This window comes from Ascaphus truei, chromosome 1 (genome assembly GCF_040206685.1).
Source record: "Ascaphus truei isolate aAscTru1 chromosome 1, aAscTru1.hap1, whole genome shotgun sequence".
In the NCBI taxonomy this organism is placed as follows: Eukaryota; Metazoa; Chordata; class Amphibia; order Anura; family Ascaphidae; genus Ascaphus; species Ascaphus truei.
In genome coordinates, this window is record NC_134483.1 from 45,740,502 (window position 1) to 45,812,590 (window position 72,089).

The 72,089-nt window shown below is 45.8% G+C and overlaps 1 long non-coding RNA gene across 1 annotated transcript; it reads left to right on the forward strand.

Annotated features, from left to right (window-relative positions):
• Positions 1-11,171: 11,171 nt before the first annotated feature.
• On the forward strand, positions 11,172-41,863 carry LOC142487696 (uncharacterized). The gene is made up of 3 exons (XR_012799284.1): positions 11,172-11,413; positions 17,094-17,181; positions 41,286-41,863. It is a non-coding gene; the product is annotated as an uncharacterized LOC142487696 (long non-coding RNA).
• Positions 41,864-72,089: the final 30,226 nt, after the last annotated feature.

A 72,089-nucleotide genomic window follows, 5' to 3' on the forward strand; every position in this document is an offset into this window, starting at 1 on the left:
GATTTGATAATTCTGTGCATTCTATGCATATATTGGATATGGATATGGATGGGGATGCAATTGTGCATTCCCCTTTCAGGCCACAGTCACTGTTTTTTCCCTATCAATCTAAGGGAGGATACATCGATGCGTTCTACAATTTAGTTTTAAGAGACTTTGAATCACTGTGCAAAAAACCTTATAGATTCAATCAGAATCTATCTAAAGGTGAACTGAGTGCACTTTGTGATTTGAGGGATAACCGGGACATTGTTATTAGACAGGCTGACAAGGGTGGGGGCATTGTCATCCAGGATAGATCGGCCTATATTTCAGAGGCAAATCGACTCCTGAGTGACCGTGTCTCCTATTGTACCTTGCAGGATGATCCCACATCACGATTTCAGGCACTATTAAAACAACACCTGACTTCAGCCTTGGAAGAAGGTGTTTTAACTAAACATACGTTTATTTTTTTGTACACTGAGCACCCCCGCACTCCTATATTTTATCATTTACCTAAAGTCCACAAGTCTGTGGTGGATCCTCCTGGAAGACCTATTATCTCGGGGATCGAGTCGATGACGTCTGGCCTATCCCAGTATGTGGATTATTATCTCCAACCCTTTGTAGCTAAGCTCAGGTCACACATTCAGGATACGCTACATGTCATCGACTCCATCTCCGGGATTAAATGGAAGCCCAGTTATTTATGGGCCACATGTGATGTGTCCTCATTGTACACATCTCTAGGTCATTCCAGGGGGATCGAATCCATAGACTTCTGGCTGAGCACGGATTCCTCTATTCCTACTATTCACAAGAAATTTATATTAGATAGTATTACATTTATATTAAATCACAATTATTTTTTATTTGAGGATTCTTATTATTTACAGATCTGTGGAACGGCCATGGGGACGAGATTTGCCCCCAGCTATGCCAATCTCTTTATGGGATTTTGGGAAAAAACATCTGTCTGGCAAAATTTGGAGCTGGGGGGGGGGTCTCGTATACTATGGCCGTTTCATCGATGATATTATTATTATTTGGGAGGGTGATCTCACAGTTTTTTCCAATGTCCTGGATTCCTTCAATCGCAATGATATGGGCTTGCAATTTACATTTGATATTAGTCCAAAATCAGTGGTATTTTTGGATCTTATTTTAACTTCAGATCCAAATGGCAATATTATTACTACCACACATTTCAAGCCCGTTGCAGTTAACAATTATGTTAATGCATCCAGTAATCACCACGCACAGTGGCTCAGGAGCATCCCCCTGGGACAGTTTCATCGTCTTAAAAGAAACTGTTCCAGGGAAAGTGACTTTATTAACCAATCAAAGGAACTGAGTAACAAATTTTTGTTGAAGGGATATGATCCTGATCTTGTTTGTGACTCTTTCAGCAAGTTGAGGGCCACCGATAGATCATTGTTACTTAATAAGTGCTCTACAATTAAACAGACTAGTTATAAGACACCAAGGAAAAGATCAATAAACACCGATGGGGTTTCACGGTTTATTACCGCCTTCAACCAATCCCACAGATCTATCCAGGGTATTCTCAATACTCATTGGAGCATTTTAAAGTGCGATCCGCATTTAGGTAACATACTTCCAGAGAAAATACCTATTACATACAGGAAGGCAAAACACATTAAAAACATTTTAGCTCCTAGTAAATTGAGACCATTAGTTGTGACTGCCGATGCTACATCCCTGGGCCAGGTGGGTAACCAGAGATGTGGCAGAAGCCGTTGCATTACATGTAAACATTTAAACACCAAATCGGAGTTTGTCTCCCCTCTCAAGAGTGGACGATATAGTGTTAGGGGCAATATCAACTGCCTGACTACATTTGTTGTCTATCTCCTGCAATGTGGTTGCGGCCTTCAATATGTAGGTCGCACCACACGACCCCTTAGTACTAGGTTCCTGGAGCATAGGAGGAATGTGATCAATGGAGTTAACACCCATAGTATACCTAAACATTTTGCATCTGTACATCATAAGGATCCTGGATCCATGAGTATTATGGGTATTGATCACATTCCTCCCTGTGCTCTAGGTGGGGATCGTTTCAAATCTTTGTGTAGAAGGGAGACATTCTGGATCCACCGGTTGGGGACACTAAACCCCGGGGGTCTTAATGAATGTCTGGATACCAGTACTCTGGTATGAGCTATAGGTTCGGTCTGTTTTTGTGCTCTTTGGTCCATTCCCCCCATCTCTGGCCTTTTCCTTCTTCCCTTTTTCCTTGCCCTCCTCCCCTTTCCCCCCCTCCCTCCCTCCCCTTCCCCCCCTCCCCCTTCCTCTCCCTTTCCCCCATTCCTTCCCACACCTTCCCTACCCTTCCCTACCCTTCCCTTCCACTTCCCCTTTCCTTTATACCATAATAATATCCTGTATGGAAAACGCTTTTTTACTCTATCTGTGTGTTAGGGCAGATAGAATTTTGCGCTCATCATGCATTGATGCAGTATTAGTCATCATCATGTTTGTGTGCAGTTTTGAATGTCAGAACACACAGATATATATATATATATATATATATATATATATATATATATATATATATTTTAGACCTTTAGGATTGATACTTTCCAATTATAATATTGAATGTAAATTTATGAGATCAATTGGTTTTTATTGTATTCGTTTTTATATTATTTTCATTTTTTAACAATTACTATAGGTTTATTGAATATATCATATATTAACTATTTCTCCGAATTTTATTTAGTGGTATATGTTTAATGATGTTTTAAATAATTAATTTTCATTGTGATTTTGGATCATTTTATCTTGTGGTTATACTATTATTATTAATATATTTCTTGGGTTTTCTGCGATTCATATTTGATTATCAATAGTAAATTCAAGCGATATTTCTAATTACATACATTTGGGCTCGTTTGTAGGGGCGTAAGTATCACAAATTGATGCACCAATTGAATCGCAGACACTCTAGTATATATATCCAGCCACTACTGTTCGTGTACAAATCCCTTTGATAAAGTTGCAGTATTGTGACGAAACGCGTCAGGGATGTAAAATTACGACATTACGTCACCACGTTGTCTGCGTGCTTTACGGCCGGAGCATGCAGGATTAGAATTGAGGCCTACTCTGATGACACATTGCGTGGAGGACTTCAATTGATTGCGGAAAAGAACGGACACTGTCGGATGCACAGCACAAGGGTTCCAGTTGGATTCCAAGACATCACGGGACGGCCTGCATCGGTGGTGATATCATTGTCACAAATTGCTTTATTTTCACTTATACTTTGTAAGTGTTTTTAATCCCCCTCACCTACCCCTCCCCAATTAACTGTACAGGATCACACTATGGGGCGTGCGCTCTCTGTTTTGTTTTTGTATATATATATATATATATATATATATAGCATGCATTGACTAAGGGTTGCTCATGTAATGTGAGCATGAGATAAAAAGTGGCACTGTGTGCTCATTTGCATGTCATTTCCCAGAATCCCTTGCTGCAGTGGAAGTGCTGTTTGCTGGGTGATAATGGTGAAAGACAGGGTTGCAGACCTGTCTAAGACATGCAAATGAATATACAGGAATATTTACAGTATATATATATATATATATGTAGCCAGGTCCCCCGGATTCACCCTTATCTCCGCTGCAATGGGAGAACAAGGGAAGGTTGCAGAGTGTGCAGGGAGCGCTCCGGTGCATCGGAGGCTCCGCGGTGGCCAGAGTGTTCAGGGCGCTGCCATTTTGGTACTCTCGCTGTGCCGTTAGGCCCGTAGGCGACGGCAACAGAAGAAGGTCACGCATGCGCAGCAAGTGGTGGCAGTAGCGCGCGAAGCACGGACCAACCAGAGGAGGTTTAGAGCAGGGAGTCCCATGAGCCTCAGCCAGACCAGGTGACGCCAGGGAGCCAATAGGGCGACAGGATCTTGGCAGGAAGATATAGGAGGTTTCCCAGGGGAGCACGTTAGGAGAGAAGACCGGGAAGGGGAAGAGGTAGGAACTCTGCGTGTAGAGAGGCAAGTAGCCTCTACACTAGGCCCGAATACACCCAGGCCCAGATACACCCTGAGTCACAGTCAGTTAGAGTTAATGCAGGGACAGGCCCTAGAATAGGAACCTGTCACATTAGTGAGAGAAGTGTCAAGACCTAGAGACTGTCACGTCACCATCCCAGAGGTTTGGGACCAGACCTCTTCAAGCACATCATCAGCCAACCGGGTGGGATCGCCCCGGAAGGTACCACAGGCAGATCTGCGTCGTCGGATCCTTTGCGAAGTCTGTTTGGAGGCCCGAGGTTGCAGGTAACATCCATTAAGTGCACCAACTATAATATCATTCATATAAGTGGCTGCGCAGTCACACACATTCACTTACTTTGGGGGTTTGTGGTGTGGGGTATTGGACACGGTGTGGGAACACGGTGAAGGGTCGCGTCCTGTGAGACGCGTTAGTTATTGTGTCTCCTTGAAGAGTAACATTGAGTGGAATGACATGCATGGTTGTGGTTACCGCAGTAAAGCTACTGTTTCTTTTATATGTTGTGTGAGTAGTATTGTATTATTGTCCTGTGAGGAACAACTCCCGCTCTGCTGGGAGCCGTCACAGGTGGAGGCGCTGCACTTGGTAAGAGGTTATCTATATATATATAGGTTATCTATATATATATATATGGCAACTGTAAATGCTGTAAATGCTTTACTGTGGAGGGTTTAGTCACTTTTTTTACCTACCATAACCTTAATAGTCGTGGTATATATATATATATATATATATATATATATATATATACATATATATATATATTGCCCCAGGCTCTCCGTGGCAGAGGCTCAGGCCCTGCGAGCCAACAGGTTAGACAGCATTGGTAGTAACTGTGTTCAGAAGGAAACAGGGCTACATTTGGAGGAGCTGCTGAGAGTAAGACCTGGGGTGCCCAAGATTTAAATTCACACATATCTGTCAAGAATGACTCTCCCCTCTCGTCAGAGCGTACGTGACTGGGCACGGCAGATGCGGGTGGTGGCCGTAAGCCAAGTACCTATGGCCTTACCTTTAGAGACATTGCAAACAGCACTAAGGCAATTACCTGGATTTTCTAAAGCCCGTCTAGTGGATGTTCTAATAGACAAAGACTCCAAGTGGAATACTCTGCTCGTTGACTGTCGCAAAGACCTAGTGGTCCTGGAGCCACCAGCCCCCCAGTACTTGCAGCTCCCTAATTTCCCACCAGGCGGAAGTCCATTCATCTAACCGTTAAGGGAAATACAAAACGAAGTACCCCGGGGAGAATGTCAGACACCGGTATCAGTTACCTACCCAGAAAGTGAAGCAGGTAGTTGCCGGTCAGAACTCAGTTGCCCTGGTTCCAGTGCGTCAGAGGAAGCGGAACTATGTAGAGATATGCTACAAAAGCTTACGGAAAAGATAAGCCAGTTGGCTTCCCCGCCAAGTTAACCGCCTTTAGGCGAAGCGGTAACCCTGGCCTCTCAATCTCAAAATTATAGGAAACTGAAGGCCTTCTCTGGAACCCTCCCCACGCCTACGGGAGAAGATGGGATAGAGCCTTGGAAAGAGCACACCCGGGGTGTAATGGAAGAATGGTCATGCACCGACGCTGTCAAACGTCAGCGCATCATGGAGTGTTTGTGACCCCCAGCTTCTACTCTGGTCAGTACCTCCCGGATGATAGTGGAATTCCTAACGGAGGCCTATGGAGTGGCGGAAGACGATGGAGCCCTGTGGGCCAAGTACTATGCTATCACCCAAAAGGAAGGGGAAGAATTGTCAGCCTTTATCCATCGTGTGCAGATAACGTTGGGACCCCTGCTTCACCACAAATTCGTCGTGGCCTCCCAAATGGATGAGTATCTTCGTAAACAATATCTGCGGGGTTCCAGCCCCACTCATCCCATTGCCAACATGATTCGTGATAACCTCACTCGAGGGAGCCCCCATACGTTCACAGGGTTATTACAACAAGTTAATGAACACGAGGCTCATCTATTGCTTCATTCCCCTCAGAAACCTAAAGGATCTTCCACCCCCAAGAGCAAGGGAGCTAGCGAGAAGAAAGAGGATACTCCAGTCAAGACAGTGTCAGATCGACCGAAGTACTCCGGGAGGGTCTCCCCTACCTACAACCGTTGAACGCCGTCACGTAACCTGGCGTGCTATAAGTGTGGAAGAAAAGGGCATATATCCTACGACTCCCGTCTGGGAGAACACCGCGACCGGAGCCCGTCGCCCAAGAAGTTCCTGCCTAGCGCTATGGTCTGTGGGGTATACACCGCCGACGTAGAGGTCTCGGCGTCCCCTGCGCAACAAGAGCTCCTGTCGACCAATGATCCAGCCCAAACCACTGCCGGTGAGGATGACTCCCCCTTAATGGGAACTCTCGAGTGGGACCTGTAGCCCTCATACGCGTGTTAGTGGATGGCATCTATTCCTCGGCCTTGCTGGACACAGGATCGCAAGTGACCATCATATATCAAGGGTTCTATGATCAGCATCTTCAGAAGCGGCCGCTGAAGTCGGCAGAACATATGAAAGTAAGGGGCTTGAGCAGTGAAGACTACCCTATCGATGGTATCGTAACGGTGTCCTTGGAGATCCAACAGCTCAACACTGGGAATGGAAGTGGACGCCCTCGTGTGTCCGGAACCCCAGGACCTACCCAAATACCCAATTATCCTAGGGACTAACGCAGACATTGTGCGTGCCATCATTCAAGCCTACCTACCAGAGACCAATGAATTACCCATGTCCAGTCTTCAGCTACAACTTATCCAGATGGACAAAGACTCCACGGTATTTACCCCCGATAGTTATGGAATGTTATTCTGCAGACGAGCTGGCCTAACCGAAATTCCGCCCGGAGGAATGCAGCGGATGTCCGCCTGGTGTTCCTATACCGAGCGAGAGGACACAGAGCATTTTTTCTCCTTGGAAAGCACCCCCGAGGAGGAAGTCCGAAGAGGGTATAGAATAATACTAGAATTTCGTGATTGGACATCAGCCATCCCTCGTCGAACTTATGTGTCAGTGCAGAATCTGTCCCCCTTTACCATGGCTATAGATACTGGACAAAAATTGGGTCGAATATATCCGGTCATCTTGGTAGAAGAACCATTCCACGTCAACTCCGCTCGAGCCTGAGACTCCCACGAAGGTCTAGATTTCGACTTTGGATCTTCTGGACTGCCTGATGAGTGGAGAGAGAGACTGAGGGGCAAGTTGGAGGACCGACATGAAGTATTCTCTACCGGCGAGATGGATGTGGGGTGTAGTCGCAGTGCCCCGCATGGCGCCAAATTGTCAGTGGAATGTCCTGAACTCCTCAAGGGATCCGCACACTTGCTCGACAGACCATGCAAAGAGAAAAACAGAAAAACACAAACAAACAAAAATCATAGCGCAACACTGTAGGGTGAGCAGTACTGCACTAATACACACAAACAATTAAGAGTCCTAGCGACAATTAAAAAAAACTATTTATTAAAAAGAACTATGTCAGGACAAGCATTGGCAAATCCAAAGAACCACAGGTCATCTGGGACACAAAAATTGGAGCCCTACTTACAGACAGCAAGGCTTAAACTCGCACTGGTAGGAACAAGTCCTAAATACAGATGGTCTCCCTGCCGGGTGATGCCTCTGCTCCGTTGCGGCTAAAGCTCCAGACCGTCCCTGCGATGGTAGCCGGAACAGCTCCGGCCGTGGAGGCTGGTGTGCGGGGTCCACAGCTCTGCACCGCGTGTAGACACACGCCTCACTTCCTCCTCCGGGGCAAACGGGAAGTCTCTGCGCGCCCGCGCGCGATAGTACCCGTGGCCTTAAAGGGACAGCTGGCAGGCTGAAGGGAAAGCAGGGCTCCAATGCCAAATGACCGTAAACGTCCAAAGCCAGTCCAACAGTGGCTATGCCACTAGCCCTATGCGTTTTGTAGATGTCACTCTACTTCCTCAGGGGCTCTAATATAGTGCATCTCTGATCAATAAATGAGTCCTGTGTCACGGCCGCAGTAGCCAACTGTGTAGCATCACATATTAGAACCAACGCTAACACCACCCTAACCCCTGTCACTAGTTTTAAATACCTGAGCTTATGGTTTGACTCCCACTTAACATTCGGAATGCACATTGATACCCTGACAACCAAGACCTATGCCAAACTAGGGGTACTTTACAGGAACAAATCCTCCCTAAGTCTCCTGGTCAGAAAGCGTATCGCACAGCAGATGCTAATGCCAATTATTGACTATGGAGACATAGTATATGGCACGGCACCTCAAAACCACCTTTGCAAACTTGACACCCTCTACAATTCAATTTGTCGTTTTGTTCTCCAATGCAACTACAACACACATCACTGTGAAATGCTCAAAGAACTAGATTGGTCGTCACTAGAGTCTAGGCGCAAAGTTCCCCTTTCCTGTCTTGCCTTTAAATTCTTTATGGGCAAGCTACCCAGCTATCTGAACAAGCTCCTCACCCCTACCACATGCAGCACTTATCACCTGAGATCAGACTCCAAAAGACTGTTCATGGTCCCAAGGTTCAACAAAGTATCCGGCCGTTCCTCCTTCTCTTACCGTGCACCCCAAAACTGGAACAACCTACCAGAGACTCTCACATACACCACCAGTTTAAATTCTTTCAAATGTAAAGCTGTCTCACATTTTAATCTGGTCTGTAACTGTTTCATACGCCCATAACATATATTTTCTTTAACTGTGCATGCAATGTCTTGTATATAATGTATACCCTGTTCATTTATGTAACTGTATTTGTAAACATGTATTATTTGTCTTAACTCTGTGCCCAGGACATACTTGAAAACGAGAGGTAACTCTCAATGTATTACTTCCTGGTAAAATATTTTATAAATAAATAAATCTCAGCAGCTCCTCCAAATGTAACGGGTATTCCCCCCCACCCAATAGCAGATATAGTATGAGTGTGGAGAACCTACAATTACCAGGTGTGGTGCGTTACCTGTTAGGCTCACAGGAGGGCTGAGCTTCCGCCACGGGGAACCTGGGGCAATTATATTAGGAGTAACCCTGTACTCGGTGCAGCGCCTCCACCTGCGATGGTTCCCAGCAGAGCGGGAATTGTTCCTCGCAGGACACATACAAATACTCAGCACACCGTATGTGTAATAACCAATAATGCTTTTACTCGGGCATAGGAAACATACTTGGGCATATAACATCAACAGAACAATAATCAACAGGTGTCCCTCTCTAGAGGAGACACTGAATACTGCGTCTCGCAGGACGCTCCCCCCTACACCGGGTGATCCCACCCCGTGTCCAGTAATCCCCACACAATGTCCCGCACTCTTACAGAGAGAGGATATGTGTGATTGCGCAGTCACTAATGAAACTAATAGGATCGTTGGTGCACTTGTAGATAAGAATTACCTGCGTGCTCGGGCCTGCAACTGGCTTCACAAAGGATCCGATGAGAGAAGAACACCGGAACCACCATCCAGGACGATCCCATGCGGAAAGCCTCTGCAGCGGCAGCGGAGGTCTGAGCCCAAACCTCTGGAAGGAACCGCAGCGTCCGCTATGTCCCTAACTGACTCGGTGAACTAAGGTGATGATCGCTGCTACTATAGGCCGTCCCTACAGTACAGCAACCTTAAGTGTCTTCAGGGGAAACTCCTAGGGGCCTACGGGGTGCCTGTCCTATGCAGGTGGGACACTGACCCCCTGCACCCACACTACCTCTCCCGTACCACCCGGGTCCCCTCTGACTAACTTCTACCTACTACTCAACACCTGCAGCAACGTACTGCAACCTTCTTGGTGCCTGCAGCGAACGCGCTGCACACACACAATGCCCTCTTGTCAGCACTCACAGCACTGACAGCCGTGACACTGACAAGACGCACACACACAATGCCCTCTTGTCAGCACTCACAGCACTGACAGCCGTGACACTGACAAGACGCACACACACGAACCTAAGGGCAGGGTCCCTAACCTGGGGCCATCCCTTATTAATTACCCACTAACCTGGTGGGGAGTTGTGCCTGTTTGGGACCTGGGGAACCTTACCTGGTGCAGGAGCTTCACTCGCTCCCTACACCCTTCCTTCCCCTTCTTGCTCCCAGCTCCAACTGACTAGCGTGGGCTCAGTGCGCGAAATGTATCTATTCTCCCCCTGCATGGAGATCCTAAGCCCTATTGGCTCCCTGGGGTCACGTGGGGTGTGCAGAGGCTCATGGGACTCGTAGTCCCTGCTTAGAGCCTTCCCTGGTAGGCTAGGGTTTCGCAGGCTCATCCCTGCGCATGCGCGAGCTGTTTGGGGTCCTCCCGGCGCCTGGCTCTCACTGCGCATGCGCGAGACAATGCGCAATGGCGGCGCCCTGCACCGCGAACCGCCGGGACCTCGGCAACGCGACCGCGGCCCTAGCAACGGCCCGCGTGCGTCCCCGGCAACCGGCCGCGTCAGGGAACAGCGTGCTGCTCGCGCACATGCCCCCACACCTCCCCGCGAACGGCCGCAGCGAGTAAGAGGAGGGGGGGTCCGCAATAGAAAGGGAGACCTGGCTACATATATATATATATATATATATATATATATCTTTTTAAATAAAACATGACAATTAAGATAAAATATACATTATATATATATAAAAAAATGATAGTTGGGCTAACTGACAGAGTAAGTGTCAACTATTTTAGGTTAACACCAAGGTAAATGAGTTTCCTTCCCACCCATTTATGTTAATCATAAATGTGTGGGAGGGAAACTCATCTCTTGGTGTTAACCTAAAATGGTTGACACTGTCAGTTAGCCCAACTGTCATTTTAGCTCCGCCCACTTATCCCAAATTGCAAATGACAAAGCTCTCCTGCACATTCCATATGTAAAGCTTCCCACCCTGATTTATTAACTCACAGCTAATGTATAAACTGCTGCTGGAGCACATAATGACTATATACTCCCTGTGCTGGTAGACTGTGTATGATAAATGCTTCATATTTATGTCCCTTGACTTTTAATTATTCTGGATAAACATTTATAAGATTATGCCTCACATGCACAGTTACTCACATGCAGGGAAACTGTGATGTCCTTAATCAGTGAAAGCAAGTACTGTACCTTTAAGAGAAATGACTGAGGCACGTGCATCGCAGCCATTTTGGAAAGAGCAGTTCTAACCTGTTGTTGTGGCAGAAAGACACAGCTCTATGCAGCTCCCGAGACAACTCACTAAATACTCTGTTATATCAAAGAAATAAGTTTGTTTTATACTTAGCTGTGTCCAGCAAGTGTGCTTGGAAGAAAGTAATGAAGTATTTCAGTATAACTGAGAACTTAACAGAAACATATGAGAGCACTTGTATTTCCCACATAGTTTAATAATTGCTGCTGCATTTATAGGCAGAGCTTTGGACTCCTATGAAGGTAATATTGAGTGCTGAGATGGCACACACTGCTGTATTATATTTGCCATTATATACCACATGTGAGGTATGGTATTTCCTTTGCATTAATACCATATGTATATATAAACTGTTTGTGTGTGCAACCCACACTGACCTCCTGTGTGCAGTTCTGCTGTAGCACATACATTGACACACTTGTTCCAGCAGATTGTGTACTATAAATGATTGATATATACATGTACCTTGACTTGCCACTATTCTTGATAAAACATACAGTAGGATTATACTTTACATTTTAACCATATGTATATAGTCACCCACATGCAGGGATGTTATTGAATTACTGTTTTTGTATACTTGTTAGATTTCAAAATTTCAGATTATTGATTCATAATGTTCACACAACTAAAATTAAATAATCTCCCCATAAATTACACCTTCCCAATTTAATTTCTATACAATTATTCACCAAATAAAAATGTTTATGCATATTATGTCTTTTCCTGATGCAACTACCTGCACTAAGACAGTCACCTACGTGACAAATGTTGTTCATGGTTCTCTCTTTTTATTATTTAAACGTCTAGTTTTTTTTTCCAGAGAGGATTGTGAGATGGGATAGATGAGACTTACATGACCCTGGTCAGACTCTCTCATGCCCCCTATGTAAGTCAGCGTGCTGCGGCTGCACTTACCTGCCTGCCCTCATACATTTGCCTGTTCTAGTTGGTAAACAGATGATGGCCACTAAAATTATATCTATTAATGCAAAGGGGCAAAATTCACATAGCAAAAGGAGACCAGGTGTATCTGAATTTAAAAGATTAAAGGCAGATGTGGCCTTTGCTCAGGAGACCCATTTTCCTAAACAGAAAGTTATTAAATTCATAGGAATTACACTCAATGATATTTCTCATCTTCAAGAATTAAGAAACATGGAGTTACTATTCTTTTCCCTAAAAATATTCCATTCCAATATGAAGCCAGAGAAAGATTTCTGATTTTAGGAAAAGATTTTAATTCTCTCATGAACCTGCTCTTAGACACCATGTGCAAACCAAACGCAAACTAAAAACCTCACAACTACAGTGAAAACTCTCATGACTCAGAATACTCTCTTAGGCCACGCTCAGACAGGCCGCGTTGCGCTTATTTGCGTGCGGACGTCCGTCGCAATTTATGATTGTTCGGTTGGAGTTTTCAAACTGAAAACTCCACCGGCGGCAAAGTGCAGCGTTGTCGCTGCGACATTTTGCCGCCACAAATAAAATTGAAATTTTGTGCTATTGTCGCGTTACGTGAGCTGGTTCAGCCAATAAAGGCGAACCAGCACCGTGACGTGTGCGTTACGTCCCCCGCCACGCCCCCAAATGCAACGACCCAACTCCTGCAGTTTGAGCAGAGATCACTGGGCGCGAACGCAAGCACGCTGAAGGAGCGGTCTGTCTGAGTGAGCCCTTAGACAGTTGGAGGATTGGTCATCCCTCTGCCAGAGATGATAGCTTTAATTTGCACCCACTCGACTGCTAAAACTCTGACTCAGGCCATCATTCTCTCCCGTCTCTATTAGTGTAACCTGCTGTCCGGCCTTCCTGCCTCTCACCTGTCTCCCCTACAATCTATCCTAAACGCTGCTGCCAGAATCACTCTACTCTTTCCTAGATCTGTCTCAGCATCTCCCCTCATGAAATCCCTCTCCTGGCTTCCAATCAAATCCCGCATCTCACACTCCATTCTTCTCCTCACTTTTAAAGCTTTACACTCTTCTGCCCCTCCTTACATCTCATCCCTAATTTCTCGTTATGCACCATCCAGACTCTTGCGTTCTTCTCAAGGAAGTCTTCTTTCTACCCCCTTTGTATCTAAAGCCCTCTCCGCCTTAAACCTTTTTCACTGGCTGCCCCACACCTCTGGAATGCCCTTCCCCTCGGTACCCGACTAGCACCCTCTCTATCCACCTTTAAGACCCACCTTAAGACACACTTGCTTAAAGAAGCATATGAATAGCACTGTGGATATTCTGAACACATGATACATAAAGTTTGGCCCCTGCAGACGCACTTACCAGAACTCCCTCCTACTGTCTCTGTACGTTCTCCCTACCTAACAATTAGACTGTAAGCTCCTCGGGGCAGGGACTCCTCTTCCTTAATGTTACTTTTATGTCTGAAGCACTTATTCCCATGACCTGTTATTTATATTATCTGTTAATTATTTGATTACCACGTGAAGCGCTATGTACATTAATGGCGCTTTATAAATAAATCCACAATACAATACCCACACAAAACACACTCAAGGATTGATTACATTCTTTTTTATTTTTTTTCCCCCAATCTTTTTTATTGTATTTTTTGAGACATACATATCTTTACATTTTAAAGGGAATATCACATTAAAGGCGGTACATATTATACGAAATATTTTTTTTGATCAGAGACTGGTAGTTTTCTCTCAGCAGGAAGTAACAAAAACACATGTTCTGACCATGCACATATAGAAGTATTTTTTCTCTTCAGAATGGGGAATATCAACCCAGACTATGGAAAAGCAATGATTTTCTACTTGACTGTTTTATAATGCAAACAATTGAAGGAAATTTATCTAGTTATTTTAATGTAAATGACACTAAAGATATTTCAATTGCTACCCTATGGGAAGGCCATAAGGCAGTTATTAGCATTGCCTCCACCCAGAGGATAAAAAGACAAGCGGAAACAATGTCTTTATCTAAAAAATTACAAAACATACAAGCAGCATATGAAAGGAGACCTACTGCTGCTGCCCCTCCTATCCTACTTACCCGTAAAAATGCGGGGATGTTTTAAATTTGTGTCAGGGTTTTCCACGCGTCGGCCGCATCAGACAAACACTAATGGCGTTTAACTTTGAAAGTGCCCGCGGTGCCGGAAAACAGCGAAAAAACGCTGCATCTGCCCGCGTTTTTAAAAATCCCGCGGTGGCGGCCGCAGGAGGTTAAAGGCGGCCGCCACTGTACTGATCTACGAAACAAACTGCCAGAATGTCAGAGTGAAATGTAACCTACTCATCTCCCAACAGGTGGAAAAGCACTTTTATGGATCAAATAAAAATATTAGGAAAAAGGAAACCAGGCTGCAAATATTTTAGCAAACAAATTGAGAAACGTACAAATACAAAATAATTTTCAGGAATTGTACACAGACACAGGTGAACTAACTCATGATCCCTCTATAATTAAAAAGGAATTCCTCTGCTTTTACTCCTCACTATGCAACATAGAAAACAAAAGTGAGTGGGACCCTGGGTGAGAGGGAAATCTCTACTGGTATTAACAAAAATTCCCTCTACTTACCATATCCCCATCTCAGGCAGAAGGACTGGACCCACCTATTACAGAGGCTGAGATAACCACAGTAATCAAACAATTAAATACACCCACCTCGCCCAGACGGAATGACCCATCTCTATTATAAAAAGTTTGGCTTCATCTTAGTGCAATATTTAACTGGACTATTTAACTATTAGAACAGTACACATTCTCCCTATAACAATGCATGAAGCAATCATCACTGCAATGCTTAAATAAGGTAAAGATGGCCGTAACTCTACTCACTGCTGGATGCGCACGTGCAAGATTACATCTGCGGTCTGTAGGGGAGCGATGTGATGCGCGAGGGGGCGAGGCATATCTGCCCTTCCATTGGCTGCCCGCTGAGCACGTGACCGCGTCGCTGCACAACAAAATTCTTGTCTTCCCTTGGCCTGCCCCATTGAGGGCCACTGGGGAACTGGCCTTATAGACCAATTTCTCTACTCAATTCAGGCCTTAATATTTTCTCTAAGATTTTAGTAAACAGACTAAATTAAATTCTCCCCTCGCTAATTAATTTGGATCAGGCTGGGATCATTCCAGGATCACAAACAAGTAACAACACAAGAAGCGTAATTTATCTAATTCACAAATGTAAACATGATGACAGTCCCATCCATGCGTCTATCCCTTGATGCCATGAAAGCATTTGACCAAATACACTGGAAATGTATGCATTCTGTCCTAGCAAATTTGGGCTTAGGCATGATTTTTTAAAATTGGTTACTGTCACTATACACATCCCTCAGATAGTTAGAATAAATGGAGCACTCTGAAACCTTTTTTTATATCAAACGGTAAACAACAAGGTTGACCTTTTTCCCCCTTAATTTTTGCCCTCATAATGGAACCACTGGAACACAGAATACGGAATAACCCAGATATATCAAGTATAGTTCGTGGAGATACACATCATAAAATAGGATTATACGCAGATGATGTACTTTTGACAATTACCAATCCGTTATCTCTGTTCCAAACATTATGAAGGAAATTGAATTATTCGGGGAACTCTCTAAATTCAGGATACATTTTTCCAAATCGCAGGCATGGAATCTCACAAAACACTCATGATTGAAACTGAACTTTCCCTTTAAATAGATCCATTCTCACATGATGTATTTGGGAATTAATATCACCCCTCTAAAAAGAGGACTTATTTGAGGCAAATTACCCTTCCCTCCTCACTTCCATACAGAAAGACTTTGAATAATGGGGGTCATACACCATCTCATGGTTTGGAAGAATTAACTCCATTAAGATGAATATTCTCCCAAGAATTTTATATTTATTTCAATACCTCTCAACTAATATACCAATGACTTTTTTACAAAAAATTATAAATCAATTTGTGTGATAGAGTAAGACTCCCCGGAGTAAGATATCAATATTATACCGTAGAACAGAAGAGGGCAGTCTGGGCCTGTTGTAAATTCAGGATTACTATCAAGCAACGTGCTTGAATGTGATGTGTGAGTGGCAGGTGGCCATGCAGCTGTGGCACTGGTTTCAGGACACAAGGGGGAGTAACCCAGGACAAATTTAGACAGTTTTACTGAAGTGAGGTCCCACCTCATTAATACCTTATATGTGTTCTCTTTCAATGTCGTCCATATGGAACTTTTGGCCGCTGCATTGAATATCTCAATCCATTCCTCGTCCTGTAAAGCCACGTCCAAGTCCGACTCCCAATGGGCCATGAAATGTAATTTCCGTGGATAGTCTTTACCCAAACTGATCACTTCTCCATACATTCTAGATGTTAGTCCCTGGGTGTCGTTACCCAACACAGAGCATTGCGAAATTCGTCAGCGGTGGACGTGCCGGGTGTTTGTTATAAAATGCCCGGATTTGGAGGTACCTAAAAAATTCTGTGTTAGGGATATCTTTTTCTGATTTAATCTGTTCGAATGGTGATTCTACCCTCAATCCTTCAGTCTCCCAAACCCCTGTTGTCTCCAAATGTAAAAATGCTTACTATCTAGCCCTGGAGCCAAATTTAGGGTTGCCATATTGAGGGGCCATCAGGGAATGCCTAGTAGTCAACAAGCATTTAAATTTGGAGTCCTCCCAGATTGCGAATTAATTGAGCATCGAGGAGAGCGGTTTGTTTAGTGCTTTAAGGATAGATTTGGGGTACCAAATTAGGTTACAGAGTTCCAATGGGGCGCATGGTTTGCTCTCTAAAGCCACCCATCTCCGCATGCCAGGGTCTATGTGCCACTGTATAATTTTACATAATTGAGCCGCTTTGTAATATGAGAGCAAGCAAGGTACCGCCAACCACCCAGCCGCCTTAGGTCTTTGAAGAATTCTCGCTTTAATACGTGGTTTCTTATTCTTCCAGATACATTTTGAAATCTGAGATTGTATGGACAAAATGTCTGCGGTAACTACTGGGATCAGAAGAGTCTGAAAGAAATATAGAATATGAGGTAGAAAATTCATTTTAACGCTGTAAATTCTTCCAATCCATGAGATTCCGTACGAGGACCACTCCCTCATGTCTCTTCTCAAGGACTGCAAGAGTTTAGGATAATTTGCCATATATAGCGATGTGAAATGTTTTGTGATATTTACCCCTAAATATTTGATAGCTTTGGGCTGCCAATTGAAATTGAAATTAATCTCTATTAATGTTTCCATTTGCTTTGGGATATTTATATTAAGGGCTTCAGATTTGGATTGGTTAATTTTAAATCCCGACACCCTGTTAAATTTCCCTAGCAGGTTGAAGAGGTTGGGTAGTGAGGCAAGAGGTCGCGATAATGTCAGAATAACATAATCCGCATATAACACCACTTTGTGGGATTGCGACTGAATTTGGATTCCCGATATGTCCTGGTTAAACAGGAATTTGAAATATTTTACAAGTTCTTCTAACTCCTCCCTTGTCGTCTATGCCGCTGCAATCACTTCCTCCTGTTTACTACAAAAAGAAAAAGCAAACATGAAGTAATGTGCAGATTTTAGGCTCAATAACATGCAGCCTGGCATAGGACCAAAGTGCACTTATACCAGTGACATGTTCTTTTAAGGTCAGTGTAGGTGATTATCACCTTCTATGGGACGATCATTTCTAAATACATACAATTTATCTTCAAAGTCATTATCTAGGGGAGAAAATAATAAACAATAATAAAACGTTAAAATCTGCATTAATCAAGAATGACACCTTTTAATAAGGAATCCTCAATACAATATATTGCAAATATCACGTGTCTCTTTATCCTGAAACAACCATTTTTATACTTTTCTTTATTCATTTGTAACGGTGTTTCCCCCACCCGATGGGAGATTCTGCCATTACAGCATGTGTGGTGTGGTGCATGCTAGTAAGCAGGAGGGCTGAGTCGTCTGCCGATGTTTGTGGGGACACAGGACAGGTTTCTGGGGTACTTACCCCACATGGTTCTCTAGCAGCGCCTCCATCTGCCGTAGGCTCTAGGTGAATGGAGGCAATCTCCTACGGTAGAAATACTCCCTCTTCTCTCTTCACTATCCTTGATTTTCTCCGACAGAGATGTCCGGAAGCGGCTGCTTCCTCAATAGGTTGTTAAAATTTCAAAAAATAAATAAATAAATATAACAAATGTTTTGTAGAACTCAAAAGATGTAAGTTAATATATAAGAAAAGAAGACAACAAGAGTATTATTTATGTTGTGATATAATGTTTAATTTTTTTCTTTTTATACACTGAAGTTGTAACAGATGTATGTTAAAACATGTTATATGATGTCATTCTCTCGAAAAACAATAAAAAAATTGAAACAAAAAAAAGAAATACTCCCTCTTCTGACAGTAAGATCACACAGAAGGTATATGAACAGGAACGGTTTTATTGGGGTCCACACTCACAAGCACGGCAGTTGTTTGCCCAACACAGTCTCTGAGTCGGCTACCCAGCTGTAGGATGGTCCCTGGACATCCACTAGGGGTCAAGGGCCCCAGCAGCTGTCATAGCTCTTCCCTGCCCCTCTAGCAGAGGAAAGGTCCACACTCACTCTCCCCCGAGGGGAAGAGAAACAGAGAAGGCCGAATGCTCAGGCACTCTGCTGTGTGTGACCTGGCACTACTAAATTTGGGCGGCAATACCCCTTAAGTACAGCCAGGAGCAGGGTACCAGGTCTGATCCAGGATTGGATATACTCAGGCCTAGTTCCACCTCCTTCGCCTGCAACCCAAGGGTACTGCAGGGAGTGGGGAAAACCCATGATTACCACTGGCAGACCTGCTCTTACCAACGCTTACGGCCAGTGAGGGCAGAGTGGTAGGCAGAAAAACAGTCCTGGCTACACATTTTTCCTTCTATTTTTTGGGAAGTTGCAATCCAGATGCAGACACGTCTGCCTGTATTATAGGATTGTGAGTTATATATTAGATTCCATTATTTCTCATGGGGTTTGCTGTTTATTAATCACATACTTTACATATACACACACTGCTCTTAACACACAAGCAGGACGAAGATATACATACTGCTCTAATATGCAGTATATTGCTCTGCATAGTTACACAGATACACACACTTCTATATTCTGATCTGCTTATACGAATATAGAAACAGACATACACTGGCGACACGTTTTAATCTTAGTTGGCTAGTTCCGCAAGCCGGGAGATTTCCCGGCTTGCTAGCCAAATCCCCTCGGCGTGCTGCGCGGTCACGCTTCATCGGGTGCCTGCGCCCCATGCACGCGTGCCCAGGGCTCCCCGAGGGAGCCCTGGTGTCCCGCGATGTGGGGGACGGCGGTGGGGGGTTCCGGGGGACCCGGCGGACCCGGAGAGGGGAGGGTGAAGCCCCGATCAGAGGACTGCTTCTCCGAGGCTTCGGCGCGCGCATGGGACATCCCGGCGCGCGCCCGGTTACTGTCGCGGTCGAGACCAGGTAAAGGTAAGAATAAACTCGGCCGCGACAGTTCCCTACTGAGCATACACAAATACTGTATATGCAAAAATGCATATGTATGTAGAATTTTGTGTATGTTGAATTTACAGCACACTAAAAATGTTAAAGAATAAAACGTGACACTTGCAAGCCTTCCAAGCTCGTCAGACATGGTTCTCTCCACTGTAAAGAGTGACACGAAGGAGTTAAAACAAAAGTCGAGGAGAATGGCAAATTAAGCAGAACACAGCTTACCCCACAAATTCAGCAAACCTAATGTCCCTTAAAACTATTTGCTGTAGGGCCTGCAACTTATTGCTCCTCTGGGAGTGAATTGAGGTAATAGGGTGACTTTTGGGTTGAAATCAGGTTCCAGAAAAAAGGATCCATGTTTTCAAATCCCACTAATTCTTTGAAACCCCAAATCAGCACATACAGTAACATCCTAATGAAATGACAAATATGTATAATAACTGCCCAAGTTAAAAGGGAAGGGAGCAGGGGCGTGGCTACCCAACTGCAGGATTATTACAGCTATATTAAGATATAATATTTACGCAAAAAATTGCATTAATAGTGGGCAAAGTTATTTAAACTACTTAGATGCAATTAAAAAAAAGTGTTCGATATGACAAATTTTTGAGACATTGCACCGATCTACCCTCAGCATTTCTCCAGCACACAGCGCTGCCTTAGAGGCAGAGACAGGGGAATATGAAGGAGCTATGACTCCAGATAACACTATTACTAGAAAAGATTTTCTCACCAATTCCAACCAACGCAGATTTAAATGTTACATAGTTACATAGATGATGAGGTTGAAAAAAGACGTACGTCCATCAAGTTCAACCTATGCTAAATTTAGACAACAGATACTTTATCCTTTATCTATACTTACTTATTGATCCAGAGGAAGGCAAACAAAACCCCCCAGAGTCATATCATCCAATAATGTCTCATAAGGGGAAAAATAAATTCCTTCCTGACTCCAAGAATTGGCAATCGGATTAATCCCTGGATGAACATATTTCCCATGTATACCAGTACTTATTTGGTATATCCCTGTATTCCTTTCCTATCTAAAAAGATGTCCAACCTTTTTTTTTAAACAAATCTATTGTATCTGCCATCACAGTCTCCATGGGTAATGAATTCCACATTTTAACTGCCCTTACTGTAAAGAACCCTTTCCTTTGTTGCTGGTGAAATCTCCTTTACTTCAACCTTAAGGGATGGCCCTGAGTCCTTTGTACTGCCCGTGGGATGAATAGGTCTTTTGAAAGCTCCTTGTATTGTCCCCGAATATATTTGTATATAGTCATCATATCCCCTCTTAGACGCCTCTTTTCTAATGTAAATAAATCTAATTTAGCTAGCCTTTCCTCATAAGTTAGATTGTCCATCCCCTTTATTAATTTGGTGGCTCTTCTCTGCACTCTCTCTAGTTCCATAATGCCTTTTCTTAGGATTGGTGCCAAAAATTGTACTCCATATTTAAGGTGAGGTCTTACTAATGCTTTGTAAAGGGGCATAATTATGTTTAATGAAAAACAAAAACAAAAATATAATGCTCACTAAATCAAATGGTGTAATAGTAATGTGGTTGTGCCTAAACCTTCAAGATTGACGGTGGGTGCAACTGATGAGCTGAATATACTAGAATTAACTACAGCTGAGAAGTGAAGACATATTTATTGCCACCACTTAGCAACTAGAAGCTCATTTTGGAAGTGCACTCCTAGGCATTAAAACTTAACATTTAATAGGTAAATAGAATAAAATAGGTTCTTAACATAAAGTGATAATATTAACTACATATAATGTACTGTGGCGGGAGGGAGTGAGGAGATGATAGATAGCCAAGGTATATAGTAAGGTATGCTGATGCCTAATAGTACTTAGCAAAAGCAGTGATACCACTTTGGCTTTAATTGGACCTGAAAGAGCGGTTCTTAAATAGGGGATACTCAATGTCTACATTGAAAAACGCATATCATCGCGCTAGAGACAGTGATAGAGCACAATTACTGGGCCCAAATATGAAACCACCTAATACACAGGTTCGCTGCATTGGAACCTATAATTATAGGTGGCATGAGATCAAGAAGATTTTTATGAAACATTGGTACATCTTAAGATCTGATGATGACCTTGTTAAAATACTAAAAGGTACTCCCAGTATCACTAGCAGGAGATCTGCTAATTTGCAGGATGGTCTTGTGCATAGTCATTTTAAACGCCCTACATTATCGACCTGGCTAACACCTCCACCAAAGGGCATGCACAAGTGCCAGAACTGCAAAGCATGCCAATACATCAACGCATTATATATGTTATATATATATGTTATATATATGTTAATATATTCTATATTTGGTCCTCAGATTTTGTGACTAATGAAGAGTTGCCTATCAGCATGTTTTTGCTCACTTACTCGAGTCCATATGTTTATACATGATTACAATATATTTTGATAATATACTAATTCAATGTCCCCCTCCCTTCCCTCCCTTTCCCCTTTTTCCTTCCCCTTTTACCTTCTCCCTTCCCCTTCCCCCCCCCCCTTTCCCCCTTTGCCTTCCCCCCCCTTCCCCTCTTTTCCCCCCTTCTCCTTCCTTTCACCCTTCCACTTCCCTTCATCAAACGAGATCTGCAATGTTCACACTGGTGCATTCTATTATCAACAATGATGAATTTGATTATTAATATTACGCTGAATCATGTAATGTTTTGTTAGTCTGGTTATATTGCATAAATCGCACTGATGTCATTATATCTCTAAATTCTCTAATTGCAATTGATTACTATTTGATTGAACAATGATACTAACAAACTGTACTAATTATAATACAAATGTACTAAGTGTATGTCTTAATATCATTGGAATATTAACTATTAGATATTGGAAATGCCCATTACCTTTTGCCATTACTTGTCTTTAATTATTATTACTCTTATTATTTTTTTTCTACAACAATATATATATATATTCTATGAAATGTATGTTTTCATATCTTTTGTACTTTATTAACACTATGAATTGTATTGTCATACTTTATTTAACATGTAGATTGCTTAAATGTTCTTTACTATTTTTGTTTTTAACGTCTCAGTCCCAACTGCGCATGACACTGATGCCTATGGGTGCCGCGCGATTGTCATCCAGCCGGGACTCAGTATCCCATCATGCAGCTTGCGGCATGCCATAAGCTCATTGGCTGGATGACGTCACATCCGGTTTACTCCGTGTGAGCGCCGTCAGGCATTGAGCTTGGTTTCCCATCATGCCGCTCGCGACATACTTACAGCCCATTGGCTGGATGGCGTCACATCCGGTTTACTTCCGGTATATCAGTGCCATGCACACGGGTAATGTTACTCTTTGAAAAAGCCCAATCTCTGGGTGAAACGCGTTAGAGGCGCAGGGGTATGCGTCCCCCCTCTTTTTAACCATGCTTTATTAAAGGAATTGTTATACAGCACAGTCCAGCTTCAGCAACTTTTTTCTCCTGCTTCGTGGTGCCCGCTGAATTGCCTCTCCTCACCGGAACAGGTACACTTTCTCTACTTGTTATATCAGCTTGGAGCACACAGAACCGGCGTTCATATATATGTGAGTACAATTGCTGCCCCATGAGAGCTGCCCCAGGCACATAGGTTTATTCAGTTCAGAGAGACTGGAGAGGTCAAGGGGGGGTTTAAAGACTCCCCCCTCACAACTCTGCATATCTCTGCCATACCTGGTGCCATCTAGGGGTTTCATGCATACAGCCTCAAGCATGCATTATCACACCAAGTGATCCGGTTCAAATGCAGCTACTGCTGCGGCCGAGTTTATTCGAGCATTTGCCCGTTCTCGGCCGCAGCAGTAGCCTGGCGCGTGCCGGAGGGTGACGGGCGCGCGCCGAAGCAGCGGAAGAGCGCCCTCCGATCGGGGCGCTCTCCCTCCCGCTGCCGGGTCCGCCGGGTGCCCCGGAACCCCCTGCCGCTGTCTACCACATCGCTGGACGCGCGTGCAGGGGGCGCAGGCTCCCGATGACGCGGCGCGGCACGCCGAGGGGCGGCCACTAGCAAGCCGGGAAATCTCCCGGCTTGCGGATCTGGCCGATGAGCATTAAAGTGTGCCGGTAGTGTAGATATACTCATTTTTTATCATTGTGGGTTAATACAAAGCTCTGCAGCACCGGGTGATTGGGGTCCTCTACCCCATATTTTTGTTTTCCTGTAATGTGGGATCAACTACAAAGTGTCTTAATGCTGAAATTAGCATCAAACAGGATCTCACTCAAATCAGTGACAGTCGTTGATTTAGAAGAAGCTAAAGATTCTTGTATTGCTTCAGTTTTCTTACAAAAATCAACAGAACAAGACAGAACCACCACTACACAATCATATAGAAGATCTGGATAATAGACGCAGAACTTTTAAGGGGATATCAGAGAATATCTCATAGGTAAATCTGCAACCCTTTCACCAGAGACTGTTTGCCAATATTTTGGGAGATGGCAATCAGGGGGACCAGATACTCGTCAGAGGCAATCGTACCCTAAACACTAAGCCAGGGGCAGATATTCTACAAGAGACGTTATAATATGTCTACACTATTATACTAATAAGTGTCATCTCCTACAAGCTGCCAAACCAGACATTTTCATTTCTTTTGAAAAACCCATTATCCAATTATTCCAAAATCTTTCCCCAGAAATCTGAAGAAAGCAGACAGAATTGAAAGAAATGTCCCCACCTCTTGCTGCCAGTGGAGTGAAATATAATTGGGGATTTCCATTCAAATTGATTGCCACAAAGGATGGAGTGACGGTCATCTTGCACACAACTCAAGAAAAAGAGCCTTTCATTATGCATACTTTTGTATTTTGCCACCATCGAGGTGCCCCTACGAGAGATTTATTCTGTTTGTTTTCCGTTACATGCATAGGATTAACGTGTAGCACCCTTTTCCCGGGTATTCCCACCATTGCGGTGTACTTGGTGGTCACCTGTTAGTAATTAGGACGAATAGACACGCACATGGCAATGGAGTGAACAATATATATAACTTTGCAAAACACAAGTAACAAGCCTACTATATACACACTAGAACATTAATTACATAAACTTACATGTGCTCATGCACATAGCAATGTGATCCCACTGTCTCCAGCCCAGGAGTTGTCAGTGACACTCTCCCACCCAAGGGTACCCTGTATGTCCTCCCACTATTGGTGCACCAGTGGGGCCCTTGAAGAGTTGGGAGTAGCGCTATCCCTTGAACCAATATGATGCTGCCCTTGTACCTTTTTGGAGCTTGTGAGCTGTGGCCTGACTTCCTGAAGAGACAGACTAATTGTCCCCCGCAGCGGTCTCGGCCAACTATCCACTCACTCTTCACAAATAGCACTGCAGCACGGTGTCCCTGGATACTGACTGCAAGCTTTCAGATCTCAGTCTACTGTATGTAATAACAGGATCTAGCACTATAGGGCCACCCTACAGTCACAAACTAAAAGTGGCTCAGGGACCTATCTGGGGCCTAATGGGACTGGCCTATGCTTGTGAGAGCCTAACATGGCCTCTAGTGCATCCTATGCCTTCCCCTCCCTTCCAGGAACTAACACTTCCTGTGCAACACAGGCAGATAAGGTCACAAATGTCATGCCCCTCCCAAGATGGCCACCACACTGAACCAGTAACAAGGTCTAAGAACTGAGTGAGCACAACCCATAGGTCAGAGTAAATCCCTGCTACACATGATAGCTGAATTTCGCAATATACCTTAAAAACAAGATGTCCCACCCAAAACCAAAATAACCAGTCCGACAAAGTATTTGGATTTAAAATATGACAGCCTCTGGCTTAAATGTATCAATCCTTAAGCCAAAGGTTAGCGCAACCCGAGCCGTAAAACTAAAGGCATTGCGCTACCTTCCCAAGGCCATATATGGCCAACAAAAGCCCAACCAAAAATCAATACCAATATCAGTTTTTATACATTACAAGAAAAAACACACAAATTCAGCCTTTCCTACCAGAGTACTAATGACAACAAAATATATAGTACAAAATAAATATGGTGCATAGTGTCACTCTGATTGTGTTGCAAAGTGAATACAAATGTAGCCCCTTTCCCCCTTTGTCTAGGGAAACTACCTGTGCTGCCATTGACCGAGTGTGGCTTACAGAAGGCCTGATCCTCCGCCACTTGGAGCCTGGGGTGATCACGTTCGTGGATACACAGCGCCTCAGCCTGATAGCGATCCTAATGTAATAGGATTACCCCTCCCAGGAACCCATAGTCAGTAAACACATACAGAGAATATAATAACGTATTTACTGACATATAAACAATATAACGGTACCATGCAATATATATATATCACACCATACAATAAGACAACACAGGATGAGTGTCCCTCAAAGTACATAGGGTGCTTGGCACCAATATCCCTGGTGTCCTTCCCCAAATGAATCAGTCCCACCCAAGTGTAGGGAGTAGCGCTACCCCTGTGGACCGTTGGTGCACTTTACCTCCCACGGGCACTCCAGTACTCGGATACCGCTGAATGCCACTAGAGACCCGCCTGATCCCACGACGAAGGTCTCCACGAAGCCGCAGCTCCTGATGCGTCCGGTCCACCTCTGTGGGGGCTCCAGCTGGAGTGTGTCCCTGTAATAGTCTATTGATGTACTGTTGGTCTTATCCGAAACTGCAAGCTGCGCACACCGCACTGCTCCTTTCACCAGCGCAGCAACATTCACTAATACTGAGGGAAGCGTCCCTATCTGGGGCCTTCCCTAGAGCAGCCAGAAACTTAGAAGGGCTAGGAGCCTATCTGGGGCCTGGGGGAATATCTGTTCTAGTCCGGGAGCCACTGGCACTGACACTACCTTACCCTTTTGTCTACTGGCTCCAACTGCCAGACACTCCAACTGGCAGTCACTCTAGCTGCTAGAACTCTAACTGCCTCCACGCGTGCTCCTTCGCAGCAAACTGTGTATATCAGCACTGTATTAAACTAACATTCCAATACAACAGAAGAGCACTTTTGGTAAGACCCAGAAGCAGTGAGTACTTCTGCTGTCTGTTATCAGGGCCAAAGTTAGACTCCCCTCTGCTCCAGTGACAGGTAAAGTCTAGAGGGACAGTGCTGGGAGAGAGAGACACACACACACGGACGGGGGGGAGAGAGAGACACACACTGACTGGTAGAGAGAGACACACACTGACTGGGGGAGAGAGACACACTGACTGGGGAGAGAGAGAGACTGACAGGGTAGAGACACACAGACCTGGGGGGAGAGAGGGAGAGCGAGACACCAACCTGGGGGGTGGGAGGGGGTGAGGGGGAGGAGAGGGAGAGACTCAGACCTGGGGAGAGATATATTGGGAAAAGGGTGGAGGCATATAAGTAGTACTGCACACATTTTTTTACTGCAAAGGAAGAGCTACAGGAACGTTTTGTGGGCACAGCCCCTTCCTTAGACAAAGCTACCTGTGTGGGAGAGAGACACAGACTGGGGAGAGATGGGGAGTGTATTTGTGGGGAGAAGGAGGAGAGATAGTGGAGGTGGTGAGGAGAGAGGGAAAAGATGAGAGAGAAATCAATAAAACAGTATAAATGACGACGCTATTGGACAAATACAGTACCTAGCTAGAATTACAGTTGGGCTAAATGACGAAGTAAGTGTCAACCATTTTAGGTTAACACAAAGAAGTGTGTTTCCCTCCCACCCATTTATGTTATAAAAAATAATTCTATCATGTGTAGCACCCTTTCCGCACACTAAGGAAGATTGAGTCGCTACCTGGTGCAGCCAGGATGGTCCACACTGGCACCCAGATAATGTCCCAAAAAGCAGCCACAGAGTATAGTCCAACTGGGTTTATTAATTGCATAAGAGGTTCACAACAGGTACAATCCCTGGAGCAGCATCCCACAAGCTTGAATCCCTGTAGGCCCCATCCCATCTCCTTTACCCCTGAGGGTATACAGGGTAAAACATGCTCCCACTCTACAGGGGGAGGGGAGAGAGCCCTGACTTCTGGGAGAGTGTCAGATATGTACCCCAAGGGAGTGGCTTGTAACCCTGCCACATAATAGTCCAGGTAAGATACTAACAGGCATCACATTTTGTGCATGTGACCTAGCCAGTATCCTCCCAAGGATGACACTCTCAGGTTGTTGCTAGGCCCGCCCCTGGATACAGTAACAGTGCATCCAGACTGCAATAACAAGCTAGCCTTCATGAAAGGCTTATCCCTCACAGGGCCTGAACCTAATAGGACTTATACTGTTAGGGCCCAAAAGAAAGATAGTAGCCGGAGGACTAGGCTACACATATATGTATATATTATGTTAATTGTCATGTTTTATTAACAAAGCATGGATAAAGCCTAATAGCAAGACAGCAGCATCTGCACCAAAGAGAACTGTCTTGCTATTATTCTTGTGGATTTTGGGAAATCCGTGAGTTTTCTAGGCATCAGGAACCTTTTCTAATTATTCTCGGATTAGTCCCACTGGAGAGACGTTTCCTATAGATACTTTTTGCACTGATAATTGTTTAAAAGTTTAATATTTTTTCTGTCATTTGTGTAGCCAGGTCCCTTCACCTCTTGATCCCGAGTAGGTAGGGGATGGCTGCGGAAGCTGCCCAAGTGCTGGTAGCGCTGCTGGGGGGCTGCAGCGGAAGCCGCTCCGGTGCGCTGCAAGGGGGTGGGGGTTTCAGGGCCTTCGGGTGCTGCCAGAGCCCCGGGACGATCCGGGAACACAGGTGGTGGCCATCTTGCCTTTCGCTCATGCGTAGTGGGGTCCCTGCACATGTGCAATACAGCTGAGTTACGCTAGGCTTGGGTCGGTAGCAGATAACCAGAGAGTAAGGGGCATGACGGGCACATTAAAGTCTCTGGACTGGGAACCTACGGAGGTCTCCCCAGGTGGAGCAATCAGAGTGTCAAAAGTCCTTGCAGTGCTCAGTTGGCCATGGCCCCAAGCCATGAGGTACCGAGCCGCAGCAACGGCTACAGCTTCTTGTTAGATCCTTTCTTCGTTTCTCCCTCTGCTGCCGGAGGAAAGAGTCAATAGAAGAGCGATCACTCACCGGGGTGAAAGCGGCATCCTGGGACTCCATTTGGCTGGACAGCTCTTACCCGCTCGATTCCCTCGGATCACTGAGAAGGGATCAGCACGGTGGTGAGATTAGAGGTAGTACCGGCCGGCACTATCTTGTGGAATTCCTCCACGATCCCCATCTCATTATAACGCTTCTCGGCTGCTACTACATAAGCAGCAGCGCGGGTGCGAGCCTCGTGCATCTCCTGTCTCCTCCGCAGATACTGGTCGGAGTCCTGGACATCCATCACAGAGCAGGTGTCGATCACAGGAACCAGCAGGCCGCCGTCCGACTCAGGAGCGTGGGAGGCCCCAATTGGTACCACGGGAATAGCCGCAGTCCCATCGTCCAACGAACCGGAAGCAGCTGTCCCCTCAGCGGAATCCTCCCCTCTGGAGCAGGTCGGTGTAGAAGGTGCCTGGAGTACATCACAGTAGGCAGGTGGGGCCTCCTCGCGGTCCTCCGGCACGGAACCCGACAGCTCTGACATCGCTTTGGGTGGGACCACAGACCGCTCCGAAGTTGAGACTTTGGGTGGGACCACAGACCGCTCCGATGTCGAGACGATAGTAGCCAAGTCCTGAAAGGCCTCTATCCATGCCGTAGGACCAAGAAGGGAGCCTTTCTTCCGCCCCATGTTACGTATAGAGCCTGTCTCCGAATCGGGACTCACCACATTAGGCTCCACCGCAAAAGCGGCAGAAATCATTTGTAGCTCCGGGTAGAACAGCTCATACACCATAGCCATGTAATGAGTTGTGGCATCGCCCGAAGAGCAGTTTCTGCACTAAAGTGTATAGAGTTCTCAGCTCCGCGGTGCTCATATGGGTAGTAGCACAATCAGGCCCCACTGGCTTGGGCCAGAGATTCGGAACCTGGCATGTCGCACATTGATTCAGCATCCGCAGCCCTTGGCAGTCACACAGAGGCCAGACACCCAGCAGAAAAGTCTCGTCGTCCGAGATCAGGACCCCGCCGGTTAACTCATAGGTAATTCCAAATTCTTCAGCCATTTTGTTCAGCAGCAAAGGAGCAGTTCTGAGTAAACGTGTGTCTGAGCTTTGGGCTAGTCACACCCAGCTCCTCCCCCTGGCGGACCGAAGCGTCCAATCCATGAGAGAAGGAGGCGCGGTCTCACCATTTCACACTGATTCTGGGGGCTGGGATACAGTAAAGCTTGCAGATCTTCTGCAAACTTTTGCAAGCAACCATGTCCCTGGTTCGGCGGAAACTGCCATTTTGTGACAGTACATAGCCATGCAGTCCCCGTTTTTGGCGGGAACCACCATTTTGCAACAGTCCAGCCCCTTTTGGGGGCCGCGTTGTATATGGATTCAGCTCCTCCAACAGAGGTTCTGGCACCTATGGAGCGGGCGCCCCTCCTAAGATAACTGCCCACGCATACAGAGGGGTAAGTTGGGTGGGCAATAGTTTCCACGGTGGCGCCTTGCAGAGCTATGTATGTATATATACTGTATATATATTTTAAAAAAATGAATAGAGACATACAGTAGGCTGAATTTAGTACGTTTGTGCTGTTTTTGAACTTCATAGATTTGCAAAGAATTGTACGTTGGTCTGAAAGTTCATGGCCCGCGACACATTCACTTTCCTACCCAACCCTTCATGCATGGCATTGGCAGTGGCAGCGAAGTAGAAGGAAAGACTGCTTATGTGGTCGAAACGTTGGTATTGCCATTAAATTAACTTTTTTGCAACACCGTGTGCCTGGATGCTTTCCTTCTACGTTGTGATCTCCCTGGGGTAGCACAAGATCTTCCCCATCTCCACGAGCACTGGCAATTGATCTATTATTGCTACTATTACATTGTGCCTGTAACACTCTCTGTGTTCATTGGTAGTGGCAGCTTCACTCTATAGAACTCACTGTTCTATTGCCGCCTCTGGAGCTGCCCGATGCAAAACGGCTCTCAAATTATGGAGAGCCCGTCTAAAGAGAGAGACCCTTCTAGCCCCCTGGACTTCATGCTTCTCCAGCATCAACGCCTCCTCCTACATCAACGCCTCTACCTTCCTCCTCCACCTTCTCCACCTCCTCCACCTTCACGTTCTCGTCCTCCACCTACTCCTCCACCTCATCCGTTGACGATTCCTCCATCACCTCTTCCTCCTCTGAACTACAAAAGGAGCCCAAGACCAATGACAGTGAGTATTATAAATACTTTTAGTCTTCCAGTGCCCATGTTAGCTATCCTAGCAATTACTTCTTTACTACCTCTACTTATATCTATCAGTGCTATCTCTCTAATGCCTCACGAGTTACGTTTCCCCCTTACCACTTGCCAGTAACATATACCTCCTGCCCGATGTCAGTCCTACTTTCCCCCAGCCTTCTGTCAGAGCTAGGGGAGACCCTCTTAAATATTGGGATTGCTGTCTTGCACAAATCAATTGCTCACACAGAACCAGGTTGAAAGTCAGAAATCACTGAATTATGAGAGTATTAAAAGAAGACATAGAACACTCTCCCAACACCTCAGATTTACAATCCTGTTGGGTTAAGTACTCACCCCCAGCTGGAAATGGTGTATAGGGTCGGGAGCCATTCTATTGGCTAATATATTTTTCTACAAGGAAAGAGAGACCCCCCGTGAGTTACTATAAACACACTGGCTGCTTTTGAAGCCCTTGCAAAGTACAGAATTGTCACGCTGCGCTCACCACAAACAGGACGGAAGACCGCGGGGCTGAGGTGGGGTATGTATAGGCACCGACCCACAACCACGCAGTCCTGTCCGGAGTGCGTAGTCCTAGTCGTATCGCGTCGTAGGGTTGGAGAGGTCAGGGTAGTCAGGGTACTTGCCGTGTTCCAGGGTTGGAGAGTCCGGGTAGGTAGAGTTTCGTAGCCAAGGTCCTGGGTAATAGAAGGTAGAGTAGTCGAGTAACGAAGCCGGGGTCAAAGCGCTGGAGAGTGTAGAAATCCAAGAACAGGCAGGGTCAAACAGGACAGACAGGTTCAAGACAAGACTAAACAGCAGCGGTGAGCACAATGCATAAACAGGAGTTTATGCTCAGCAATGAAGGACAGGCAGAAGCAGGTATATATGTGGGAAGGGTCCAATTACCTTGCAGGGGTGTGTACTGGTCCACCAATGGTGTCAGAGAGACACTGATCAAAAACAGCTTGCAATTAGGCTTTCCTGATGCTAGGTCTGGTTGCCGGGCAACCCGCGCGCGTGCGCGATGCGCGTCGCGACGTGATGACGTCATGCGGTTTACTCAGCAAGTCTCCGCCTGTGGGAGGCTCCAGCAGCTCCCTCACGTTCTGCTTCCTGGTTGCCGAGCAACCCGTGCGCGTGCGCGATGCGTCTCGCGGAGCTCCTCCATCACGCCGCTGCGCCTGCACTGCCCTGGCAGTGCGTGGGCGCATGACTGCCCCGTGGTGCTTCCCTGAGTCGGTCTCCGCGCGGATCAGAGGCAAGTGTGACAGTATCCCCCCCTTGAGGGGAGACCTCCGGGCGAACCAGAGATGGTTTCTCAGGATGCCTACGGTGGAAGGCAGAGATGAGGCGGTTGGCATGTACCTGATGATGAGGAATCCACTCTCTCTCCTCTGGGCCATAGCCTCTCCAGTGTACAAGATATTGTAATCCTCCTCTGGATATTCTGGAGTTGAGAATGGTCTGAACCTCGTATTCTTGTTGGCCCTCTACCAGTATGGTTTGCGGAGGTTTAGATTGTCCTTTGGAGGATGAGTCTTGATGATAAGGTTTGAGAAGGGATGAGTGAAATACAGAAGGAATCCTCATATTTTTTGGCAGTTCAAGCCGATAGGCTACTGGGTTGATCCTTTTGGTGATGCGGAAAGGACCGATAAAACGTGGTGCCAGTTTGGGTGAAGCTACCTTTAGCCGAATGTTTTTGGTAGATAACCAAACCCTTTGTCCTACAGAGTACCCTGGGACCTCTCTTCGGTGACGATCCGCTTGTCTCTTGTGTAATATACCAGCGTGCTGTAGATTCCGATGGATCTTCTGCCATAGGTCTTGTAAGTGGCGAATCCTGTCCTCTGCGGCCGGGACTCCAGACTTGGAGATGAGGGAAGGAAGTGCCGACGGATGGAAGCCATAGTTGACCATAAATGGTGACTGTCGGGAAGATTCGTTCTGTAGATTATTGTGGGAGAATTCTGCCCATGGGAGAAGTTCCGCCCAGTCGTCCTGAGTGTCAGCGATAAAGCACCTCAAAAACTGTTCCAGAGACTGATTGGTGCGTTCCGTCTGTCCATTGGTCTGGGGGTGATATCCTGATGAAAAGTGTAGGGTAACGTCCAGATTTTTACAAAACGCCCTCCAGAACCGGGAGATGAACTGGGATCCTCTATCGGACACTATGACCTGAGGGGACCCATGTAACCTGAAGATCTCCCTGATGAAAACTTCGGATAACATTGGTGCAGTGGGTAAACCCTTCATAGGGATGAAGTGTGCCTGTTTGGAAAATCTGTCCACCACCACAAGTATTGTGTCCATGCCTCTAGATTTGGGCAACTCAACGATGAAGTCCATCGATATATGTGTCCATGGACGTACTGGGATGGGTAGTGGTTGAAGGAGACCTGCTGGTCTGTTGTGTGGCGTCTTGCTTCGAGCACAAGTAGCGCACGTAGCTACGAAGGCTTGTATGTCTCTCCACATGTAGGGCCACCAGAATGTGCGTTCGATGAACTCAGTAGTTCTTTTGGTGCCAGGATGGCCTGCAGTCTTGGATGAATGTCCCCACTCCATGACTCTCCTCTGGAATTTACGGGGCGTGAACAACCGGTCCTCCGGAACGTTGAGTCCTGCCGGGATGTTGTTCTGAGCCTTAGTAATGTCCGTTAAGGCACTAAAAGTATTAGCAGCCAAAATACAAGTGGAAGGGAGAATGGTCTCCTGTTGATCCACCTTGTTATCCTCTACCAGGAACTGTCGTGACAAGGCGTCGGCTTTAATGTTTTTTGAACCAGGGATGTAGGAAATGAGGAAGTTAAAGCGAGTAAAGAATAAGGACCATCTTGCCTGGCGAGATCCTAGTCGCCGTGCTCCCTCAATGTACAGAAGATTCTTATGGTCCGTAAGTATCGTGACTGGCGACTCTGTGCCTTCCAGTAAGTGCCTCCACTCTTCCAAAGCCAGCTTGATAGCGAGGAGCTCCCGGTTACCTACATCGTAATTCCTTTGGGCGGAGGAAAATTTCTTTGAAAAATATGCACAAGGATGAAGTGGAGCTTGAGGATTCTTTCTCTGTGAAAGTATAGCACCTGCTCCTACATCGGAGGCGTCGACCTCCAAAAAAAAAGGTAATGAAGGATCTGGATGGGTTAAGATGGGTGCTGAGGCGAATGCCGTCTTTATTCTCTCGAAAGCCTGGAGGGCCTTCTCAGTCCACTTTGTAGGATCAGCTCCCTTCTGTGTGAGTGCCGTGATGGGTGCTACTACCGATGAGAATCCCTGAATGAACCTCCGGTAGTAGTTAGCGAAACCGAGGAACCTTTGGATGGCCTTGAGGGAGAGGGGACAGGGCCATTCGAGTACCGCCTTGACCTTGGTAGGATCCATAGCAAGACCGGTATCCGATATGATGTAGCCGAGAAAAGAGGTGGATGTTTGATGGAAATGGCATTTCTCGAGCTTGGCATACAAATGGTTCTCTCTTAAACGCTGCAGGACTTGTTTGACATGCATCATATGTTCCGGCATGGATCTGGAAAAAATTAATATATCGTCCAGGTATACTATAACATGGTGGTCCAGAAGGTCTCTGAAAATGTCGTTGACAAAGTCTTGGAAGACCGCAGGAGCATTACACAATCCAAATGGCATGACCAGGTACTCGTAATGCCCGTCGCGAGTATTGAATGCTGTCTTCCATTCGTCTCCTTCTCTGATTCTAACCAGATTATAGGCTCCTCTGAGGTCCAGTTTGGTGAAGATCCTGGCTCCCTGGAGTTTGTCGAACAATTCGGCTATCAACGGAAGGGGGTAGCGTTTTTTTATGGTGAGTTTGTTGAGGCCCCGGTAATCAATGCAGGGTCTGAGGGTTCCGTCCTTTTTTTTGACGAAAAAAAATCCTGCCCCCGCAGGTGATGAAGATTTCTTAATGAACCCCCTCTGGAGATTCTCCTGAATATATGTTCTCATGGCCTGGGTCTCAGGAATAGATAGTGGGTATGACCCTCCTCTGGGAGGTATGGCCCCGGGTAGAAGATCGATAGGACAGTCGTACGTCCGATGTGGCGGAAGTACCTCTGCTTGACGTTTGTCAAAGACATCGCGGAAATCTTCGTATATCCCCGGCAGCCGTACCCTGTCAGGATCCGTGACCTCCATTCCTGCCACTGCCTTTGGAGCAGACATGCAATGTTCCAAGCAAAAAGAACTCCAACGAAGTGGTGTGGCCTCTGTCCAGTCAATGACAGGATTGTGGATCCGGAGCCACGGAAGTCCCAGAATGATGTTCGAGGAGGGGGTGTGAATGACATCAAAGGTTATAGTCTCGGAGTGAAAGTCGCTAGTCATGATGTTAAGGGGTATGGTTTGTAAGGAAATGATCGCGGGCTGCAAGGGTCGTCCGTCAATGGCTTCAAGACCTACCGGTCGATCTTTGGGTACCAACGGTATTTTATTCTTGAAGGCGAACTTTTGGTCCACGAAGTTTCCTCCTGACCCCGAGTCCAGAAAAGCCTGTGTCTGTACTGTGAAGGTCTCACCGGATATGGAGATAGGTAGATAAAACCTCGTAGAGGGTTGAGGAGGGGGAAGAGTTGCAGTACCCAGCGTGATCCTCCTTATACTCACTGGGCTTTGGCGTTTCCCGGCTTCAGTGGACAGTTGAATACCAGGTGGCCGTTATTGCCACAGTAGAGGCATAGTCCCGCTCGTCTTCTTCGTTGCCTCTCGATAGGCGAAAGGCTAGTCCCTCCCAGCTGCATGGGTTCATCTAGGGCAGGAGTTGTGGAGAGTAGAGGCCCTATGGTAGACAAAGAAGACGATTGTATACCTCGGGGGTGTTTGTTTCTCTCCATCCTTCTCTCTTGGAGGCGCTGGTCCATCCGGATGCACAGGTCTATCAGGTTCTCAAGTCCAGCGGGACGATCCAGAGCTGCTAATTCATCCTTCAACCGTTCGGACAGACCCTGCCAGAAGACTGCAGATAGAGCCACATCGTTCTAGCCGGTCTCGGCCGCCACCGTCCGGAAGTCCAGGGCATAACGAGCCACAGTACGGTCTCCCTGAGAAATATTAAGCAGAGTGGATGCAGCCGTAACCTTACGTCCTGGAGTGTCAAACACCCTTCTAAATTCGGTGACGAAGAGAGTAAGGTCAGAGGTCAAATCTGGGCGTTGCTCCCAGATAGGAGAAGCCCATGCCAGGGCGGCGTCCGTCAGCAGGGAGATTATGTATGCGACTTTAATACGGGAAACCGGAAAATGAGAGGGCATTAGTTCAAACTGTATGAAACACTGGTTCAGAAACCCCCGACAACCGCTGGGATCCCCTGCATAACGGTTGGGCGCAGGTAGTCGTGGTTCGGAGGTAGGTGTGATAAGTGCAGGAGTGGCTGCGAGTGGAACGGGGTTGCTGGCAGATACAGATAAACGGTTAACTTTTTCAGTCAGGGTATCCATGTCTTGTTTAAGTTGGGAAACTAGTTGTTCCTTTAGTGTAAATGAGCCGGTAAGTTGCCGGAAGCATTCCTCATGTGTGTCTAAGCGTCGGGCAACCTCAGCGGCGTCCATGTTTGTTGGGCTGAGCATATTGTCACGCTGCGCTCACCACAAACAGGACGGAAGACCGCGGGGCTGAGGTGGGGTATGTATAGGCACCGACCCACAACCACGCAGTCCTGTCCGGAGTGCGTAGTCCTAGTCGTATCGCGTCGTAGGGTTGGAGAGGTCAGGGTAGTCAGGGTACTTGCCGTGTTCCAGGGTTGGAGAGTCCGGGTAGGTAGAGTTTCGTAGTCAAGGTCCTGGGTAATAGAAGGTAGAGTAGTCGAGTAACGAAGCCGGGGTCAAAGCGCTGGAGAGTGTAGAAATCCAAGAACAGGCAGGGTCAAACAGGACAGACAGGTTCAAGACAAGACTAAACAGCAGCGGTGAGCACAATGCATAAACAGGAGTTTATGCTCAGCAATGAAGGACAGGCAGAAGCAGGTATATATGTGGGAAGGGTCCAATTACCTTGCAGGGGTGTGTACTGGTCCACCAATGGTGTCAGAGAGACACTGATCAAAAACAGCTTGCAATTAGGCTTTCCTGATGCTAGGTCTGGTTGCCGGGCAACCCGCGCGCGTGCGCGATGCGCGTCGCGACGTGATGACGTCATGCGGTTTACTCAGCAAGTCTCCGCCTGTGGGAGGCTCCAGCAGCTCCCTCACTTTCTCCTGCTTCCTGGTTGCCGAGCAACCCGTGCGCGTGCGCGATGCGTCTCGCGGAGCTCCTCCATCACGCCGCTGCGCCTGCACTGCCCTGGCAGTGCGTGGGCGCATGACTCTGCCCCGTGGTGCTTCCCTGAGTCGGTCTCCGCGCGGATCAGAGGCAAGTGTGACAAGAATATGTGAATGGATGCTGCCATTGGCATACATTAATTGTATCTCGCTGTGTTTTTGGCTCTCTGAATCACAGTAGAATGTTAGGTCCCTGGTTCAACAAGTTTATGTAGAAAGGTTTCTGTTTGACAAATGAAAGGCAGTGAAAGTATGAAATATATTGCATCTGTGGTTCCTATGTATGTCTGTCTCTTTACATAGAGAGAGAGAGAGAGAATGTCAGCACCTACTGAAAAAAAGGCCTAAGCAGAGGCAGGTATTGTGCACAGTAAAGGGTAAATAGTTAGTCTGTAAGGATCCCTTGAGATCCAATATACCGGCAAAGCACAAGAGATAATCACATAAAGTGGTTTATTGGGTCCAAAATGCACACATATGTCCCGGGGACCGAAACATTGGGCATGTGTGCATTTTGGACCCAATAGACCACTTTTTGTGATTATCTCTTGTGCCGGTATATTGAATCTCTAGGGATCCTTACAGACTGTATGTATGTATGTACGTATATATATACACACACACACATACATACTGTGACGGAGCGGCCTGTAGGTGAGGGCAGTAAGACGCTTAAACAGAGGGATAAGCTTAACCGGATTGGTTTATTAACCAGAAGACAACTAATCAATAGGGACCCTGTCCCTTTAAGACCAAAACATAAAATCATAAAATAAACCCCTATTCCCTGTAGGGAAACTAACTCACTACTTCACCCCTATCTATTGGCAGCTGGCCAACTAAACCGGTTACCATCTTTAAAACATATGACACAATATTATATAGCACTATAACACAAGGGAAGAATATTGGAAGTCTTATCTGACATGGTGGTCCGGCGTCTCCGATTTCCCCAGCTACAGGTGTGGAATTCCTGCTGCTCCCAAGAAGTCTTTTGCCCTTCTTTGTGCGCAGGCTTCTGCTGTGTGGGGCTTTGAGTTCCCCACTGTTGCCAGGCAAAATACTCTGGTCAACAAAGCCTGGATCCCTGCGGGCGGGCACTTTGTCTGTGATCCTCCTCACAGACTCCAAACAGGGACAGTGCAAAGCAGCCACTTCCTGCTTTTTATCCCCGTTCAATCAGGAGTTACCATAATCACCTGCAGGAAACCCGACACCAGTGCAGTTCCCAGCCTTGTAAAGGGACAATGCCAGTGTAACTTGCAGTACGTTGGTAAAACTAAAAGGGCATTCAAACTTAGAATGATGGAGCACTTTAGGAGTGTTAAAAATATCCCAAAATTATTAGCTAAGGGACAACCTCTAACCCCACTTTTAAAACATTTTAACGAAGTTCATAACTGTGCTCAAGGCTCTATTAGATTTATGGGGATCGACTGTATCCCACGTAACTCTAGACAGGGTAATAGACATCTCTCCCTATTAAAGAAGGAGCTGTACTGGATTTACACATTTGATTCGAAATATCCAAAAGGTTTTAATGAGCTAATAGAGCTTACACCACTTTTAAGGTAACACCTATTAAATATGAAATTTTTAAGTAAATTCTCTTTTAGATTCTTCTTTGATTATGTATATATTATATTTTGTACATAATTGTATAGTTTGTATTGTTGCTGTATTTGTGCATCTTTGTCCGTTCATGATACTGTTTTTGCGAGTGGGCAGCCAGTCTTATGGTAGGGTGGAGCTTACTACCTGATTGGTTGTTTCTTCTTATGCACATGAGTGGCCTCAAACACGACTCCTGACGAAGCACGCTGTTGCGAAACGCGTTGAGGTCACGAGAGGCCACTTAATGCGCTTACTGATTGGATGAGGCAGAGAACCAGGAAGTTCGGGCTGTGTTTCGATCTCTGCGGCTGGTGCGGTCCGGACATTCAAGTGCCAGCGAGCGGCTCCTGCTCGCGCTTCTTTGGTCAGTGTCTGTCTCCCTCAATTCAGCTTTATCGCCCCACTTTGGCATCTTATTATAATTAGGTGTATCATTGCGTGTTGGGTGACATTTTAGACCAGTTGGTCTCTGTATATGTTTAGTGTATGTATGTCATATGTGTATATATAGTGTGTGTGTACACTGCATCACTATAGCGGGGTTGGATTTTATGGTCTAGTTCTTTTATTAATAAATATTTTAACACCTTATTTTGATTTGACAATTTATTAGTAATATTTTATAACAATTATTTTATTTATGGGTATGTAGTAATCCCTGGTGCGCTTTGTGTGTGTTTTTTCTTTTGCTTTCTGGGGTCTCCCTTATGGGAGACTTCATTTAGGAGCGTTTGGGGAGGTGCTCTTACACACTCGGCTGCAAGGGGATTTTACTCTAAGGCCGTCAGGGGGCGGGCCAGTGACGTCACGGAGCTGGTTCGCCCTCATTGGGCGAACCGCACACGTGACCGGCCCTGTCCGGCGAGCGCTGAAATGTAAAAATCTGCTAAGACCTACCTACCCGTGCGCTTGCGGAAGAGTAGGCGAGCCCCTACTAAAGCCGCTCTAATTGCGGCTGTAGGGGCTCAGTGCCGAGCGGAAGAGCGCCTCAGTGCGCCTCTGCCAGCAAGCAGCAACCCGCAACCCTGGACGAGGCCTAAGAATATCTGAGACAGCCTGAGGCTGAGTCCCCAGTGCGTTCTGTTGCAAGCGCACCCGGGGCAGGGGGGAGGCGTGTACGTGCAGAATATGCGATCTGTGGACTCACCCAGCAGAGCAAGACTCGCGGTAGACGTTCGTCGAGGGGGCGTGGCTAAAAACATCACATCCTTCACACAGCAAAAAAAAAAAAAGGAACATCCTCTTCTCCCACAGCACAGTGAAATGGTGCTCTCAAAGCAGGCAAAATTACTGTTGCTGTTGGAGAATGTTTATTTAAAATCATTGCTCTTGGATGAGAGAGAGACAAATGTGCATGAAATTAATAGACAGTGACAAACACATGGCGAGTTTGCAGCGTTGTACCATGTACTTCGCAAACACGAAATTATTTTTTTTTGAGTATATCAGGATGACAATAAAGACATTTGATTATATTCTTGAAAAGATAAATAACACAATAAACCCAATTGAGACTAATTTTTGCCGCACTATACGTGGAGAAGAATGGCTCATGCTCACTTTTAGGTTAGTCCTTTTTTTTTTGCCATTAATATAATAATATATAAATATATAAATATAATATTATAATATATTATATTAATATACTGTACAATTGTATATCCCTGTATTATTATTTATTTATGTATTTACATGCATGATTACAGTATTGTTGTACAAACCAAATAAGATCGCGCTCGTGTGTATGTATATATGTGTGTATATGTATATATATATATATGTGTGTATATGTATATTTAATTTTCTTTGTATGCAGTGTAATATCTAATGACCAGGGAGGTGCGAGCTTCCCCCCCTCTCCTAGCATTATTTATATGTAATGTACCAATAACGAGAGGACACTGTCTGGAGGTATAATGGCCACGGCTTTGTTTATTAATAATAAACATAATCATAACTGAAATAGCGTGCTGCCCGTCCGTGCCAGAAAGTGCTCGTGCTGGGCAGTGCAAGAGTGGGCACCCGGGAATTACGTCCCGGTGACCTGCCCCCTCGCTTCAACCTGCTTTACCAGCCCGAGCCCCCTCTGGCAGGACAAGCACCTACCCTCCAACTGCCGCCGTGACAAAGCAAATTGGCCCCGCAATAACCACTCCGTCTGGATCTTTTCATCCTCCCTTATGTATGCCGATTTATTTTTCGCTTCCTGCAACATAAAGAAATGTTAACCTGCCAAGCAAACTTCAGATCCTGCGTTAAACTAGGGATTAATCCTTGGCCAGCCAGGAGCAAGAGGCCGGACCTCCCTCCTGGCTGCCGGCTTTAACACTGAGACCCCTCTCCCGGCCGCTCTTGCGGCCAATCCGGTTCGGGGAGGCCGAGCCCCCCGGTCATCTGTTGAGCCGCCTATTCAGGCTAGGCCAGCTTTCATAATGTTCTCTTATTCAATTTTCTATTCTCTTTTCTATTTGCTACAGATTCCTCTACCGGAACACCATTTCATGGATTGGCATTTACATTTCGGATGGGCAAAACAACAGTAGCAAGAATTGTATACGCAACATGTGAAGCTATCTATAATGCTTTCATTGGTGTTCATATGCCTTTTCCTACTATAGGATATTATAGATGTGATGCATCCAAATTGGTTAGAATTCCTCCACAACATGTGCAAATAATACTGGATGACAATAGAGAGTCCATGAACAATATGGCAAATTATCAGGTATGGGCTAAGTGTCTAGTGGGGTCTGATAAGCCTCCACAGTTGAATCACCATGTATGCCCACCCTCGTAACCAATATGTAATAAACAGAGGCACTGGTAATCATATATATGCAGGGGCACTGCAGCCCTTTACTTGGTGCTTGCAGGACTCCTAGACATCCAGGGCGTGCTCTTCATCCAGGTAAGTAGACAGCAAGAAGGGTAGTGTTGATGTATAGCACAGCCACGAGTTCCAACTCTCCATGAGACCGGAAAAAATGACAAAGGTGAACGCTCCAATCTAGCAACAGGTCAGGTTTATTGCATGGTGGTGCAGCAAAATAGGACTACACGAACGCACCTACGCGTTTCGTGCACAAGGCACTTTATCAAGGTGACAAATACATGTAATGCTGCTTGATTTATACTCACCTAGACTCTGTTCCGCGCTGCCGGGTGTGACGTCATCGTCCCGCGTTACACGGGGTCGCGGTGACGTGGCATACACAGCCATTGGCTCGGCAAGTCAGGTGGTATGCTAATACTAGCTGACTGTCTCTTTTTTCTAAAACAAACTTTGACACAAAAATGAACGCACAATAAAAAGCATGTTAAAAAACGCACTGAGATACTGAACTAGCAGCAACCCTGCACAGGAGGTGTCAACAATTGACCTAATATACTAAGGCATAAGTATATATGCTATAGATATGTATTTGATACAACTTATAGCCCCTACCAAAATATAAAATATATCCTGGCATATACCTGTGCAGGTTGTGATAATGAATTTTTTATTCGTGAAAAGAACATATTCACAATGCAATACAAGAAATACAAGAATTATAATGATAAATCTATAAGAGTATAATTCTATATATTAATACAAATTGATAAAGGATAAATCTTATCTAATCAGTGCAATCAATGTTGTTAAGGTATTCTGTATACGAGTAACTGTTATGAAATTACCCTTCGACTGGTGGTGATAATTAGTGGTTAAATGTAATCATGAATATAAATAAACATTATATCACACGTGTAAATAAACATTATATCACCAATAATGCAATGACTTAGATACTAAATAAATTCTAAATAGATTGGTTGTCAGAGGAGCATGAATAGGGATTGGGAAAGCAAAATGAAAATAAGAATAAAATGTGATAGAACTACTGGGATAGACAGATATTAACTAATTAAATAATGTATCCATATATAACTATATTACTAGTATATACAGAATATATATATACATAAAAAATTATTATTAAATAAACTTTAATTGGGGATTTGAAACTATTTTAAGAAATGACTTATATCCCAATCAATATTCATGCCTAAAGGTTCTCTGGTTCTTAGAGTAAAAATCCAGTAGGATTCACGTCTATCTAACATCTTAACCCTATCTCCACCTCTGGGGGAAACGGGGATGTGTTCTATACCTTGGACCGAAAGTAAATTAACTTTACCATGTGGACAATTCGAGACATGTTTAGGTACAGGGTGGTTTTGATCTTTAATGCGAATCAGTCGGAGGTGTACTAGAACTCTAATTTTTAGTTTTCTAGTTGTCCTCCAATCTATTTAGAATTTATTTAGTATCTAAGTCATTGCATTATTGGTGATATAATGTTTATTTATATTCATGATTACATTTAACCACTAATTATCACCACCAGTCGAAGGGTAATTTCATAACAGTTACTCGTATACAGAATACCTTAACAACATTGATTGCACTGATTAGATAAGATTTATCCTTTATCAATTTGTATTAATATATAGAATTATACTCTTATAGATTTATCATTATAATTCTTGTATTTCTTGTATTGCATTGTGAATATGTTCTTTTCACGAATAAAAAATTCATTATCACAACCTGCACAGGTATATGCCAGGATATATTTTATATTTTGGTAGGGGCTATAAGTTGTATCAAATACATATCTATAGCATATATACTTATGCCTTAGTATATTAGGTCAATTGTTGACACCTCCTGTGCAGGGTTGCTGCTAGTTCAGTATCTTAGTGCGTTTTTTAACATGCTTTTTATTGTGCGTTCATTTTTGTGTCAATAAAGTTTGTTTTAGAAAAAAGAGACAGTCAGCTAGTATTAGCATACCACCTGACTTGCCGAGCCAATGGCTGTGTATGCCACGTCACCGCGACCCCTTGTGACGCGGGACGATGACGTCACACCCGGCAGCGCGGGACGATGACGTCAAACCCGGCAGCTCGGGACAGAGTCTAGGTGAGTATAAATCAAGCAGCATTACATGTATTTGTCACCTTGATAAAGTGCCTTGTGCACGAAACGCGTAGGTGCGTTCGTGTAGTCCAATTTTGCTGCACCACCATGCAATAAACCTGACCTGTTGCTAGATTGGAGCGTTCACCTTTGTCATTTTTTCCGGCTGTGCTATACATCAACACTACCCTTCTTGCTTTTCCTACTATAGAAAGATTGAGTGTGATTGCAAGCGAATTTTACAGTAAATGGAATTATCCAAATTGCATAGGCTGTATCGATGGTAAACATATCCGTATTAAGCATCCCAGTAAATCTGGAACCATGTTTTTCAATTATAAACATCATTCTATTGTTTTGCAAGGTGTTGCCGACGCAAATTGTAAATTCATTGCTGTTACATTGGGGAATACGGAAAGCAAAGTGATGGTGGTTTGTTTAAAGCCTCATCACTTTATCGTCTGATTGAGGACAAAAAATGATTGTTGCCATTGGATAAAACTCTACCACAGAGTAGAAACACACAATAGTTACCTCATGTGATGTTAGTGGATGAGGCCTACCCGTTACTCACATACATTATGAAGCCTTACTGTAGGAATGGATTAACAAAAGAACAAAAAATATTTAATTACAGGCTTTCTCGTGCTAGACGCTGTGTGGAGTGTGCCTTTGGCATTATGACATCAAAATGGAGATTGTTATTAAAATCTATTGAAACATCTGTTCCAAATGCAAAGAGAATTGTTAAATGTGTGACTGTATTACATAATATTGTAATTGATTTGGAAGGGTGTGTTGATGTTACATCATTGGATGGTACGTATATACCTGATAGCCAGCTTATGAGAAGTCGGGCATTTAATGCATCTACAAACATGTCAAAAAACATTCTCAATGCTTTCAAAGTTTATTTTAATGGGGAAGGAGCAATCCCTTGGCAACATAGTGTGCAGTAATATATCACTGATACAATGGCTATCCATTTAATCCATTCTTTATACCTTATGTTCTGTACTCTCCCCCAACAGAGTATTTGAAATAAAAAAAGAAATTGACATGTATACATTGATTCCCTGTGTTTTATTACTGATGTACAGTAACTATTGTGATATGTGATGTGATATCTATCTATATATATAAAACAGTCAAAATCTTTGAGCGAGTGAGTGAGCTGCTGCCCCTCCGCCCATAAACCGGGGACCGCAGCTGTGAACGGGGGGGGGGGGGAGGGGACCAGATTGCTATGCATGGGGGAGAGTGAGAGAGGGGGGAGAGGAGAAGGGGGAGCGGAGAGAGAGGGGGGAGCGGAGAAAGAGGGGGGCGGAAAAATTAAATCCCGGGCAACGTCAAGTATATCAGTTAGTCATATATATGGAATGCTTTTTCAATTTCAAATTTCTTTGTGAAAATGTATAGCATACACAAACTTACTTAAAATGAATAACATAGACTTGGTTCCCAAAAAAAAGGACTTTATTAACATGAAAAATGGAATAATGTTTTAATTTCTTTTTAATGAACTTGAACATAAAAAAGTTATACAGTATACAGTTTTGTGGATGATGTATTTTTTATCTGGAAAGGTGATAAAGACACATTATTATGTCTAGAATATATTAATCACACCACTTTTAATTTACACTTCACTTCCAAATTCAGCACTAGTGAAATTGAGTTTCTTGACTTATTTATATTGAAAATGGTAACATCTGTACTAAAACCTATCACAAACCAGTGAGCTGCCTTAATTATATTGAGGCAGATAGTAATCATTTAAATGTTTGGCTTGAAAATATTCCTCAAGGAGAGTTGCGTAGAATCAAACGCAATTGTACCAATAATAGCGTATATGAAGCACAAGCCAAAATTATGCTTGAGAAATTTGAAACCAAAAAGTATAAAAACAACTATTTTGGATAAAGCATACACTAAAATGAGTACAGTTGACAAAAAGGAATTATTAAAATATAATAAAGTCCAAAATGCGGACGAAGTTAAGAAGTTTATAGACACACCATTTATCACACAATACAATCCACTAGCTCCACTAATCAAAAGAGTAATTAAAAAAACAATGGCCATTAGTTCTAAAGGATCCCATTTTACAATCACATTTACCATTGGTCCCTAAAATATTACTTACAAAAGCAGATACACTAAAAAAATCTATATCTCCAAGCTGCTTAAAAGCTTAAAATGAAAATAAAATTACAGTTACTGGAAACTTTTTGGAACCCAAGGGTTTCTTTAAATGTTTAAAATGTAAAATGTGCAAACTTGATTTACATAATGACAAAAAAACTAGCGACTTTTCTTCAACTCATACAGGTGCTTAAAAGCTTAAAATGAAAATAAAATTACAGTTACTGGAAACTTTTTGGAACCCAAGGGTTTCTTTAAATGTTTAAAATGTAAAATGTGCAAACTTGATTTACATAATGACAAAAAAACTAGCGACTTTTCTTCAACTCATACAGGAAAAATATATGAAATTAAACATTTCATAAATTGTTATTCATCAAATATTGTATACTTAATTCAATGCCCATGTAAAAAACAATATATAGGGCGAACAACCAGGAAACTAAAGTTACGCTTTGCAGAACACATTACCAACATACAAAAAGGTTTTTTGCAACATACTTTATCTAGGCACTTCTGTGAGGAGCACAATGGCAATCCAGCAGGTATTAAATGTATTGGCATAGATAAACTAGCCAAAAACTGGAGGGGAGGAGACAGCGTTAATGCCATCTCCAAACTTGAAACCAAGTGGATCCATACAATGAAAACTTTGGTTCCACTTGGTTTAAATACAGACATAGACTTAGGAGCTTTTCTATGCTAAATGTCTGTAATTAATAAAATCATTCAATTAAATAAATCTGTAACCAGCTAACTTTAACCTGCAAACATGCCATCTGTGCTAATGATCTTTTTCAATGTATTAAATATATATATATATATGTAGCCCTTTTTGTGAACGCCTGAACTAAGGGACTACGGTGCATAAACCTGTGGCTTCAGGAGCTCTGAGCCTCCGCATATTGGGAGCCTGGGGGTATACCTTTATCACTTGTGGTGCAGCGCCTCCACTTACCCAGGATCCCCATTATAGAGATTATACCCTGAGCAAGAACTTAACAACAGCCGTATGCAACAGCAACCTTTTTATATCACACATGAATAACAAATGATATGCAGACTTATCATATAACATTTACATACACACACACAACGTGGCTCGGCCACACCTTATTAGGGATAATGTCCTGTACATAGGTGGCTCTGCCACTCTCCTTAGGAGTATGTCTCATAACCAGTAAAGTATGGTACCATATGCATTCTCTCAGGAAACCCAATTAGTTAGTGGGAGGCGGGATCAGCGCCTGGTGACCGGTGTAGGTGCACTTGTAGATAAGGATACCTTCCGGTCACTACGATGACCTTGACACTCCACAGGGGGTCCTGGTGTTAATCCAGCCTTGCGCCGTCTCTCCCTTCTGCAGCACCGTCAGATGGAGAATCCAAGATGGCGGCCGCAGCTCCGCAGATAACCCTCACTAAAGGGAAACGTCCCTGACGACTATGGGCGTCCTTACAAATACAGCACCCTACGATGGCAGGGAAAAGACTCCTGGGGCTGTGGGCATACCCTACCTAAGCAGACGGGTCACTGACCCTCTGCTCTCGCACACGAGGTTCCGCCAACCTCCTCCTTCACCTCCCTCGCTGCTCTGACCCACCGCCCACACGCATCCGGTTCCTGCATACACAGTCTTGCATCCCATTGGTCCTCAGCCTCAGCTGACCTTCTCACAGTCAGAGTTCATAGTTCAAAACCCCCTCCAAGTCTCTACTTATGATTACCCTTCGCGCGCTTCCCTCGCGCATGCGCAGCCCAACTGGTACGCAGTGACATCGCTGGCAAACAGGGACAATATGGCGCTGCCTATGTAATTGACAGCGCGGAACCTTTAATATATATGCACATCCTTACATTCTCCCCCCTCCAGAATCCAGCGTCCCCGCTGGACTACCTAACCACATATATATTTAACTATGTACACAACCCTCTCTTCCTAGATTAGGTTACACATCTCATTAAACAGTACCATCATAGCTTGCATCCTATGCCGAGCCCACTGCTGAGCCTCATAATGGGGTGCCCCAAACTGATCATATGCCATTCGCATGGGAGGCTGACTGTTTCTTTGACTTCGCCGGGGTTGATTCTCCTCTGCTTCTTCTGCAGAGTGTCCAGTCTCAACTGGTACTTCCATCTCTACCCTTGAGGGGTATTCAGCATTAGTACAGTCTCTTTGGGGTGTGAAACATGGGCTTTGTGGGTCTAGAGGCTGACTCGCGGGAGTCAAATGATCAATGTTCGGGCCAAGAGGCTCTTTACCCGTGGCTCCTTCGGGAGATGCCTCCACGGCCGGAAGGCCCCTTTGAGAGGTTCCTTCCATTGGATCCTCAGAGGTGGCAATTTTTACAGTCTCTGGGCCATCCTCTGTGTGTTCAACTTCTCCATGTATGGGCGTGGCTGGGATTTCCAATTCGTCCGTCCCTACTTGAGGTATGGGAAGCAGATGATTCCTATGCCACACTTTTACGCGGCCTTCAGAATCCTTGATCCGGTACACAGGAAGACCAGGCATCTGTGACTCCACCTCATACACATCCTCCCGCCACCGGTCGGCCAATTTATGCTTCCCAGGAACACCTAAGTTGCGTAAGAGGACCGCATCTCCGGGGTGAATTTCCTTGTGACGTACTTTGTGATCGTAGCGCCTTTTATTTCCCGCATTCAATTGCGCAGTCGTCCGTTCAGCCAATCTATAGGCCAGCTGTAAACTGTCCCTTAGCCGCTGGACATATCGAAAGTGCGTCCTATTGGATACCCCATCGGTAGATATCCGCAGGCGCACATCCACCGGTAAACGGGCTTCTCTTCCGAACATTAAGAAATACGGAGTATACCCGGTGGACTCATGTCGGGTACAATTATACGCATGTACCAATGCTTCGACGTGTTTACTCCACTCCGTCTTTTTCGGGCTCGTCAAGGTTCCTAACATATCTAACAGAGTGCGATTGAACCGTTCAGGCAGAGCATCCCCTTCGGGGTGGTACGGGGTAGTACGCGACTTGGCAATGTTCAGTAGAGTGAGCAACTCCCGTATCAGTGTACTCTCAAAGTCCCTGCCCTGATCGGAGTGAAGACGATTTGGTAATCCATAGTGAATGAAATATTTCTCCCATAGTACTCGGGCCACCGTTACGGCCTTCTGGTCTTTCGTAGGGAACGCTTGGGCGTACCTAGTGTAGTGGTCAGTGATCACAAGAACATTACTAACTCCCCGACTGTCGGGCTCGATACAGAGAAAATCCATACACACCAAATCCATTGGACCCGAGCTTTTCAAGTGTGCCATAGGAGCCGCCCTGGTGGGCAGTGTCTTTCGTTGTAAACAGCGATTACACCTCCGACAATGTTGCTCCACGGACTCCCTCATTCTCGGCCAATAGAACCTATCCTGTAGTAGCCCAAACGTCTTGTCAATGCCCAGGTGACCATGGTCATCGTGAAGGGCCCTGAGGACTAGGGTTCTCAAACGTTCCGGCAAAAACAACTGACGCCGATCGGGATGGTTATGATAGGATATCACCCGATATAACAAACAATTGTCCATTTCAAACTTCCCAAACTCATTTAACAGGAGCTTCACCAAGTCCTTGGGGGCCCGCTTCAGTATAGACGGATTATCTTGCTGTACAGCTTGACGGGCTAGCTCCACTATGGGGTCTTGTGTCTGATAATGCACTAGATCTTTCCACGCTATGATATTATCTTCATTGATATTCATCCCGTCTCGACCTTGATAGGCCCGAGGAACAGCCTGCGAATGACATCCCAACGAGTCAACCACCCGTAATTCCGAGAATGCTACGTTGTCATCGACTATCGCCGCTACTGAACAGAGAGCACGAATCCCGGGGCCCGGTATCTCCTCCCAGACTTCCTCATCAGGGGTGGATTGCAGGCCAGGTCGACGAGACAGAGCGTCGGCACCTATGTTGGTGGGTCCGGGTTTGTATTTAAGGTTGAACCGGTAATTGGCTAGAGCAGCTAACCAACGGTGTCCGGTGGCGTCCAATTTGGCAGACGTATTGATATAGGTCATGGGATTGTTGTCCGTGCGTACTTCGAACGGTACTCCATATAGATAATCGTGCAGCTTGTCCACCACCGCCCATTTTAGCGCCAAAAATTCCAACTTATGGACCGGGTAATTCTGCTCGCTAGGGGTTAAACTTCGGCTCGCGTAGGCCACTGGACGTAGCCCGGTCTCATACTTCTGATGCAAAACCGCTCCTAGCCCGCTGAGGCTAGCATCGACATGTAGGACATAGTCTCGCTCAGGATCCGCGTAGGCCAAGACGGGGGCCTGAGTGAGGCTGGTCTTTAAGTGTTTGAAGGCCTGTTCACATTCTGGAGCCCATGTCTTCCCAAAGGGTGTCTGCGCCGAGCTCCCCTTTCTCCCGGTTTCTCCCGGATACACCTTGAGAAGGTCATTCAGTCTCTTGGCCTTGCTGGAATACCCCTCCACGAACCGCCGATAATAGCCACAAAACCCCAAGAAAGACCGCAGCTCTTGAACATTTTGAGGTCTGGGCCAGTTCACCACCGCCTCGATCTTCCCTGGGTCGGTGGACACCCCATCAGCTGACACAATGTGGCCCACATACGTTACAGAGGCCCGACAGAATTTGCACTTGTCTAGCGACAGTTTTAGGCCCTCCCCCTCAAGCCTATCCAACACCTTCATCAGTCTCTCGGAATGCTCCTCTAGAGTCCGCCCGAACACGATAATGTCGTCCAGGTACACTAAGCACTCTCGCGGGTTAAGGTCTCCGAGGGTTTTTTCCATTAGTCTCTGGAACGTGGCCGGGGCACCGCAGATCCCTTGAGGCATGCGGGTAAACTGGTAAAACCCTAATGGACAGATGAAGGCCGTTTTTTCTTGGTCTTCCTGGCCCATGGGCACTTGATAATACCCGGACCTGAGGTCAAGCACACTGAACCATTTACTCCCGGTCAACGCATTCAGGAGGTCCTCGATTCGGGGCAGTGTGTACTGGTCGGGGATAGTACGGTTATTCAGCGTTCTGTAATCCACACATAGACGGACCGTCCCGTTCTTCTTGCGGACTACCACAATGGGTGAGGCGTAAGGGCTCCGAGATTCCTGCACGATGCCAGCCGTTTCCATCTCGTCGATTAATCCCCTCACTTCGTCAACATCCCTGGGGGCAAGCCGGCGGGAGCGCTCCCGGAAGGGGGTGGCGTCGCTCATTCGGATGGTATGGTGGGCACTGCGACTGCACCCCACATCCATATCACCAGTGGAGAACACACCCCTTCGGTCGTGTAGCTCATCCTGCAGCCTCTTCCTCCACTCATCCGGGAGGGGCGAGTCGCCAAAGTCAAATTCCAATGCCGGCGCTATGGTAGTAGGCGAGCTCCTAGCTAGTCCCGTCGAGGCCTTCTCCTCGGAAGTTACCGGGTATATCCTTCCTAGCGTCTGCCGCCGGTCAATAGTCATGGGATACGGGGATATATTCTGCACATACACCCAGGTGCGCTTCGGGATCTTCCCGGGCCATTCCTTGACCGAGGTTAGTACTTTGTAGCCCAAACGTTGTTCGTCCTGGGCCACACTCTCCAAGGTGAAGAGCTGATCCTCCGACCGTCGGCGGGGGTAATGGCAAGCGGCGACCATCATTCGTCCTTCCCCCGGGGGAATCTGGGTCAGTCCCCATTCTTGGCTGTAGAGGACGCCATGCTCTTCCTCAGTCGCAATTCTACCGCAGACCTCTTGGAGGGCGGGGCAGGCCGCTAGGGCCAGCAGTGGGGCTTCTCCTGCTTCCTGCAAAAACTGGCGGAATACCGCGCGCACAATGTCAGCGTTGGTCCCCAAGATGATTGGGGCGCTGGGGTGGTCCTGCGGCTCGGGGCACACTAAGGCCTCCACTTCCATGGGGTGATGTTTACCAGTATTCAGCTGGAGAATATCTAACTGCACCTTTACTACTCCGTCTATGGGGTAATCTTCATGACTCAGTCCCCGTAGTCGCAAGGCATCCGCAGATAGCAACGGTAGTTGGTGTAGGTGTTGGTCATAGAAGGGCCGATACACGATGGTCACTTGGGATCCCGTATCCAATAATGCGGCGGCGTAGATGCCCTCAATAACCACTCGAATAATGGAGGCGGGGCCAATTCGGGGGCTCGGAGAGGATGGCAACACCTTTTCATCCTCCAGGGGCCGGCACGGCATTGATTGCGCCGATCGGGACGACGTCCTCCGCGAGGTGGGGCAGTGGGCCCGTAAATGTCCCATCTTTCCGCATGCGTAACACTGCATTTGGCTGAGGTAAGCCTCGTCTCTCCTGGTTGGGGGACTTCGCCCAGTCGAGGGACGAGGTCTGGGTGTCACTGGGGTGGGGACATCCTCGGGATCGGGATCCCCAGGTTCGGGCACGTCGGGCTTTGGGTCCACTTTCTTGGCTTCTTTACCCCCGGGCGGTGGCTTCTTCCCGGTGGCTAAGTCACGCCCTAACAACACCATCTCGTGCGCTTGGACCCGATCCATTAAGTCGTGAAACGACAGGGCTTGCCCGGGCGTTATGCAGCTACTGACCCGCACCGACACGGGGTGTAGGGGTAGGAGGCCCCTCAGCAACTGAGTGGTACGTATTCCGTTGGCTTCTTTCCGCGGCAACACGCCTTTCCTGACCATATTCCAGAGATCCAGGTGTAGTCGCCTGAGAAAATCGGATACCATCTCCCCTTCCTTCTGGGCTAACGCATGAAATTTCGACATCAAAGTATACATGTCCACCGGAGCTCCATACGCCTTGGTTAGGCAGTAGATGAGGTCGGCCGCATCAGCTTCCGGGTTGTCGTCTCGGTAGTAGTGCACCATGTGGGACGCGGGGGGCCGTAAGCACTCGACGATGCGCTGTCTACGGACCGCGTCCGTGCAGGTCCATTCAGGTAGTACCTGTTCGGTATGATCCAGCCAGTCCTCTATCCCTACTTCCCCTTGGGGCGTGGGTTTCTCCCCAGAGAAGGCCTTTAACTTCCTGTACTGGAGCGACTGGGTGGTATTGTGGATAACGGCAGCTAAGGCGGGCAAAGAGGTGTCTCCCGGTAAGCTATCCCCGACAGCGGGGTAAGCGTCCAATCTTGATAGGCTAAGTCGGTTGAGGCTAGCCCGCAGGCCGGACGGGGTAGAGGAGGAGCCTAGGCTCAGGGCTGCGGGCCAGTGAGGGTGCAGGCCACGGTCAGGGGAGTGGTCGGGGCCTCCCGTCGCGGCGCCAGCGGTGGGGGTATACTCTCTCCGGGGGGTGGAAGTGGCCAGGGGCGCAGGGGTGTCCGCCTGGACTAGGGGACAGCGCACCCCCGGGGCCTCGGGCAGCAGCAGTATACGGGGCAAAGCCTCGGGGCATATATCTTGTTCAGTGGCATACAAGATCCGGCGCCAGGTCTGGTCGCGGTCATAAAAATGGTCTTGTACTTGGGCATTGTCCAGGAGAGGAAGCTTTCGGACCTGCTCGGTCACTGTGCCTAACGAGATCATGGCGGGGACATGGCCCAGCGCGAAAACACGGTTCAAGGGAATCCCGCGCCGTTGGGCCCACTTGCGCACCTCGAGCGCCGAGGGCACCGACATGATGTGGGTTGGTTGCACAATAGAGACAAAAAAAAATGTGGGGGCACCCCAGGTCTAAGCTCTCAGCAGCGCCTCCAAATGTAGCCCTTTTTGTGAACGCCTGAACTAAGGGACTACGGTGCATAAACCTGTGGCTTCAGGAGCTCTGAGCCTCCGCATATTGGGAGCCTGGGGGTATACCTTTATCACTTGTGGTGCAGCGCCTCCACTTACCCAGGATCCCCATTATAGAGATTATACCCTGAGCAAGAACTTAACAACAGCCGCATGCAACAGCAACCTTTTTATATCACACATGAATAACAAATGATATGCAGACTTATCATATAACATTTACATACACACACACAACGTGGCTCGGCCACACCTTATTAGGGATAATGTCCTGTACATAGGTGGCTCTGCCACTCTCCTTAGGAGTATGTCTCATAACCAGTAAAGTATGGTACCATATGCATTCTCTCAGGAAACCCAATTAGTTAGTGGGAGGCGGGATCAGCGCCTGGTGACCGGTGTAGGTGCACTTGTAGATAAGGATACCTTCCGGTCACTACGATGACCTTGACACTCCACAGGGGGTCCTGGTGTTAATCCAGCCTTGCGCCGTCTCTCCCTTCTGCAGCACCGTCAGATGGAGAATCCAAGATGGCGGCCGCAGCTCCGCAGATAACCCTCACTAAAGGGAAACGTCCCTGACGACTATGGGCGTCCTTACAAATACAGCACCCTACGATGGCAGGGAAAAGACTCCTGGGGCTGTGGGCATACCCTACCTAAGCAGACGGGTCACTGACCCTCTGCTCTCGCACACGAGGTTCCGCCAACCTCCTCCTTCACCTCCCTCGCTGCTCTGACCCACCGCCCACACGCATCCGGTTCCTGCATACACAGTCTTGCATCCCATTGGTCCTCAGCCTCAGCTGACCTTCTCACAGTCAGAGTTCATAGTTCAAAACCCCCTCCAAGTCTCTACTTATGATTACCCTTCGCGCGCTTCCCTCGCGCATGCGCAGCCCAACTGGTACGCAGTGACTTCGCTGGCAAACAGGGACAATATGGCGCTGCCTATGTAATTGACAGCGCGGAACCTTTAATATATATGCACATCCTTACATATACTTTAAATATGTATATTAACAAAATTTATCATACTAAGAAATACATTTCCTCAAATCATATAGATTAATATAATTAAAGGTACTTTATACCATTCATACTTATAAGGAGACAACATGTCTTATGTTTATTACACCAAGCTGTCATTAAGTAATTGCCATTCCCTAGACAATTAGTATCTCTTGAAATTATTTTGGAACTTCACTTCCCATATATTATAGGTTCATTTAAAATATATATATATATATATATATATGTTTTATATTTTTATAGTTTATTTTATTTTCATGTTTTTCAATATCATTTTTTTTATGATCATGTGTATTAAAATTGTATGTAATTTTATTTAATTATTTGTACAACGGTGGGTTTCACTATTTGTATATAGATATTAGAACTAATTGTGTCCACCTGATATATATCTAAAAATTGGTTGTCTAATTAACCTATAAGAGATCAGCATATGCTATTTAAGCTACAGCCAGTTAGACACATTCATTCCCCAGATGAAGTCCTAGTTCCAGGACGAAACGCGTAGGGAGGAGGCTCTAAGATAAACTTTCAGCTCCCCTATTGATTATCTACATGTTAGCAGAATCCCTTGATCACTCCTGGACTGTATACCTGAATTTTTGCCGAAATCTCGGCTGAGTGACGTCAGCGGGCTAGTCTCGCGAGATCAGAGGCACACCAGGAAGTCAAGGAGAAGAGCTGCAGCCAGAGGAGAACCAGCACGGTGGATTCCGGCGTTCCACGTGGAGGACAGAGACATCATAACTCCAGGCAGCAGGACGGAGAGGATTATAATATCCTATATGCTTATTTACATCTGCTACTTTGTAAGTAGCGATCTACTTTTGCGCATATTCTTTTACTAAACGTACTTCACTATATTTTGTTTTTTCTTCATTTCATTTCAGAACAACCAGCAATCTAATTTATACCCTCAGTCCTTTATGCTCAATTTTTATTGTATAGTTAACAGTTTTTTGCGCCGTTTCCCCTTTCCCCATATATATATATATATATATATATATATTTTTTTTAAAACCAGAGACATAACATAAAACACAGACAAAGCTCAGTGCACATCCAGAAAAACTTATATACGGTACAGTGCCTAAATATACATGTATAAATAACTAATAAATAAAATGGTCTTTTAGTTTAACATTTTGGCCAAATTGTTGTAAGCCCTTGAGCCAAACTTCACGGCAGACCACGTTTCAAGGGTCCCTACACTAATATAAATTCTTAATAACCTGTGCATTGCCAGGAAGAATGATTTATAATAAATCTGTCAATATAAGTTGCAAAAGTTCTAAGTCTGATTGAAGCTTTTATTAACCTGTACATTACCAGGAAAAGCACTCTGTATTAGATTTGTCACAATCACACTGCATGCAGGCAAGTTCCCCTGATAGTTGGAGATGCCATGGAGTGAGCTTTTAACCATTTAAATGTGGGAGGGAGAGAGCTTCAATTGGATAGGAGGTTGCCACCCTCCAAAACAGCCAAGACTAGCTGCACAAGAATTATAAAACATACAGAACACCTACAAGCTCAAATTGTCCCCCCAAAATACCCACAACATATATATAAGCATATAAGTTTCACAGAGGAGTGCTACTGAGCATGGCAATATAATTTAAAACCAGAGACATAACATAAAACACAGCTCAGTGCACATCCAGAAAAACTTATATACGGTACAGTGCCTAAATATACATGTATAAATAACTAATAAATAAAATGGTCTTTTAGTTTAACATTTTGGCCAAATTGTTGTAAGCCCTTGAGCCAAACTTCACGGCAGACCACGTTTCAAGGGTCCCTACACTAATATAAATTCTTAATAACCTGTGCATTGCCAGGAAGAATGATTTATAATAAAGTTTTTCTGGATGTGCACTGAGCTTTGTCTGTGTTTTATGTTATGTCTCTGGTTTTAAATTATATTGCCATGCTCAGTAGCACTCCTCTGTGAAACTTATATGCTTATATATATGTTGTGGGTATTTTGGGGGTTCAATTTGAGCTTGTAGGTGTTCTGTATGTTATATATATATATATATATATATATAATATATATATGTAACGCATATTCCCCCTACCCCAATCGCAGATAGTGCATGTGAGGGGGAACCTATATGTTACCAGATGTGGTGCAGTACCTGTTAGGCTCACAGGAGGCCTGAGCCTCCGCCAGTGAGAGCCTGGGGGTGAATCCTCTGGAACGATCTTACAATACAGAGCGCCTCCACCTGTGCAGGATTCTAGGAGTGTAGAATGTACCCCACACAGGACCCACATACACAGTAAGCACATACACCAAAATATATATGAGAACAGTTTACTGTATATGAAACATAACCATAACAATGCATCAACAATACTTCAGTGTCACACTGTAACACTGCTCCTCAGGAGGAATAACCCCACATCATATACCAATGTCCCAAGTGTCTCAAATGTCATTCACTCTCACCTAGGAGTGAATACCTCGTGCCCACCACCGTGTCCCCCCACACCGTGTCCACAGTATAACCCTTGTCCCGTGGTCAGCGCTGCCACTATGTGTGAGTACTCTGTAGTTGGTGCACTTAATTAACAATACCTGCCCAGTGCGGCTGCACCTGGGCATTCAAGGGTCTTCAAAAAGGATCCGACGACCTGGGCAACGTCCGGTTCCACCAGCGCGGTGCTCGGGCAGAGCTGTCCACGAGGATATGCTTCAGCTCTCTGCGGAGTAGGCCTGATCCCAAGCCTCGGAATGGGAAGCGCAGCGTCCGCTGTGTCCCTAACTGTATTGCTGACACAAAAAGGGCCAGGGTCCCTAACCTAGGGCATGTCCCTGAAATGACACAATCTACTGAGTGGCTCAGGGCTAACTAGGACCTAGGGGGCTGCTGGCCTAGTGCAGTGGGTCACTGACCCCTGCACCCTCATCTCCATCCCCTAATCTCTCCTGGCGCCGACTGACGTGTTTCCCAGCGCGTGAAATGTATCAATCCCTGAGAGCAGGGAGATACTGCAGCCCTATTGGCTCCTTGGCATCATGTGGGGCGCTCCTGAGGCTCATGGGACTTGTAATCCCTTCCAAGAGCCTTTCCTGATTGGTGGGTTCGCGCGCTATCACTGCGCATGCGCGAGCTAGCCGACGGCCTCGGGGCTATTCCCTCACTGCGCATGCGCAATGCACAAGAAGATGGCGGTGCCCTGCACTGTCAGGCCGCCGCGGAGCCACCGGAGCGCTCCCTGCTCGGCCCCCACCCTTTGGACATGCCGGTGGATCCACCGCTTGGCTCCGGCGGCACTCGCCATCACCCCGGGCAACGGAGGTGACGGGTCCGGGGCTACACACTCCCCCTGGTAAAAACCCCAACCTCCTCGCTTGGGCCACATACTTAAGCAACTATATACAGAAGTTATATAATGAAAAATGCAGTAACATACATACAACTTATCACGTCATATCAGCCCTATATGAGATTACACATTTCACCGAACATTACAATGACGGACTGAACTCTACTGCGAGCCCACTGCTGAGCCTCATAATTGGGTGCCCCAATTTGGTCGTAGGTTACCCGGTTTGGAGGGTACCTTAGTCTTTGGCTCCTATGGAGCTGTTCTTCAGCCACTCCCTCTGGGGAGTAATAGGTACAGTCCTGAGGCTCAGCCTCTTCCCTTGAGGGGAGAAATGTCTCTGAGCAGTCTCTGTCTGGCACAAAGCACGGGCTCTGTGGGTCCAAAGGCTGGCCCGTTGGGGCCACCTTAGTAGGCGTTGGCCTACGGGGCCCTTTACCCGTAGTTCCTCCGGGAGATGCCCCTTCAGTGGAATAGTCCCTTTGAGAGGGTCCTTCCATTGGATCTTCAGGAGTTTCAGAGTTGGTATAAGTATTTACAGTCTCTTGACCAATCTCTGATGAATCGGACTCATCGTTCAGCGGTGTGACCAGTATTTCTGCTTCCTCGTCTCCCACTTGTGGAATGGGGAGAAGATGATTACGATGCCAGACTTTTACCCGGCCTTCAGTGTCTTTGATGCGGTAGACCGGGAGGCCAGGCATCTGTGACTCTACCTCATATAATAATAATAGCATGTTTTTGTATAGCGCTGCTAGTTATACGTAGCGCTTTACAGACATTTTGCAGGCACAGGTCCCTGCCCCGTGGAGCTTTACAATCTACTGTATGTTTTTTTTTGTGTGCCTGAGGCTGCGTCTATACTTATGTATACATAACTTGTGATCTACCGCTCACCCTGATATACTGTGTATATTTCAGTTAAGGTATATATATATTTATATTGTCTGCCGGTGCAAGGAGGATAGGGTTAACAGACAAAGACATACAAAGGAGGCATAGAATCCTCCTCAAAGATCCTCATTGGCTGCACACAAGGCTAGGGTTGAGTTACTCGGTTTAAATACCAAATATTTAGATGTGGTTCAGTCAGCCATTCGGTACAGGTAAGCAATTGCTCCCAACATTGTGAGAGGACAATTGCCACTAAAACGCCAATTGGCAAAAATAACAAATATTTTATTTTTATATAACTAGACAAACAACATGAAGCGCTCGCTCTAAACTAACTTAAAACCAATTAAAATGTGAATGTAACGGGTACAGTCGCAGGTGTGGCGATCAGGAATAGTTACCATCTAAGTAATTGGTGAGTATATACAGCACACAGATGGTTAATATAAGTCAAATGAATGAATGCTGTAGAGTAAATCTCTTCTCACAATGGTAGCTATAGTGTGCAAATGAGGGTGTGAGGTATATACCACAATATTGGTCGTGTGGACTTCTAATTGTAACCAAACACTCAGGTGTCCCTCCAATTATTTAGGAGAGTATACACAAAATATCTCTGACACCATGCTGCTCACAAACTTGCAAACGGAGATATGAGCTGCACACACCTGGTCGCTCACACAGCGGGGTATCAACACATGTTGTGGCTAGTGTATACGTGTATGGTCAATGCTTAGCAATATTAAGGTAGCCCTCTGCTCTAATGTGACACAGGGCACCCACACGTTAATACTGGTACAGATCAATAGATATAACATGTGAAAATATATTCCCCGCAACTGCCTAATGCAAGGACTGATCTCACCCGATTACTGCCTCCTCCACGACGTCAACGCGATGACGTCATGCCGACGTACGTTTCGCGCATAAGGGGACCAGCGCTTTCTCAAGGTGGGAGGTGCCAGTACAGAGCAGCGCTGTCCTTTTTTTTTTTTCCAACCAAAAAAGTTTTTATTGAGTGCATGGTACAATTATCACATTTTCTGCCAACCCATTGTCTTATACAACAGTACCCAAACCAACTCATTTTATAAGTAGACTCACTTAAGACATACAGGGGTTACGTACAGACCAACAAGACTTACAATCATACGACACCAGGGGGAGGAGGAAGGGAGGGGGGGGGGGTGAGGTTGCCCCAGAGAGGCTTCAGCTCCATTGGGCTCATCTTGGAAACTACGGTTCCATCAAGGCTCTGGATCTCTTGAGCTTTGAAGACTTCCGGTCCGACAGATCTCAGGTTAACTGCAATCGTAATGTTGGCGTCTAATCTCACGTATGTATCCTAGTCCATGCTCGTTCATTTTGCTTCCGAATTTAGTTATCCCCTCTTGTTGATCGTATTCTATGTCTCCCCGTCCCCTACACTCATCAAAGGAGAACGCGCCTAGAGCTATTAGAGCAGTATGTTGGAGGCATTGATCCCTGGGATATCGTTCAGGTCTAGCCATGGAGACCAGACTTTTAGAAAGTTTGTGCCGGTGTCGTTAACCAGACTCGTTAACTGTTCCATCCGGCAAACGTGCCAAATTCTATTCCTGATTTTTGGGATATTTGGTAGTTCCGACTGCTTCCACAATGCTGCGATTTCGCACCTCAGGGCAGTTGCAAAATGTGCAATCAATTTGTGCTCCGACCTGTTTAACCCCGGGGTGCGTCTGGCCAGCAGAAACAACCAGGGGTCTAAAGGGATCGCGCAGTCGAGAATTCTCTGGAGCCAATTTCTGATATCTTCCCAGATTGGGAGTATCTTGGTGCAACCCCACAGCATGTGCAGCAAGTCTGCCTGCTCCCCACATTGTTTAGGGCACAATGGGGGGTAGCCCCTGACAAACTTTGACAATCGTAGTGGGGTCAAATACCACCTCATCAGGACCTTATACGCGTTCTCCTTTAATGTCGTGCAAATTGAGCTCTTAGCTGCCGCCAAGACGATATAGTCCCATTCCTTGTCCTCTAATGTGTCCCCTAGGTCTCTTTCCCATCTATTCCTATATTTTAATGTCACGTCGGCGTCAGGAGTCGGACAGACCACCGCCTTGTACATTGTAGAGATAAGTCCCCTGGTTCCTGTTCCAGTAGAACAGAGCTGTTCAAAATTAGCCCGAATGGGGAATTTATCATAAAAAGCTCTTAACTGGAGGTATCTAAAGAATTCTGAGTTTGGAACTGATTTTTCAGACTTAATTTGCTCAAATGGTTTGATAGAAATTCTACCCTCCTTGTGTAAAAGGCGAGTGTAGCCCTTCTGTGTCCAAATAATGAAATCCTTCTTCTGCAGGCCCGGAGCGAAATCAAGGATTCCCAAAATTGGGGTCATCAAGGAGTGTTGTCTCATTAAGACATGTTTGTATTTGCTTTTGTCCCATACTGCCAAAGAGCCGACAATCGCGGGGAGCGGGTGTTTGAAGTCCTTACGGACCTTATTTGGAAGCCAGATCAGATCCTGCAGCGCCACCGGGGCACAGCAGGCCGCCTCCAGCTCCACCCAACGCCTTCGACTAGGGTGGGTGTGCCACTGGATGATTTGGGTTAATTGGGCCGCTCTATAATACGACAACAGGCAAGGTACCGCTAATCCTCCTTTTGTTGCAGGCCGAATTAGTGTGCTAGTTTTGACACGGGGGGTTTTATTACCCCAGATAAATTTCACCATTGCGGACTGTAACCTAAGGATCTCTTCCCTGATTATAGGGACCGGAAGAGTCTGAAATAGGTACAGAATTCTGGGAAGGAGATTCATTTTTAGAGATTGAATCCTGCCAATCCAGGATATATTGTACCCTGCCCATTTCCGGAGATCTTCCTTCAGTGTCCGAATTAGTCTGGGGTAATTAGCTTTATAAAGGGTGCCTGACTGTTTCGTGATATTGATTCCTAGATATTTTATGGAGGAGGTTTGCCATTTGAAATCAAAGTTCACCGTGATCAGTTTCTCGGTAACTTTAGGTAAATTGATATTTAGGGCTTCTGATTTTGCCTGGTTAATTTTAAACCCCGATAACGTATTAAATTCCCCTAATATTTGGAAAACGTTCGGCAGAGAGGTGAGGGGCTGTGATAGTGTGAGTATCACGTCATCAGCGTACAGGGCCACCTTATGTGGCTGGTCACTAATTTGGATTCCTGCTATATTCGGGCTAAGGCGGATGTGCGCCGCTAGGGGCTCAATACATAGCACAAAGAGAAGGGGTGACAGAGGACAACCCTGCCTGGTGCCGCTCTTTATCTGAAATTCTCCCGAGGGGAAGCCCTGGTGTCTGACCTTCGCCGTCGGTCCCCGATACAGAGCGAGAATTGCCTCTATCATTCTCCCCCCCAATCCGAACGCCCCAAGCGTCTCTCTCAAGTAGGGCCAATCAATTCTGTCGAACGCTTTTTCTGCATCTAAACTAAGCACCATAGACGGGATATGTTTTTTTTGCGCCAGATCAATCAAGTCGATAATCCGTCTGGTGTTATCAGCTGCTTGTCGACCGCATATGAACCCTACTTGATCGGGATGGACCAACTTGGACAACACCTGGTTAAGGCAGTTAGCTAAAAGTTTGGAAAATATTTTCGTGTCTGAGTTTATTAACGAGATGGGTCTATAGCTTTTACAGTCCGCTGGGTCTTTTCCTTGTTTGTGGATTACTGAGATAGACGCCTGGAGCATCGAGCTCGGGATGGGGGCACCATCCAGAAAGGAATTACATAATTTTAGTAGATGAGGAGCTAATATTTTGCGGAATTTCTTATAATAGAGACTGGAGAAGCCATCTGGGCCTGGGGCCTTGGCTGCCTTTAATGACTTCATTACCTCTAGGAGTTCCTCGGTAGTAAAGTCTGCCTGTAGTGCGTCCCTCTCCTCTCTGGTCACTTGAGGCAATTGAGCCTTTGTTAAGAACGTCTTTAATCGTGCTTTTGTGGTTGGTGTGTGTGCCACCTTCGCCCCATCGTAGAGGGTCTCGTAGTATATTTTGAATTCGTTAACTGTTTGGGGTCAGAGGTCAGATCCCCCTGCACTGTTCGAATTGCCTGAATTTGGGAGACTTGGTTTTTGTCTCTAAGTTTGTTGGCAAGTAGGGTATCTGGCCTGTTTGCTTTCTCAAAAAATTTCCTCTTCGACCATGTCAGCTCCTTTTCAGCACGGGAAGTCAGCAAGATATTAAGCTTAGTTTTAGTGTCTAGCAACTCCTTAAGGGTCATTGCATCCTTGTTAGTTTTATGTCGAGCTGAGAGGACTGCCAATTCTGCTTGTAATTGATTGATTTTCTTCTCCTTCTCCCTCTTTCGTCTGCTTGCAATCCTTATGAGCTCTCCTCTCAGAGTCGCCTTATGGGCTTCCCATAAGGTAGCCTGCGAAGACACACTTCCCGTATTCTCCTGAAAATATTCCCTGATTTTATCCCCTACATTTTGTGCAATTTCGGGGATTTTTAGTAAGACTTCATTGAGCTTCCAGTTCGCTCCTGGTCTGTCTAGAATAAAATCAGAGCACCGCAGCTCTATCGGTGCATGATCTGACCACGAAATATCGTGGATGCCCGTGTGGGAGATCTGTGAAACCATTCTACTGGATACAAAAAGGTAGTCTATCCTACTATATCTGTCATGTGGGTGGGAGTAGAATGTAAACCCTTTATCCTGTCGGTGCTTTTCTCGCCAAATATCTAAAAGGTTATTGGTTCTCAGCCCTCTATTCCAAGTTTGCCTTATTCTTGAGTTAATTTTACCGCTCGGGGTGCATCTATCTAGTATTGGATCTAGCGTCTGGTTAAAGTCGCCCCCAAGTATTACACAGCCTTGCGCTATCCTCTGAAGGATAGAGAAGAATCTTTCTAGGAACGTTTCCGTGCCTTCACTTGGCGCATAAACGTTTGCCAGCGTGATTGGTTGACCTCTTATTTCGCCGCTTATAATTAGGAATCGGCCGTTGTAGTCTTTTTTAATAGTCTTAATCGCAAAGGGCAAACGGTTATGTACTAGAATAGCCGCCCCTCTCTTTTTTTTGGTGGCTGAAGCTGAGAACCAGTTCTTAAACCTATAATCAATATATTTCGGTGAACTTGATTTAGAAAAATGTGTTTCCTGTAAGAGGATGATGTCAGGGTCAGTTTTTTTGTAGTCCGCCATAGCTAATCTGCGCTTCAATGGATTGTTAAAGCCTTTCACATTATGTGATATAATAGTAATCCCTTTACTCATGATTGCAATTCCACACCTTTTCTCTTGCGTAAGCAGCCGTCGGAGCCCATGATAGTCGGCGGTGAGGATGGCTGGTGCTTCTGGGGCTGATTCCACCTGACAGCGAGCTGGATCTGTGGCATGGGAATACAGCGGGGGACACACTGGGAAGACACAAAAATACACAAATCAACATTCATTCCAACATTTAATAACTGTCCGGGGACTGGGCGGGAACTAGCTCCCCCAATCTCCTTCTTTGCCCTCTCCAGGCGTGCAGCCTGGGCGGAGTTCGGGATGGCCCTCCATCCCCCTCTCCCGCCCTGCTCGGCTGGCCTCGACGGGACTTTCATGGGCCACTCGTGGGTCTTCTCTCCCACGCCCATGTGGAGACTCATGCACAAAGCCTTCGCGAGGGACAGCATCCCTCCCCCCTCTCCTGCCTGTGCAGTGTAATGGTGTAACGACAACTGTTCGTTATGTAGGTTCTTAATTTTAAATTCAACTGTTAACTTTAAAATTTAAGTGTAAGGTTCAGAGTGTAACTTCTTGCCCTTGACCGCTAGTCGCTCGTGTACTTTCCTGCCTGCCTCTGTCTTGGTATGTGCCTCTACAAGCTGCTGTCCTGGGATGAGGTATGCTCAGCTAGTCTCCTGCTCCTTGTCTGGGCCTCCTTGTTTCTCTAGTAGTGGCCCCTGGGCCTAGCTGTGTGCTGTGGGTGGTGTGTGGTGCGTCTCTGTTTAATAATTACTGCTGTAATGCCCACGTTATTATGTCCCACTCTCTATTATCCCCTTCTATCTGTTATCTGGGCATGTGAACTTCCGCCCCCTCGTCGCCTCCGATGTCCGCCTGCTTTCTTTGCACTGTGTGCCGCCTTTGGCTCGTCGCTCTTTCCTCTCCGAGTTGTAGGTGAGTGTCTTGGCGTCGCCGCGCCAGTGTGCGCCGGTACTCGCGGGTTTGCGGCCTCTTCCGGTGCGCGATGATGATGACTTCCGGTATCGCCGGCAGTCTGCCTCCTCCAAGATGGCGCCCGCTCTATTTCCGGCACCGTTCTTCCGGCGGCCGCCATTTTCCCTCAGATAGCCCGCGAAGAAGGACGTCTCCTCACCTGCTCCCGCGTCTGGAAGCACTTCACTTCCGCAACGAAGCCATGCGGTGAGGCGCTTGTTGTGGCGCCATGTTGGATGTCTTGCGTTCCACTGCGATCCGCCATTTGCAGCAACAGGTAGGGGCTTGAATTTTTGTTACTTTTCTTTTCCCTTTGCTTAGGAGGATTACGGGTTTCCCGTAGATTCTTGGTATCTCAGAGCACTCTTGGTACAGGGCGCGCTTCCGTGATCAGCAGTCCAGCACTCTTAGTGGCATCAGCAGCAGGGTATTGGCCCTGTCAGGCAAAGCGGCAAGCTCTCTTCTTAAACCAACTGTTGGGTAACGCTGTACCCTAACTTTTAGACCGTGTATTCGGTCAACTGTGTTTAGGCATTCACCTCAAATTACTGCGGGTATCGCCGGGTCTCGGGGTGATTTGGAGGGACCTACAGTGTTCCAGTCTGTCTCCTCCCGTGCCTCTCTCCTGGGGCTTTTTGTCGGGCCCTCCTTCAGCCCCAGTTTATTGAGGAAATCCTCACTCTCTCCCGGGTCCTTCATTGATATGGCCTTCCCGTTCCTTATAACCAAGAGGCCGAACGGGAAGGTCCAACGATATCTAACTGCCCGGTCTCTCAGCAGTTTAGTGACGGGTTGCAGTGCTCTTCTCCTCGCTAGTGTGATCGGGGATAGATCTTGGAACAACTGCATCGTGGCTCCCTCGAACCGGCAGGCCCCCTCCGCTCTGGCGCATTTGAAGATTGCGTCCCGTGTCTTAAAGTAATGTAGCCTAGCGATAATATCACGCGGTTGCTCCATTGCTGCAGGGCGGCTTCTAAGGGCACTGTGACAGCGGTTCATGGCTCTTTCTGTTGCCGGTATGTCGGGCAGGATTGTTTCTAGCCACCTTGATATGAATTCCTCCACATCAGTGATTGCCTCCGGGACCCCGCGCACTCTAATATTGTTGCGGCGGTCCCGGTTTTCGGCATCCTGACTATCCAGTATCTCCGCTATCTGGGTTTGCATATATAAGGTTCTTTTGTCCGTTTTCTTTATTTTCTTAGATGCGGTCGCCATCTTTTCCTCGAGGGCCCCTGTCCTCTCCCCCAGGCCCTGTACCTCGTTTTTTAAGTCCTGGAGCCCGACATAAATCATATTTTTCATGTCCTGGTATAGGCGATCAAAATCGCAGATTCGGACAGGCTTCTGTGTGGGCTCATTTGGGGGGTCCTCTTCCCTCTCCGACTCAGACCCCGCTGCTGATTCAGGCGCCCTTGCTGTAGCAGCGCCTCGTGGGGTAGAGCGGCCCAGATATCTCCTTAAATCTCCCTCTTTCTTTTTCTTTGCGGTGAGTGGGGCCATCACGGGAGTATCTGCCTCACTGTCACTACTTTTATTGGGTATTTTTGTTGTCGATTACTGCCTTTTTCGTAATGTTATGTGGGGGATGGAGCTCTGATTCTATGCTGCCATCCGCTCCAGCCTCGCGCATGCGCCTCCCAGCGCTGTCCTTTTATGTATGCTGCTACCGAACGATGGGGGTGTCTATACCTCCCTTTTAAAGCTATAGACAGCTTTTCTGAACCACAATAAAGTGTAAAATGTCTTATTACGGAATATTCTGAGTGGGATAAGAACTAAGTGTGTTGATTCCAGTTTGCATGCCTATCTATCGCTGGATCAGTCTGTTTATGTGTATTTTGGCAAGTTGTATGTAATGATTTTGCGTAATTACTGCCCAGACTTATGGCTTGCATGTTTGAAGAAAAACTACATGTATGAAGGGTAATTCAGTTTATGTTGCTGTAATCTGGGTCCACATTTGTAGTTTCAGAGCCCTAATCCTGTACGTATATGGTCTTAAATACCAGGAGACCTATATACTGTATGTCCGTTGCAATAAATTACCTATCCATACAGGCAAGTTATTTGCCGGAATTGATAGTAGTCAAGCGTATACTTTGTGATATACTCACACAATGTATGTTGTTGCTGGTAAATATGCATGTAGACATAGTGCATGCAAGTACATTTAGGTAGGTTTATTTAAAATATATAGCGCCTAATTTGAGCAAAATGCATATGCTCACTTACACTGTACACCATGGAACCTTTGTGTAGTTTCGGTCATTCGTGTTGATTCTATGCAATGTAAAACTGTGCTAATGCATATGGCGAGGCTGATACTATTTCTCAGTAGGATCCTAGCAAGAGTGTATTGATTCTTCAACAACAGAAATATATCAATGTAATGTTTCGGGATATGAACCACTTAACAGTTTGTATAGATGGTAGTCCTGTAATGAATTGGGTCCCATATATACCTCTTCTACACAGCACTACTCAGACCAATAACTCCACATAGGTGAATACATACAGTGTAAATATCTCCATGGATGTATCTATTATAATGGTGTAGGAGTGTCCTGACCTATGTTGTCTGCCCCGAGGGTCAAAACGAACATCTAGTTTAAGCTATATACCATAAACCCCCCCAAAAGTGATGTACAAACAGAGTGAAATAGAACACATATATGTACCTTACCAAACCATGACAAACAGGTGCACCACATTATCAAATCTAATTGGTTTACTTACATGCTCAATGTAGGAACAACCCATTATGGTCAGACCAGCTGGTGTCAACTAGACCTCTAAAGTGACACGTAGAGCGCGCTCCCTGCACATGTATGAATTGAGGGAAGCTGTGTATGTGTCTATTAGCTTCCGTCGCGTGATGCAGATAGAGTACTGGGCGCCTATAGCCCAAACAGCCTCTCTGCGCATGTGCGAGCCGTCCGGCAATGCAGGGAGGGAAAAAAATAAATAATTTAAAACGAGCAGTGGAGCCATTGCGCATGCGCGAACCGCCAGTTAATAAATAAGGATCATGGCGGTTCCCAGTAATATTAAACCCACTCTGCCATATTTAAAGCATGAATGAGCATCATACTGGTATGCAACTAATCTCAAAGCCCATGGCAAGTTAAGCAGATAGTTTGTTTAAGTAGACTCCTTTGCCTGATGAAATAGATCACATATTTTGAATCACAATTCAAAAAATCTTAATACGGTATCCATGGTGTGGATGTGGATAACTTTTTCCAAGAACCATACATTGGCAATTGACACATCCCCGGCATTTATGAACCCCCACTGGTCTAGTCAGCCATGACTGTTTTTTGCTATATTTTGAACGTGGATCCGCTTGTGTGAGCAAGTCTCCCAAATTGCGACCTCGACGATAGCAAAAACGAGGAGGATCCTTAAAATAGTGTCCAATTTGCTTGTCTTTGGTCAAAATGTGGGTGTGTTGTAAAAAGCTACGTCGGATGTAGTTAGATGCTGTTGTATAGGTGCTTTTGATATTAAAACGGTTATCGCATACCTTTTTATTTTGTGGATTTAACAATCTTGCTCTCTATATTCCTCGATTTTTCAAGTGCCATAGTCACCTCTACCCGATCATAACCACATTCTAGAAAGGACTCCTTAATTTCTTCAAGTGCTGCCTCTAATCTCGAAGGTTCTGTGGTAATTCTTATGACCCTCAAGAATTGTGAAAAGGATAAATCTTTCTTCATGGGTACCGGATGGTGGCTGGATGCTAAGAGTAGCGTATTTTTATCCGTAGGTTTTCGGTAAAGCCTGGTTGCCAAACGACCATTATTCTTATATACAATTGTATCTAAGAAGGCTACCTCGGAGGTGCTGAAGCACAGTGTGAAGCGTATAGTAGTGGGTAAACTATTAAGTGTGTCAACAAATGCAAGTAACTGCCTCAGAGCCTGACCAAACCAGAAACAAGTCATCAATATAGCGAAAGAACCTAACCAGATGTTTACTGCATGATGGATTTTCAAAAAAATATTTACGTTCATAAGTATCCATAAATAGGTTAGCATATGATGGGGCCATGTTTGACCCCATTGCAGTACCAATAAGCTGCAAATAAAAATCATTTTCAAGGCATTGAAGCTAGCAGAGAACATCTTCTGAGCTTCAATGCATTTACTGGCCCTCCTCCTGAATTTTTACTGTTATTGATGGATGTAATTTTGCACAAAAATTATTTTAAATTTGAAATGCATGGGGTTCTCTTCCACAATCGCGAACGATAATTCTGTAATTGGTTGATCCGGAGTCCCGGCCTCTTCCAGATTAGAAACGGATTTTGCTGGGAGCATTTGGTCTATAATAAACGCCATATTTTTTAAATATGGCCACGTTGAGGTGTAATCTTCACAGCTTGGGCCTGGGTCACCAGAGCGTGGCTCCTTAACTTTTTTTTAACTCCCTCCTAAATGTATCACGAAGATTCTTCCACTTACCACTTGCCTCTTTATCTAATAAAAAAACATTAAAACATTATGTACTTTAAAAAAAATACATTAGGGGAAGATATGACGTACGCTATGAGGTAAATTAAGAATACATTAGGGGAAGATATGACGTACGCTATGAGGTAAATTAAGAATACATTAGGGGAAGATATGACGTACGCTATGAGGTAAATTAAGAATACATTAGGGGAAGATATGACGTACGCTATGAGGTAAATTAAGAATACATTAGGGGATGATATGACGTACGCTATGAGGTAAATTAAGAATACATTAGGGGAAGATATGACATACGCTATGAGGTAAATTAAGAATACATCAGGGGAAGATATGACGTACGCTATGAGGTATACAAATAAATAATTATATTGCGCATTCGTCAATATTTTTTTTTGATATGAACAAAAGTTACATTCATATGAAATTAATATACGTACTTGTAATGCCCAATATTTGTGCTATCTCGTTCCAGAGCTTATCATGGACATTTCTGTCATGATATGCTCTGGAGCGCTGATTCCACAAGGCATCCCTCAGGAACACCTCTGAGATCAATTTTTCAATTTTGACAGGATCCATGGCTGAGAAACTTTTTACAGGGACAAGTGATAACAGGATCAGCAAGGGACAAGTGATAACAGGTTCAGCAAGGGACAAGTGATAACAGGATCAGCAAGGGATAAGTGATTGACAAACTATGTACAGTACTTATGAGGAAAAATTACTTTAATTTGATTGGAGAAGACAGGTCATGTGATTATTGCATCACGCAATAAATCACTTGGCTCTGTCTTCTTCAATTTCGCGCCGTTGTGAGCTCTGTCTGATGTGCACGCTGGCGCCCTCTATAGGCATCCTTAAAGACGACAATAGATGTGATCGCGCAGCGTGGGTGCGCCTCCCCTCCGTTCCGTCTGTAAGTATAGACGCTGCCTGAGGCACAGGGAGATAAAATGACTTGCCCAAGGTCACAAGGAGCCAACACTGGGAATTGAACCAGGCTCCCCTGCTTCAAACTCTCAGTGCCAGTCAGTGTCTTTACTCACTGAGCCACCATCTCTCCATCGGTCCGCCAATTTATGTTTTCCAAGGACTCCCAGATTACGAAGCAGCACAGCGTCCCCAGGACGTAGCTCCCGATATTTGACTTTATGGTTGTATCGTCTTTTGTTGCCGGCATTCAGTTTAGCTGCAGACTTCTCAGCCTGTTGGTAAGCTTGTTGCAAACTGTCCCTAAGTCTTTGCACATATTTGAAATGGGTAGCATTGTGTATCCCATCCGTTGACACTCGAAGACGTACATCTACTGGCAGTCTCGCCTCTCGCCCAAACATAAGGAAGTATGGGGAGAATCCAGTTGACTCATGGCGGGTACAGTTGTACGCGTGTACAAACGCCTCCACGTGTCGACTCCGTTCAGTTTTCTGCGCACCCTTCAGGGTTCCGAGCATGTCCAACAAGGTCCTATTAAATCGTTTTGGCAAAGCGTTTCCTTCGGGATGGTATGGCGTTGTCTGCGATTTAACAATATTCAGCATTTTGAGCAATTCCCGGATCAGAGTGCTCTCAAAATCTCGACCTTGGTCTGAGTGAAGCCGGTTTGGAAGAGCGTAGTGAACAAAGTACTTCTCCCATAGTATTTTTGCCACTGTGATGGCTTTCTGGTCTTTAGTGGGGAAGGCCTGAGCATACCGGGTGTAATGGTCCGTGATGACCAGCACGTTGCATATTCCTCGGGTATCGGGCTTAATGCACAGAAAGTCCATACACACCAGGTCCATTGGGCCAGAACTCTTTAGGTGGCCCATGGGAGCTGCTCTTGTAGGCAGGGTCTTGCGTCGTATACACCGAGAACAACGGCGACAGTGTTGTTCTACCGCTTCTCGCATTTTGGGTCAGAAGAAGCGGTCTCTGACCAACCCAAAGGTCTTCTCTACACCGATATGTCCATGTTCATCATGTAGAGACTTCAATACCATATATCTTAAATTCTGGGGTAGAACCAATTGTTATACAAGAAAACTGGGGCGCTCCTCACAATTAAACACACTAATAACCAAAATCTAGTTGGAGTTCAAAGTGGATGTAGATAGGCGGCAATGATGCACATAAATAATATAATCATGCAATACTAGCCGCTGGTCTTTGCTGCTGCTCAGCCGGTAACGGATCTCCCACGATCCTCACACAGTAGGAAGACACATTGAGGCGAGCGCAAGCCAGAAAAAACAAAAACAAACAGCAAAATGTAAGTCACACAATAGCCTAAATTGCTAAAAATTAAATGGGTGAAGGGAGGGAAAATAGGATGGAAGGAAGTAATACAAAATCACTCACACGGCCATGTGTGAGTGTAAACACATCACAACAAAGGTGGCTTTAGCCTACGGCTTGCTTCATGGATCACTGGTCCTGACACAGATCTCAGGAGAGAAGGAGGGGAGAACAGCAATAGGTGTTATGACACTATTATGTGACAATAAATGATAGTGTGGATAAAATAGATATATAAAAACCACTCACATGGCC